We start from the raw sequence: 56,031 nt of genomic DNA, 5'->3' as shown, positions 1-56,031 counted from the left end.
AGCTATCTCTCCAGCCCCAGCCAGGTATTCTTAAGAATTTAACGTTCCCACCCTTTTCAGTTTCTGTATCTCTGTATCTCTGGATATCTTCAACTGACCATTTGTGGGTCCTTCCTGCTTACAAGGCATGTAGATTTCCTCCATACTTTTCAACATGACCAGAACTGAAGTTGTTGAGAATCTACCATCTGTACCTCGGAGTGGGCCTTTTTATTTTGAAGACAAAGTATTACTAAGTAACCCTGGTTGGCCTGAAACTATATAGACCAGACTGGCCTCTTCCCCCAGCCTTTTAATATTTGTCTATTATTGTAACCCTGGATGTCCTAGAACCATGCCTGGCTTGTGGGAGACTTTTTTTTTTAAACTCAATTATGTATAAGCATGTCTTTTATGGGACAGAGGCCAATTTGTGGGAATGGGTTTTCCTTCCATCATGTGGATCCTAGGCATTGAGCTCAGGTTACCAGTCTTAGCAAGCACCTTTACACGCTGTCATCTCACCAGCTCAGATAAAGTCCTCTTCTTGAGTTTTGGGAGTCTGAGCAGCAGAGGTACTTACTCTCAGGTGCCCTAGCATCTTCTTTGAGCCCATGCATTCTGTTTATCTGACCAAGTCCCCTGTGTGTGACAATCCTGCAGCCTCCCTGAACATAGCCATGCTTTTTATGTGTATCTGAGCTTCCTAAGGCCTTTAAGTCTCTTGGCGGTTGTAGCATTTCCCATAGGGTGAACTTGGGTCTCATCCCCCCCTAGTCCAGCCCTTCTACACTTGCCTGTAGCCAACCATTTGGAGTATGCAGTTCACATTGTTAATCCACAAGGTCTCTCTCCAGGAGGCCTGCCCTGACAAGAAACAACCTCCATGTGTATTTCACCAAACAAGCTTCCCACACCAACTCTCCACTCTTGAGTTTGTTCAACTGGGGAGGGTCTTCAACAGGCTTTTCTGAGTCTTCTTCCCAGTTCTCCAATATACAATTTCTTTTTTGGTTTTTTGAGACAGGGTTTCTCTGTGTAGCCCTGGCTATCCTGGATTTTGCTCTGTAGACAAGGCTGGTCTCAAACTCCCAGAGATCCTCCTGCCTCTGTTCCCCCTCCATACCGAGTGCTGGGATTAACAGCATGCATAACCACCACCTGGCTACAATTTCTTTTCCAGACTTAGAGCCTTAATTCCATAAAGCAGCACTCACCCACAAACTCCGAGGGCTTGGAGGTAATAAGGTCTCTCATATCCCAGCCTGGCCTCAAATCTGGTATGTAGTCAATATTGACCTTGAGCTACTGGTCCTCCTGTCTCTGCTTCTCAAGTATTTGGATTACAGCCACACACTACCAGACTTGCTTTTTGTGGCACCAATCCGGAGGTCAGAGCTTAATGTATTCTAGACACTCTATTCAAAAAGTCACATCTGCAACCCACATGAGAGTCTGTGCTCCCAATTACACAGTAAGATGGTGAGTTATACTTGCTTTCCTGTCCCCAAAGGAAACCGAGTCCCACTCCATCCCATGGCTCAAATGTGGCCATGTCCAACCCAAAAGTATGGGGAAGAGTTATTGACCATCAGGGCTCTGAGGCTCCTCATGAGGAAGAAACATCTGGGTAGAAATGGGAGGGTGATGAGGAGACAGATACACATCATACCTGGGCTGTCCAAGGGCTACCTCTCTGCTAGGTCAAGGCTGTGGCCTGGTCCTGGCTCACGGAGGGAAGAAGTCACCTGGTACTTTATCCGGCTTTGGAATGCTGACAAGTCACACATGATCACCCCTACACCGTCGCATCTCAATGATCCCACTTCATTTATTACCAAAATATCACAGAATTCCAGTCACTGGTAACATACAGTGTTTAACACAAACCTGACACCTGCGAAGGAACTGAGTATTTGGACAAACTGATTTCATTTGGAATCATCAGTTAACGCCCCATACCTCCAAAATACGCTTTTGAAGAGCCTTGGAAACTGAATTAAAATGTCTACACAGCTATGAACAATTGTTTAATAAAACTTTTTTCATGTTTCCATTACATGTAAATATATCAATTTGGCATCTCTATAAAAACTCTGAAAATGGTGCAAAAGTTTCATTCTCTTTGAGAAAGCCATTGACAAAAAATATTCACACGTCACTAAAATTTCGAAAAATGGTTCTTTCAAAGCTTCATTAATCTGAAATCTTCTGGATTATCAAAATCTAGGTTTGCTTCTTCTTCCTAAAACACTGAAGAACATTTATTCACAAGGATTTAAAGTAGTGGGGAAAAAGGCAAACTGGGAGAAGGGAAACAGGTAAGGGCTTTGTCCCTACCTTTTTCTGAAAATTACTTTTAAAGGCTAGTTACATAAACATCCTCAAAAGAACACAATGGGATTCACTTTATTGTTGACTTTGGACAGCAGTGTCAGACTTTATTGAAAACAAACCCATGTAAAAACAAAGTTAAAATGAAAAAAAAAGGTACCTGAAAAATAAATTATTTCATATAAAACAAATCAATAACTTAAAACATACTAATATACAAAAATGTCTAGTCATCTAGTGTACAACATGGGAATCAGCTGGTAGAAGCCCTCCCCTCCCCCAAAGCAAGCCACTGTGAGGGAAAACAGCATGTGGGAAGAGAGGTGACCTCCACCAACCAACCAGTCTTCTCTTCTGGGGGAGGGGGAACAGAAAAGCACAGTCCTCTCAAAGTCTCCATCAGCCTAATGTGGATAGTTGGCAGCTGGTGACTTACAAGTAATAAATAAATAAATAATAAAATATTTTCATGACTGAGAAAAAGAAATTGAACCACATCAGCAAAAGGTTAGGGAAAAATGTAATACAATCATTATTAAAGGTCAAAGGCAGGGGCGGGAGGTGGGAAGTCCTTATCTAGGATGGAAATCCATGCTCTCCCCTAAGAAATGTGTCAAATCATCAATGTCATTCAACAATAAGCATTCATGACTTTGGGGTGTTCTAGGGAAGTTGGAAAACAGAATTCCTGACCCCTTGAGTGTGATAAACCCCAGCCACCTCAGGTCCCAGTAGGTGAGGCAGTTTCTGGGAAGATGGGAAGTGGTAAGGTGTTGGGATGGAGAAGGCAGCGGTCCCTTTCAGCTTATTCATATTGTCTTTCATCCAATAGAGGAGAGCTGGCTGCACAAAGCATCAAGAGACAAAATTAAGCTGAATCATGCTAACTGGAAGAGATGTTATTTCAACTTTGATTCCCAAATATAACACCAGACTGGAGCAGGTCACATCCTTTCAATATGTTACGTTATAGACAAATGGCTTTTGTTTGGAGGCAAAGCTGGGCAGATAACTGTCACTGTCTTGGAGGTTCATCTATTTCTCTGACCCAGCAGGATTCCCCTCAAATCTCAGCTGGGAGACTTATCATAGCCCCTTATAGCCAGGAGGTCCAGTACCCAGCTGTGTAAGGGTCCTGAACTACTTACTGCCAAGCACAGACTCTTGAAAGGTTAAGGCAATTGCAAAGGAGACAGAACCCACTCATTACAGTGGCATCACCCCTTACCTCCCACCCCAGGGAAGTCTGGTTCTCAGTCAAGCAAGATGGTGAGCTAAGCAGAGCAGCTAAGTATGGGGAGGAGGGACATACAGTCAAAGTACTGCAACCAGAGGCACAGCCAAGATGGCTTGGTACATTACCGATTAAAGTTTCAGTCAGGGGAGAGAATCACACCAGGAAGAAAACAGGTAACCCAACTAGAAGTAGGATGAACGGCTCAACCGGCTCAACAGATAACCCACTACCAGGGTCAATCATACAGGTCAAGAGAACTCAGTCAAAGCCTCTTTGGTATTGGCTGAACCATATTTCTGATGAATGAACATTACCTACTCTGTATTTTTTTTTAAACATCAGATTACCAAACGAAAGGAATGCCCTTATCCTGCTCAATAAAACTAGGATGGATTTCTGTGAAAAAAAAATTAAGAATAATTTCTTGGGTAATAACTTTTTCTCCATTGCTGGGATGGAACTCAGAGTTTCCTTCATGCTCTGCAAGCACTTTAATCACATACACCTCTGGATTCTGGGATGTCCCCTTTCTAGAAAGCCTATACAAGCCATCATGAACTCTGAGATGAAGCCCAGCACCTAGTCCCTTCATAGACTGAAAACTGCTTTCAGGAATGCCTTTTCAAAGCTAACTCCTTCTAGACACTGACAAAGAAAGCCTGTCAAGAAATGTACCAACTTTTATATAGAATGCTGTTCAGACAGTGGAGACTACACACAATTTCACTCAACGTGAGGCCACCTGCAGAAGCTGGTATGATTTTCCCCTTTCCTCTCATGCTTCTGGTCGGAATGATCACTATGGAGTAAACAGATCTTTGTGGGGTGGAGATGGTAGTGACTGAGGTGCTGGCTCTGAGCACCAGGTGCTTTAAAGACACAGTTCTTTTCAGGCCTGGGACACCTGCTATGGCTGTCGGAGTGAGGACGAAGCAGGGAAGGGTCAGATGGGGAAACCCACCTTCACTTAGAAGAATGTTGGCCTGAGAAACTGGAAATGCCCATTTTACCAGAACACTCTGGTACTATGGGGAGGAGCACTCTGTAGCAACAGAGCAGGTGACCCCTCTCTTTTTTTGGTCAGATCTGGGCAAATGGGCCTTTGGTTCTTGGCTTCAGGTTCTACAGGCTGGGAATTCTGGGAAGGAGTGAGTAGCACTTGGCTCCTGTCAGGTGGGACAAAGCCCCGGTACATGAGGCAATGTCATCAATGGTGCGGAACACTAAGGGAAGACAAGACAGGGAAAGGAGGCATGGGGAGGGGATAGGCAGCCTCAAATTGTCCAAGGGTTTCTGACACGATGACATGCTTTAGAGATGGCTGTGCTTGTTGCTCAGTAAGCAATTAGCTAAATATGTAAATAAGTAAACAAATATATAAATGATGCCATCATATCATGATATGATATCAAAAACTAAGTACTAGCCTGCTGTTACATTCTCCAGGCTCACATCAAAGTGAAGAGCTGCCAGTTAACTGAGCTAGCCTGTTCTCATTCTCTCCACATGTTAATAAAAATCAGAGCACGGTTCCGAGGGGTGCAGGGGTCAGGCCTTATCTGCGCCAAAGGCCTTCCCTCTGACTTTTCCTACCAGCTTCCAAGTTAAGAACCATTGATCCACAGCTGTGTTTCTACACCATAGATCCAGAAATGCTTTTTAAATTTTGAGACAAGTGTTTAAGGTCTGACAGACTCCTCCCTGAATGCTGGGCTGTCTGTGCCTTTCCTAGCCAAAAAAGAAAGAAAAGGTAAAACAAAAAACAAAACAAAACTCGAGCAAAACAAAATCAAATTTAATGGTCTTAAATGCAAAAGTAAAAACAAACAAAAAACACAAAAAAGCAAAAGAAAATTAACAGAACAGAACCCCAAACGTCAAGGCAGTTATGAAGAGAACTTTGAGGGTTAATCTTAAAACTACAAATCAAAGGTTTTTGTTAATAGATAACTGGCAAGAAGTACTTTTCTGCTGAGTGTCCATACAGAAGCAAAATTTCAAAACAAAATCTAAGATTGGAAAAAGTCTAGTGCTCACAGGAGGGATGCGAGAAATACAATGCTCAAATGTTTCTGTGTCATTAAAAACAGCTATCATTGTGCATTCAAGATAGGTTAAATGGTCTTGGAAACTCGAGAGGTTGCATGAACAACAGTATTTGATGTGTGGGCACCATGCATGCAATGTGTGGACAGACACTCAGGATGTCAGAGGAGTGGGACATCTTCAGGCATGCCTGGAGCTCAGGTCTGACTCTGGAATATACTGGAGCTGCCCTGAAACTCTTTGGTCCGTTCTCATTGGTGCCTGGGCTTATAAAACACCTTTGTGTCCTCTGGAGGGCCTGGCCAAGCCCAACATGTGGAACCCATCATCCTTCCTGGGGAGGGTCCATAGAGTATGGGCCCTGCTGCTGCTGCTCCCAACACCATGGAGCCAGGATTGAGCGGGCAAGAGGCAGCAGTGGGACCTGCTGGGGAGGGCAAATTTTCTGTCAACTAAAGCAGAAATTGCTTAAAATGGTGAGGCAGTTGAGAAAACACACTCTCCATCTGTCTAACATCTTTAGGTTAAGAACTAAAACTAAGAAGAAGAAAAAAAAAGATTTTTGTTTCGTTTTAAATCTGGTCTGTGGAGACATCAAATGAAACAGGTGTTAGACAGTCTTAGAAGTTAAAGCATGCTTCAGTTCCACCACCATCCAGAGGGACTGGTTAGTCAATGCAGTCTATTTAGGTTTCGGTTTAATATATACTTTAAAGGAAATAACTTAAGGAACTTAAAATTGGTCTAACATTTGTGGGATTTCAAGCATTTGAACATGTTGGTTGCATCCCAGAGTATAAAAACCTTTTGCACTTCTCATTTAGACTAAGACAAACACTTGTGAAAATTGGCGCAAAATGAGTTGTACACTAACAAAAAAGTTTCAACTTCTTCACTCTTAATTATCTATTCCGTACAAAAAAAGAAAAAAAGAAAAGAAAAAAGAAAAGCATGAGCGAGTTATTTGTGGGACTTGTTGGTTTTGAAGGAAACCTGTAAAATTTTGTCCCCCAGGCGGTAGCCGTTCAGACTTGCTATGGCCATTGCAGCTTCTTCATAGTTTGTCATGGTCACAAAACCAAACCCTTTGCACTTGTTGGTGTTGAAATCACGAATCACTTTCACATTGGTGACTGCACCAAAGGGGCCAAACATCTGCCAGAGGATCCCCTCATCAGCGTCTTGCCCAAGGTTGTAGATGAAGATGCACCAGCCCGAGGAAGCATTGCCGGGGACATTGACACCAGAAATCCCACTCATGTGATCTACACCCATAGGGGAGAACCTAGCAAACAGAGAGCACACGTTCAGGTCAAGGTTAAGGCCAGTAGTGTATCTGCACAGGAGGGGTAAGAGGGAGGAAGGATAGGCAGGCTGGGATGATGGTGCATTGATGTAAGGATACTAGGCCTCTCACAGCTCTGTACAGCCAGCTCTTCCTCTAAGTTACAGATGCTCAAGGCTGGGGTACCATGAGAGTCAAAATGACTTAAAAAATGTATTAGCTGTATAAGGCAACAATGTTCACTATGATATTTTCTCCTTTATTATCTTCTTGTCCCATCTTCTCTCAGACCCTGCCTTCTTCCCAAATAGCTCCTTCTACTTTCATATATTTCATCTGAATTTGTGCACATAAGATAAAACATACACTGTCTGCACCTTTGGGTAACTCTTGAAAGGAATCTAGAAAAAAAAAATTCTAGTGGTGGGGCAGGACCCATTCTGTTAGGGTCTGATTCTGAGGTACCCAGCTACTGCCATCTGACAGCAGCAGCGCCACCACTTCTGCTATATGTGTGCAGCATATGTGGGGTACCTTTAGTTGTTTCTGAGACTTTCCCCCATTTTACTTTAGTTTTTGTGTGCTGGGGAAGGAACTGAAGGTGGGCACTGACCACAAGTGCAATCCTATATCCCACATTATAATTCTGGAAGTTTCTTCCACATGCTCCAGTGCAGGGGACAGAGGACACTCCCTGCCTCCCCCAAGTTTAGTCCCTTTTCATTGCTTTCTTGTCCTTTGTTTTTTCTGTTTTTTTTTTTTTCTCCCCTCCCCAAGACAGGGTTTCTCTGTGTAATTCCTGGTTGTCTTGGAACTTACTCTGTAGACCAGGTTGGTCTTGAACTCAGATCTGCTTCTGCTTCCTGGGTGCTGGGATTAAAGGTATATGTCACCACCTCCAGTTTTAGTTCCTTCTCATAGTGATACTTCTGCCTGAGAGGTCAAAGTCCTGTACAGGACACAATAATTTCTTTCCCCTAGTTCTGAACTGGCTCAAACCACCCCACAAGGACCAGGTCAAGCTCCCGAGGCCTATGAACTCAGTAGACAGGAATAAAGCTAGAGGAGTATCAGTAACTTGACAAACACAGTGAGTTTTTTCCCATAGTTCAACACCCACCACCACACCCATTCACGTACCCACCTCCTCCCTCATCTCCCCACCATGCCCTCTATTTTTCTATTTCTTTCTTCTTTTATTTTTTTCGTTTTTTTTTTTTTTTTTAAATCAAGACAGGGTTTCTCTGTAGTTTTGGAGCCTGTCCTGGAACTCTGCTCTGTAGACCAGGATGGCTTCAAACTCACAGAGATCCACTTGCCTGTGAGTGCTGGGATTAAAGGCGTGTGCCACCTCCATCCCGTCTATTTTTCCATTTCTTTTGGGCAACAGGTACCTTACTCTACAGCTCATGCTGGCTCAGGATTCATGGTCCTCTTGCCTCAGTCTGTTAGGACAACAGGCATGTACACTACGCCTGGCCATAGTGAACTGCTAAAAAATGTGGATAAAAAATGTGGATGAAAACATGTAGCTGTGGTAATAAAGATTAAGGAGAATAATAAAAAAGTAAGCTCTGTTGCCCTCTGTAGGTATTTTTTGGGGAAATAAAAACAAAAACCAAAAAACCCACAAACGGCCGGAGGGAAAGTTTAGGAATGTTTGAGGACATAGATAACATCTCTGGAGCAGCGTACAACCAAAGAACCATCACCTCCTCCAAAATGATACTAGACTCTGGGCTGTGGGACCCCATAGCTACTTCACTTTCAATATGGTAAAAGAAGGCTTCAGGGCTAGTTTTAATGTAGTGAGAAAGAACCAAAATATAGTATTTGTTTTGGTTTTAAAAACTGTGAGAACTGGTTTCAATAGCCAGCAGTAGGATGTTGCAGCGGTCAGATGGTCTTCTGTGGTCCAGAGGCAGTCTTAAAGCAGAAAGACTATGGTATTGTTGATGTGGGTGGTAGGATGGTACCCAGCTGCCTCTAACACACTAAGTTGAGTTGGCTTTCAATGAGAACTAGAAAATTGCACTGACTGTGGTTCCAAGTCACCTAGATTTTCATGTGGCAACTACAGTAGGCCTTTTATATCTATAGGTTCTCCATATGCATTCATTTTGTTGTTAATTTTTTTGTTTTTCAAGACAGAGTTTCTCTGTAGCTTTGGAGTCTGTCCTGGAACTAGCTCTTGTGGGCTGGCCTCAATCTTAGAGATCAGCCTGCTTCTGTCTCCAAGTGCTAGGATTAAAGGTGTAGACCACCACTGCCCAACTTGCTAATTTTGAGACAGGGTTTCACTATATGTAGATTTAGTTGGCCTGGAACTCACTATGTAGAACAATTTCTGGTTCGAATTCACAGAAAGCCACCTGTTCTATTTCCTGAGTATTGGAACTAAGTGCATGCTAGCATACATAGGGTCGCCCCTCCCCGCCAGGGTCTAATGTAGCCCAAGCTGGACTCTGACTCCCTACGTAACTAAGGATAATCCTGAACTTTAGATCCTCTTGCCTCCACCTTCCAAGCGCTAGAATGACAGGTTTGTACTAAAACACCTAGTTTATGTGGTGCTGGGAATGGAACCCAGGGCTTCATACATACTAGGTAAGCATTCTTCCAATCAAATGTCTTTAGCATTCTCACCTGCAATTCGACCAATTCTGAATCAAAAAAGGTAACTGGGGGAGGAGGAATCCTTTGCAAAACTCCCCACAATTTTCTACCTGTCTTAACCATGGACAGATTTTTGGGTCACTACTGCCTGAACAGTATAGTATACTATAGTATACTGTTTCCATGGTAATCACAGAGTGTCAGGTATAAATCATGTGGAGATCTGCAGATGAGCTGAAGAGAAGATGTGTTTGGGATCAATGCAAACACCACTCTATTTTATATGTTGGACTTGAGCATTGGATGATTCTGAAATGTGAGATAGGGATGTGAGGGGGTGTCCTAGAACCAGTCCTCTAATGAACACCAAAAAATAACTATATACTGAAAACACTTAGGGGACTATTTTACTGTCTTAAGATTCTCCTCCCTCAGCATTCCCAGTCCTGGGATTTCAAATATGCATCTCTGAAATATGCTCAGCCAGAGTGTCATTCCCAGGAACTGTTCTTGTTGGCTGAACTTCTTGAAGCTGAGAGCTTCTGGACACAAATAACCACAAATACCCATCTTCCTCATTCTCATTTCTTTAGGAGATCACCCTCATTGGTTCCGATGGACAAAGAATCCTGTCCTGACTGTCTGCTATCTGTCCACCTGGGTCTGTCTTCCTTTCCTTAGCTCTGTCACATCCAAACTCCGCTCTTCTAGCATCCTCTGGTCTCGTCCCTGATTACTTAGTTGGAACCGCTCCAGTGCCTTTAGACTCTTGAAATGGTCTGATTCTTTCCACATGCCTCCCCAGCCTGCTTTTAAACCAGGAGGTAGAGGCAGGTCAGCTTTGGAACCAGAGCCAGGCTGAGGACTCTACATGGCTATACTATGAAAATAATCTTCTCCAAGACAGCTTGTGTAGAAAGAGCAGGATCTACTGAGCCCCAATGCTTAAAATAAAGATGAGAAATCTATAGAGTGAAACAGAAAAAAAAAAAAACTTTATCCACCTAAGGCAAACTTTTGACATCCTGACAAAAATGAAGAAAATAGTACCTAAATTTGGTTTTTTCATTGCTCCTAAGGCAGTAGTAACACTCTGACCTGAGATCTCTGTCAGTGATTCTAAGCTGGTTTTGTTCTAGTTAAGTCTGGCAACTGACAGCATTTTCAGTAGAAGACAAAAGAATAGAGGAAAGCAGCCTTTCTTCGGGTCAGGGCCTTTAAGTAGCAGACACCTAACACTAAGCTATAAATATGACCAAGCAGCTTCAATATAGTATGGCAGAGTGTGCAAATCCCAAGTTCCAGTCCTAGCACATCACAAATAGGATGCAGCAGCAGCAGATTCATTTGCCAGAATTCAAGAGGTGGAGGCAGAAGGATCAGAAGTTTAAGGCTATTCTCTTCCCCACCCCCTCACACCCCCAAGTTTCTCTGTGTAGCTCTGGCAGTCATTGAACTCACTCAGTAGATCAGGCTAGTCTTCAACTCAGAAAGTGCCTGGAATTAATGACATGTTTCACCAGGCCTGGCTCTAAGCCATTCTTATCCATTAGCTACATGGTGAGTTCTAGGCCATCTTGGCCTATATTAAACCCTGTCTAAAAACTAAAGAAAAAATAGACAAAGAAGTCACATGATAAAGGCTTGCCTTAAAATCAGTGATCAAATGTATGAAACTTAAAAATAGGTCTCACTTAAGTACATGTTGACTGCCACCTTTTCTCACAGATATAGTTTTTTTTTTACATAGTTCTAAAATATATGCATTTATCTATTTTTGTATGTGTGTGTGTGTTTTGCCTGCATGTATGTCTACATACTATGTGTGTGCCTGGTGTCCCCACAGAGCAAAAGAAGGGATTGGATTCCCTGGTACTGGAGTTACAGACAGTTGTGATTCAACACCTGTGTGCTGGGAATTGAACCCACATCTTCTGGAAGAGTAGCACTGCTCCTAACTGTTGAGCCATCTCTCCAGGTCCAAGATTAAAAAAAAAAAAAAAGAAAAAGAAAAAAAAAAGGGCACACTAAAGATCAAAGGATTGCAATTCCTGCTGAACTATTCCAGTAATATGACTTCATATTACAGGAACCAAGTACTGGAGCACTACCAGAAGCCAGTGGAGTTGGTGCCACCTTTTCAACTCCGATGACAGACAATGCCTCAGTGGATGTACAGTTGGCCCCCTGCAGCCATGGGCTATCTGTGGACATGACTCACTATAGTCTGGATATACCTGGGAAAAAAAGAATCCATATTGTCTGGGTACAGACTTGCCATTATCCCACAGTTAACACATCACAGTAATTACTTTCACAGTACTTAGACTGAACTAGGTATTAAGAGTTATCCAGTCTATAGGAGGACATGTGTAGGTGATGTGCAAAGACCTTATAGGAGAGCTGAGCAACCTTGCACTTGGTGCCTACAGAGGATTTGGAACCCACTCTCTGACCACTGATATTAAGGGTCCATTGCAATATTTTCCTTTCCCTTGAAAATGGTTTTGCTTTGCAGTCCAAGTGGTCTTTAATTCTTGATTCTTCTGCCTATGTCTCTCCAGTGATGGAACTGCAGGTGTGAGTCACCATGCCTAGTGCAGACACACTTCTAACAGAGGTGAGGACAAAGCTAGACAAATATGACTGATAGGATCAGTCTAGTATTCTCTGAGAAGTCCTCTCAACACAGGGCTATGTTTAGCTTGAAGGAGTAGTGTAACAGGCTACGAATAGCCTACCAGGATGTCAATCTCTGAACCCACCTGAATCTTTGCGCCTGGTGGTGCACAGGGCCTCCAAACCGCCTAGCAGGCGAGTGGTACAGCTGCGAGAGGAGAGCCATGTTTTTGTTCTGGTTGGGATTGGCTGCAAACTTCACTGTGATGGGCTCGGAGGAACCTGGGGGTTTATGACCATTGAAACTGGTAATTGCCTCTTCTGCTTCCGACCGTTTGTCAAACCGGATAAATGCAACCCCTCTGGATAAACCTTTTTAACAAACCAACAAAAATGGAGTTAGGGGAAAAAACCTTAAGGGCAGAAAAACAAAACTGAGAAGCAAAAGTCAAGTCTGTAGGCTGTGGTTCATTCAAACCAGGCACCTACATAATGAAATAAACTGAAAACAATTCCAAATATGCAAACAAATGAATAAAGAAAACAATGAATGATCAAAGATTAAGATTTCAGACTCTCTTTCTAGCTGAAGCAATGATTCCCTTGGAGGAGCAAAGGGGTAAACTCTGCTCTGAAGTACATTCAGAAATGGGTGATGGCTGCAAACACTGAAGAGTTTGTTAAGAAAGTATTAAGGTGCCTGCCCATCTTAGTGACATCTTTGAACTGGATTTCTGAATGTGGTCTAGAAGAGAAGGCTACCCCAATCTGACTAAATATTCTCATTCACATGACCAACTAAGGCTAACCTGGATGGGGTGATCCTTTTCTAGTCAGACATTTTTCAGTTTGAGATAGGGCTGGCCTCAAACTCACATATTGCCTATGATCTTGAACTCCCATTGTTTCTACCTCAAGTGCTTCAATTCCAGATATGTGCCACTACACCTAGATTATGTGTGCTAGGGACTGAACTCGGATCCTTCTGCACGTCAGGCAAGCATTCTACTAATGGCACTTTATTCCTGGTTTAGGCAAAGTTCCTTAGCACACAGTTAAAGAGTAACAATGATGGCCTAGAGTCTTCGGTGACCTCTGAAGTGAGCATGCTGTCAAATGTTCTCAAGTCTCTTCCCATATCTTGGTACTTTCCCTAATTACTTCTTAGAAGAACCCGAAATGTCATATAATTCATGTGCACAGCACCCAGGGATCTTATGGATTCTTTCTTCTGGGTTCAAAGGCAGCATTGCAAACCCCAACAAAACTTAAACCCTACTTAAAATGTATAGCATGCACTGAATTAGTGACTTCAGACCTTGCATTATGCCATGCTCTGATTCTGATATTTGAGCTCATTGTTCAACACCTGAAGGAATACCTGAAGACCAACCCTTGTCAGCAGGTGTTGTCTGCATTACTCTTACACAGCAAAATTGACAACTTGGTTGATCCTGGAAAGCTGAACCCTGACCTAACTTCAGGCCAGTATGATTCGAAGTTGTGGTTGGTTGGTACAAGGTCACCTTTAGAATGACTGTCATTCTATTTTAGACCTGTGACCAAGCTGAGGAAAAGACTGTGTCCAAGAAGGGCTTTTTTAGTTTTATGCAATTGCTTTAAAATAAAAACTACTTGAAAGAAAAAGGGGATAATATCTTATGAAGGAGTTAAAAAAACTCATGTCTGATGAAGTCATACTGCTGAAGATGACTCTGATTTGGGCTTTACTTTATTTTTAAATAAAAACAGATTTTTTTCCCCCACACAATTAGTTTTATTATGGTTTCCCCTCCCTGCTCACCTCAATCCTACCTGTAACTTCATGCTTGCTTTCTCTCATTTTAGAAAATAAACAGGGAAATAAAAACAAATAAACAAACCAGAAAAGAACAAGTATTATGAGACAAAAAAGTTTCAAAAATACCACTGAATTAGTTTTCAGTTGGTTGTCTACTGTGAGGCATAGGGACTGCCCTTAAGTGTGGTTTGAATACCCAGTGAGACTCCATTAGAGAAAACTAAGTTTTCCTTAGTGAGATGACTGCTTGGTTAGGGATGGGAGATAATGTCCACTTCCCTCTCTCAGTTCCGGCATCAGCCAGCTTGGACCTGCGCAAGCTGCTACTATCTCTGAGTTCATATGTGCCTAAGTCCTGCTGTGTCTGGAAAGCATTGCTTCCTCGGTGTCTTCCATCTCCATTGGCTCTTACTGTGACGCTTTTTCAGAAAGTTTCCTGAATTGGGCTTTCTTTTTGCTAATGTTTTCAGGATCAACAACAGAAACCAAGAACTGGCACAACTTCCAGATGTGTGAACTAAACACATTCACAATTATGAATAAAAAAAAAAACAAAAAAATTAAAAACTAGTTCTAATGACTATGGATGTAAATATCTTTTTAAAAATATTTATTTATTTATCATGTATACAATATTCTGTCTGTGTGTATATGTCTGCAGGCCAGAAGAGGGCACCAGACCTCATTACAGATGGTTATGAACCACCAATGTGGTTGCTGGAAATTGAACTCAGGACCTTTGGAAGAGCAGGCAATGCTCTTAACCACTGAGCCATCTCTCCAGCCCCAGATGTAAATATTTTAAAAAAGATTTATTTATTTTATTTTATATATGTGAATGCTTAGCCTATGTATATGTATGTGTATCACTGTGTGCTTGGTGTTTGTGGAGGTCAAATGAAGGCATCCAATATCCTGGAAATGGCAGCTATGAACTGCCATGTGGATGCTGGGAATTGAAATTGGTTCTTTGGATTAGTAGCAAGTACCCTTAACAATTAAGTCATCTCTCCAGCCCTACATGAAGATTCTTCTTTTAGTTTCTATGTGTAACAGCCCTGGCTGTCCTGGAACTTGCTCTGTAGACCAGGCTGGCCACAAACTTACAGAGATCTGCTTCCCTCTAAGACTAAAGGTGTGAGTTACCACCGTCTGCTACATGAAGATTTTTAAAAGAAGATCCAGTTTTTCTTCTTTTTTTAAAGGCAGGGAGGGTCCTACCATGCAGCCCTGAATGGCTTCAAACCCTCTGAGACCCAACTGCCTCGGTTTCCACGGTGATGGGATTAAAAATTTGTGCCACCATTTTTTTTTGTGCTGCTGTTGTTGTTTTAAACATTTATTTAGGCATTGTATGCACACTGTATGCATACACATTCAAGCAGACAACACTCATACATAAATACAACACTCATAAACAAAACTGTATTTAAAAATAATTGTGGTGGTTTGAATGAGAATGCCGCCACAGGTTCATATATTTGAATACTTAGTCCCTAGTTGTTTAAACTATTTGGGAAGGATTAGGAGGTATGACCTTCTTCAAGGAGGGGTGTCACTGGTGGAAGGCTCTTTGCCTTGTGGCTATGGATCAATCTAAACTCTCAACTGTTCCTTCCTTCTGCCATCATGAGCTCTAACCCTTTGAAATTATAAGTCAAATTAAGTCAGAGGATAATGTGAGGAAGCTGGTTCTCTTCTTCCACCACATAGAACCCATGGATTGAATTTGTTTGTCAGACTTGCGGGCACGTACCCTCACCTACTTAGTCACCACGCCAGCCCCAAATGCTATTCTGTTAAGTACTTTATTTTTTCCCCCAGTACCGGGAATGAGACCTGGGACCTTAATCACGGTATGCAGACTCTATGGTTGGGCCATGGTCCCACCCTTGGTTTTCTGAACTTTAAGTGCTTTTCATCCACAGAACTTAACACAAGTCTTCCCTTTCCAAACCCTTCCCTTCCCTTCCCTGGGAATGTTGAGCCTCATACAGTCTCAGCAAGAGTAGCCTCTCTTTGCAGCAGAAGCCCTGGGAGAGCAAGTCATACATCTTTTCACATGGCTTCATCTGTGGAAGGAGGGGCTAGGGAAAGGAGGGGAGTCCCGCCATGTTCTTGCTTAAAGTATCCTTTACTAAAGTGGCTGAGAAACAAAGTGAAGGCCAAGAGTAAAGTGTGAAATCATCCTAAGTCCACGGCTAATTAGGGAGAGGGGATGATATTGTGGTATATCTCTTGGACAAGGGAAAGAGACAAAGTCCATACAAACAGATGAGGGAGCTGACTGTAGAGGTGACACTTTCTGCATGGTGGGGCCAACTATGCCAAAGAAGCAGAGGCAGAGCCTCAAAGAAAAGTGGTATGTTTTGGGGGATGGGGTTCTGTTTCAGTTTCCCACACCCAGCAATGCTGGATCATGACTGATATAGGAGCCATATGCGATCTAGGGAGGAGGCTCAGGCAGAGAAACCTGTGTTGGCTTGGTCACCCACTGGCCAGTGGCTCACTGTTTCTCTCAACAGGTATTTCAGGGACTACTGACAATGTTCAGTGCAAACTGGGGGTGGGAGTTCCTGCTAAGTAAATACTTGGTTTGCTGATCATCCAGAGAAAGGAGCAAAACTGTGTGAGGGAAACTAGGCCTTTCTGCCATAGACTGCTCAGAGTAGTTGTTTATTGCAGGCTACAGGTCATACGCACCTGGGAGGTCTGCAGTGAGCCTGAACTTGAGACAAAGTGAAAAATCAACCCTGTGCAGTTATAAAGAGTGCCACAAGTTGCGCAAACGACTGAGCTGTACTTATCAATGGACTGGGGATGTTTAGGTTGGGCTGGGATGCAGCATGAGCATATGCAGTAGTGCTCAGCATTTTTATGTCCAGTATCCACACACAGTTTGGGATCCAAGAGATGGTCTGGGAGGGACCCGCCAAGAGGTCAGGATGGCAGAGACAAGAATTTACTGCTTTCTCTGGAAAGGACCATCACAATCATGAAGACTAAGGAAGCCCACCTGAAACAGCCAGTGGTGTTGGATTCAGCTCACTACAAGGTGGGGTCTTGAGACTCTAAGAGGAGACACCACTGATACCATGTGTTTGTAGTAAGAACTGCAAGTAACAGGTGAACAGCAACCTTTCCAACTATTCCCAGGGCAATGAAAGCTATCTGGGGGTAGAGAGAAGATGCCAGAACTTTGATATTTCTCCTATTTCCTAATGTTGGGTGGCTTCTTCTTTTTATTTCTTTTTCATTTTTTTCTGAGAGAGGGTTTCACTATGTCACCCTGGCTGGCTTGACACTTGCTATATAAATTAGGCAGATCACGAACTCAGACCTACCTGCTTTTGCTTCTCCAGTGCTGGGATTAAAGGTATGTGCCATTAGCCCTGCCCCCCAGGACTCTTTGAATGCTGGCTCAATCCCCTAGCCAAATCAAATGAAAACTAAGGTCTTCTCATGTCCAATTTGCCGCGTTTTGGAGGCTAACTAATAATATCTTTCTATCTTCCCTAGAACACCTGGTTCTATGCTCAGAGAGAAATCTTTGCTGCCTATCCTAGCTCCTGTCTGTACCTGTGGTCTGATCCACAAGGACCCTGGAGTTGATGATTCGCCCAAACCGAGAAAACATGTCCTCCACATCCTTCTGAGTCATGGTCCTCGGGAGCCCGCTGATGTACAAGTTGGCATCTTTGATGACCTCTGAGCTTGGGCGAGCATAGGATACCTTAAAAACAAAACAAGTCAGAATTAGGGCTAGCATATGGCCAAAGTACCATAGGAAGGGACCAAAATTTGGTGTTATGTAAAGCCAATGCTGTGGCATATAATTGCACACAGTACAATCTCATGTGATGGCATTTTCATGGCAGCTCACTACAGGCCAGCAGGGAGCTCAGACACCTTGTAGCATTTTCTCAGTTGGTCCACAGCATCTCTAACAAGCAGAACATTATTTCTATTACACAAAGAAAAAGAGACCATAGGCCCACAGCAGTTGGGATTCAAGTTCATGTTGTCTGCTGAAAACAGGACCTATGTCCCCAACCTGCACGTAACTTGTGGTATGGCAGACAAAAGCTGAGACCTTCTTGGAAAGGCTGTATCAACCCTTGCCAACAAGGAAGGCACTACAAAAGCCCAGATAAGAATGTTGCGCTGAGGTAGACCCAGTGGTCAGCATTTGAATGCTTGATGCTAATGCTTGTGCTAGGAGAAAAAAAAGGAACCCTAAAGGCAAGCACCCAAAGGTTTTGGGCATTTTTCCTGGTAGAGGCACTAGAGGTAGAAGAGACCTCAAAGACCAGGGGCAGCCTTGATCTTCAGTGAGACAGTATGGTCAGCAGGAGGCTTTTCTGCCAATAAAGGGCAGAATGGGACCTAAAGCTGAGTCAGGAAGCTAGGTAGAGAAGTGTGTGTGTGTGTGTGTGTGTGTGTGTGTGTGTACCAAGGGCTCCAGAAATGGGGTGGATGATACATGAGGAAGAAGAACTCAGATCTGTGTATTGAGGACACAAAACTGCTTAAACATGGCAGGGAGCTACTAACATCACGGCTAACATCAGAACTATTGGGGAGCTGGGCAGCAGTCTTTGAGGAAATAAAGCCGTGTATGGTGTATGTTTCACTATCTGTTCTCAGACCTTGGATACCAAGGTCCAACCTGTAGAGCAAGAGCTCTGTGAATACGTGGCCACTCCATTTACCAGGAGTTAAAACACACATGTGACTGTTCTGCTGTCCTTCACAGAGGCCCAAAGTGTTTATGTCTAGCATCAATCCTGCAGAATGCCCATTCATTCCTACCAAAGAGTAAGTACCCACAACTAAGGGCTTCCAACTTTACAAAAGAACTTGGTGAAAACCACCAAATTTTGGGCAGACCACTGAAAAAAGAAGGTAGCTTCCCCATTACCAGGCTGCCAGCTCTTCTAGGCTTTCCCAGGATTAGGCTAGATCAGCAGGGAGTTGCCATCTAAGACCAGTCTACCTTGCTTAGGCTGCATACAGGATCATTTTCTCAGCTTCTGATGAAGAACACAGAGATACAGGCATTCTGATATTGTGACTGAGTTTAGGACGAGCACTATCTGTACTTTTCAGAGCCAAATGCTAAGGAAAACTTCAATGCTAATGTCAGACATAACCACAAGAACTATTTGTCCTTTTTAGGCATTGCAAAGTTCAAAGTCAAAACTGAGTCAAATGTAGCAGCATTAGGGCATCTGGTACTGCTATGAGCACATGTTCCCTTTGAGTATATGGACACCACGAGGACCCTCTAAGTTCTCAGCAACACCTTTTCTTTAGTGTTAATCCAGTGTTTTCCTGTCCTCATCTTGAAAAATCTGTGGGTGAAATATATATTCAGATTCATATGTTTAAACCCTAATCCTCAGGATCATAGACTGTGACCTGGTTTGCATACAAATTTAGTTAAGAAAAGTCACACATGGGAGGCTGAAACCCTAGTCTGATGTAATTGTCCTTATAAAAAGGAAAAATCTGGACCCAGGGACAATGTCATGTAGAGATGAAGGTAGTGAACAAAGGGATGCTTTTATAACCCAAGGAATGACATGGATTGCCAACACCTGTTAGAATTTAGAGAAGCTTATGAAAGATCCTTTTTCAGGGCCCCTAGAAAAAAAGCCAACTCCACTAACCTTGTTCTAAGACTTTAGAGCAGTGAACCGGTTTCTGTTATTTAGGATATCTGGTCTGGGGTACTACATAAGCAAACTTAAAACTTACCTGAGCAAGTGGTTGTCACAGAACTCTGGTATCTACTTAATGCACAGCTCCCTTTGTCCCTATACTGTATGTACTACATTTACCACAGACTCACACAAACTGATTTTATTCAATTAACTCCATGAGAGTAAAACTTAGATGATCACTGATTCTCCATCAGCACCTAGAACAGTCAGGGGCAATAGTGGCATTCAATAAACACCTACTGAATGACTCAACCACAGTCACTGGTGATAAGAACACACATAATGAATCACACTGCTCCAGAGGTAGGGGCTGGGGAATAACAAGTTCAAGGTCAGTATGGGTTATATAGTGAAATCCTGACTCAAAAAAACCTAAAAACAAAAACACAACACAATGGGTGACCAAAATGAATGCTCCATTTCCTCAGAGCTCTGTGCTGTCACTTAAGTTTCAGGCACTTATATTCCACCAAGTGCTGGGAAGATGCTAAACTGGTGTTAAATGCCAGGTGCCAGAGCATCCAATTTCAAGCCTTGGCCTTCACCCCTCCTTCTCTCTCTCTGTCACATCCTGGGAAAACCATTTCACTTACTTTGGGCGGGGGGGGGGGGGGGGTACTGGAAAAGAAAAAGTCAGCTTCTCATACTCTATAGGGCTGTGGTGAAGACCCTGAGACACCATGTGGAAGAATCTGGCCTTCAATCATCCTGTTAAGTGTGAGTTGTGTGACTCACACACCTCTAGCAGGCCTGTAGAGCTGCACCCAAGTCTGATCAGTTTGTTTCCTCACTATAGTTGCCAGGCTGTCAGGCAGTCACAGAGAAAAGACGGTTAGGCATAGAGGAGCAGAACCCGTCACTCTGACCTCTACAACCAGAGTACAACATCAGGACCAATTAGGACACAAGAGACAAGTTAGCTATGAAGAGTTATAATCTGAGGCTGGTCAGATATAAGGTTTTTAGCTTTAGGGACAGAGTTTGCCTGGTTTCTAGTTTTCTTCCAGTACAGCTGCTCTTGCTTGGTGCCCCATCTATAAATGACACACCTAGCATCTATAGGTCCTGAGTCTGGAATACTCTTATCCCCCATTCTGGCTTGGTTAAGGCTTTTTCTCCAGATCAACACTGGAAATCTTAGAGGATCTCATATGGTACAGCCTGAGAAAAAGGTAGGAGCCTACTGGTACAGGCTCCCTCAGTCCAACCTGGGCAGTCACATGGCTCTTCGGTTGATGTTAATATGCATCATAGCGTTTGGGACAGGCCACAGAAGACCAGGCAATGACACAATGGGTCTTGTTCTTCATCTTTATTTGTATAATAATTGGTCTGGTCTTTTTCCTGGGTTCACCTTGAGAAATTTCTATAACTATTTAAATAGTTTGTTATTCAGAAGCATACGGCTTATATCTGGATTTATGCTAAAAGAAGGATCAAGATGAAGGCCAAGGTATCAGAAAGACCATGTTAGTGGCTACAAGGTTGGGACATAACAGTATCACGTCACATTTGTGTGCTGGGGCAGGTGGAGGGGGAATAAATGATGCTTTTAATATTATATGACAATAACTAAGTCAGCCCCATACATAGAATAAGACCTCCATAGAAACTTAAGACATGGGGCTGGAGAGATGTCTCAGAGGTTAAGAGCACTGGCTGCTCTTCCAGAGGTCCTGAGTTCAATTCCCAGCAACTACATGGTGGCTCACAACCATCTGTAATGAGATCTGGTGCCCTCCTCTGGCGTGCAGGCATACATGGAGGCAGAATGTTGTATACATAATAAATAAATAAATCTCTTTTTTTAAAAAAAAAAGAAACTTAAGAGATGATGCACGATGGAATACTTTTCATGGCCAAGACATTGCTCTTTTCCTTGATTCTGGACAGGGACATGAGTGCTCTATGTACTGTGTCTCTCTGCTTATTAAGTCCTGACTTTAGGCACAGCATAACAGGAATTATAAATTCTGGGAACCATTTTAGCGGCTTAGAATTTGAAGGGGTCAAGGGGGCTCCAAAATTTCAGCCAACTGGGTTAGAACTGCAGGTGTAGTTGGAAACACAGAATTGCATCTGCCATGAAAGGACAGCCTTATTGGGAAGAGTGCTCTTAAATTTTGGGGGGTTGTGGTGACCACGGGTGGCTGTTGTTAAGACAGAATTGTGAGACATCAGTTGGTATCATGCTGTGCGTGAGATGAGCCCATAAACATAATGGCCTTTATCATGCTGCATGGACATACCATCCTTGAACTCACAAGGGCAGTAAGGCAGGTGATAGAAGTCACCCAGATCTTCATCCCTGACAGCTAGCCCTGACTGGAGGCTCAGGAAAGGTTTGCTTGGTGAAGAAGAATCCTCTGAAGACAAAGGGTTCCAGAGAACATTGAGGAGCTATTATATGAATCTGGTAGTGTAGTCTCAAGGATGACAAACGAGTAATTCAGGCTGAGGGCCATCATGTCTGACTAAAAGGGACCTAAGAGATGCCGTAGGCAAGGGGTGAGGACTGACTTGGTATATACTCCTTTCCTACAACTTTTCATAGTGAGACTGAAAAGGTTACCAGTCACTTTGGGATAGTTACTGAAGTGTACATGGACTTCCCAAGATGCTCTAGGAGCACCAGGCCTCAGAATGACCCGTTCAGCACAGGAATGGATGAGGTGGGACCACACCTCTTTACCTTAATAGTTTTGGACTGGAGTCTCAAGCCATTCAGCGTGCTGATTGCTCTTTCTGCATCCTTTGCAGTCACATAGTTCACAAAGCCGTAACCCAAGCTGTGTCCTATGGAGAGAACATGACATTGGTAAACTAGCTGCCAATGAGCAATGAAGGGGAGGTACAAGGGCAAGGTCAGAAAAAGAGAAGACAACATAGCACAGCAAAATTCCAAGTGAGGTACTCTGGGGAACTACTGTTGAGATGATGGCAAATCTTGTCATCTTTGCAATTAACGAAGGCAACCTGTAATTAAAAGGTACTTAAAAACTGAGCCAGTGAGAAGGCTCAGTCAGTAAACAGTCTGATGACTTGGGACCAATCCCTAAACTCACACGGTAGAAGAACTGAATCAAAATATTCTCTGACTTCCTAATGTGAGCTATAGTACATGAACATATACAAAACAGAAATATAATGTTTCTCAAAAGAGAAATAATAATGTGTTACTGACTGCATTCTGAGAAAGGCTGCCCAGCAGTCCCAAAGGTGCTGGCTCCATTATGGGGCCTGACAAGAGGAGGTGATGATGGCCAGTGGCCAGAGCCTGTCGATTCTCTGAAACCTGAACTGCCAGAGAGTAAAGGCATTCTGGGTTCTGGCCCATCTAGTACTGGTTCCCTTTCTTTCCTGAGTCTGGGGAAACTGAACCTAGTGAAAAGATGGGAGAAACTAAACTGAGAATCCTAGGCCTGCCAAGTGGTCCTGGCCATAGGTTCACAACCCTGGCCAAACTCCCTCAGCTTCTTCTGGCAGCAGAGTCCACTATAACAATGTAATCAGCACACATTTGGAAATGAGAGGCGAGAGGAATGAAAACTAAGGCAGCAGCAAAGGATTCCAATGTCCTCTTTGTGAAATATCTAGGACATTCAGGAACACCTACCTGTCCACCTAGGAAGGGATACAGCAAGTAAGGAGAGGCCCAGGAAGATGAAGTTACTGGAGTGATAGGAAGGAGCCTTAGCTAAGACCTCTTACTGAGGGAGATTTGAACTTGACTCACATCTTGCTAGTTCATGCAAGCACTTTTCATTCTGTTCTGGGTTCCTGAGAGAACAGCTGTATGACAAGCCCACTGGATGCAGAGACAAGATCTCCTTGTTGTGAGTCTGCTGCAATCAGAACCCAGGAAGTCACCCCCTTTGCTGATAACAAGACCTGAACCAAGTGGAGAACCTAAAGTGTGCTTACTATTTTTTGTTTTATTGGCACTTTCCAATACTCAATTTTAAAAATTATTTTACTGCATTCGTGTGCATGTGTATTCATGTGTACCCATGCCACAGCAAGTATTTGGAAAATAAACACATTCCAAGAATCAGTTTTTTCCTTTCACCATGTTGGTCCCAGGTACAAAACTCAGGCTGTCACGGTTAGTGGCAAGCACTTTTACGTGCTGAGCTTACCAATCCAACTTCCTCAGATACCACATTTTTTAATACTAATTTTAAATTTACAGAAAAACTAAACAAAGTAAGAGTTCCCAGCTCACCCTTAGCCTTCTCTATCAGAAATATCTTCCATTACCATGGCATATTTTGTACAGTAAGTGAACCAATACTTGTTCAATGCTAACTAAATATTCACACTTGATTCCCCTGTCCTTAGTTTTCAATAAGCCCCCTCATTCTCCCTTTCAAAGTTAAAAATTTCACATGAGGCTGGAGATGGCTCAGTGGTTAAGAGCACCAGCTGAACAGGCTGCTTTTCTAGAAGACTTGGGTTCAATTCTCAGCACCCACATGGCAGCTCACAACTGTCTGCAACTCCAGTTCCAGGGGATTTAACATCTTCACATAAATATAGATGTAGGCAAAACGAATCAGCCCCCCCAGACACACACTAATGCATATGAAATAAAAATAAATGTGTTGACACCTCCCACCCATTCCCACCTCTTCAATTCCTCCCCATCCCTTTCCCCTTTCCCTCCTATCTATATATGCTCAATTAAAAACAAACAAACAAAACCCACAAACCACTAAATCCACTTAATGCTGCACAAATGAAGTTGCCATTTATTGGAGCAAGGTAGCCCCTCATCAGGAGCTGTACCCACAAAGGAAATTTACTCTCCTTTCCCCAGCAATAATCAATTGCTAAGAACTTCTTAGCTAGGGCTAGGACTTCATGAGTCTCTCCTGTCATCCCCCATCTATGCTGGGATTCAGACTGCTTTGATCTTGTGTATATCTTATGCACAAGTCATAATTGTACAACAGCAGCACAAGCACTATATAAGCAATAAACCACTTTCTGTTTGATTTAAAGCTTTGTTCACATCCTTGAACACTCAAGCCTACTAACATTAACCAGGCATTAAACATGTAGCTATGCCCTAGATCTCAGAGATCTTAAAAACTGTTCCCTACTGCGTAAGATTACCCTTACATTATCTCATCAAACATCAAGAAATTGAGCTAGTGCCTACCTGGAACCTTCAACCCTATTGACTTAGCATTCATGGTACTGGAGGGTACTCTGCATTGTACAACAGGAGAACAGTAATCACCAATCTAGTTGTAAACCCAGTGATCTACAAGATGACCTGCTGCAAGATATGCTGTACAATAGTGGCACAAATATCAGAGTAAACAACAACTCTTTGACTGGATGTTTAAGACACACTCCATGAGATGGAACCCATACCCGATATTGCTTGAGTCACCAAGAACCCAACACTGGAAAGGACGTGGACCTGGGGAAAACCAACTATGCTATTGTTCTGTTAAAGGAACACTGCAATACAATGACTCCTAATGATATTCTGTTAAATCCAAATCAGTGCTTCACTCAGACTTCATCGGAGAAGTTTCCTCTTGGAGTAACAAACTAACAAAGAGATCAACAAATGGACAATGTACAGAATAAGAGATTTTGGAGCACCACTCAATCCTAGATGGGATGTCTCCACCAAACTCCTTCTCTTGAGGCTTAGGAAGCAATTGCAGAAGAGGAGGTGGAAAGATTAAGAGCCAAAGGGGATGGAAGACTACAATGAAGCAGGGTTCTCCAGACACAACAGGACTGATGAACATATGAACTCATGGATACTATAGCAGCACACACAGTGCCTGTGCAGATTTAAGCCAGATTTGGGGAGGAGTGTCTCAGCATTTAGAGTGGGAAGTGTACATGGGATCCTGCCCCTAAGAAACAAACTATCTATAACTGATACTTGCAAAGGAAAAAATTAGCTTTCTCTAATGGAGTCTCACTGGGTATATTAACAACACTTCTGTGCCAGCCTCATGCTCAGGATTAGTTGGCCAACACAAAATGAACTCTTGGTCTTTTAGCAGACTTTTTGTCTCTTCGCTTGTTTGGGCATTTGTCATATTGGTCTTTTGCCTGTATATTTGGATTTCCATTTTTTTTTGTGGGCCTTTCATGCTTGTTTATTCCCCCTTTGTTTTTAAAAGGGAAGAGGGGGTGGATGGCATGGAGTTAGGTGGCTGGGTAGGACCTAGGAGGAGTTGAGGTAGGGGAAAAAGTGTAATCAACATTAAAACAAAACAAAACAAAAACAATCCCCCTTAAACTCTGCTCCCTAAGTTCCTATCTTTCTACCCATAGATCAGTATGTCTCTCAACCCTCATCAGAGAAGCTTTTTTGCAGTAGATGATGATCAATGCAAAGACCCATAACTGGTTGACACACACAGAATAAGAGAATGAAATGGTCAATACCTTATTCTTTGAGACAATCACTCTCACTGCAGCTAGATTTAGCTGATTTAGATAAGCAGACCAGCTGGCCTAAGAGCTTCAATGATTCATCTATCTCCTCCTCCCATTCCATGCCCCAACAATGAGATTACACAGACTTAAAAAAAAAGGATGTATTATGCATTTATTGATTTATTTATAGTGCTCTGCCTGCATATATGTCTGCATGCCAGAAGAGGACACCAGATCTCATCATGTTGTGAGTCACCATGTGGTTTCTGGGAATTGAACTGAGGACCTCTAGAAGAGCAGCAAGTGCTCTTAACCTCTGAGCCATCTTTCCAGTTTGATTACAGAGTCTTTTTATGTGGAGAGTTTGACTGTTTTTCCCAACTCAGGTCCTTAAGCCTGCATAGTAGGCACTTTTAAAAAAGCTATCTCTAGCTCCTTGTTTCCCATTTCTAACAAAGAATTTCTAGAGACTTGGCATTATAGCTCTAGACAAAGTGAGCACCTGCAGCAGGGCTGTAGGGCTAGAACTATCATCCAGTAGTCACACTACAGAATACCACCAAGAGTGCTAAATCGGGGACATAAAAGGTCTCAACTGCAATATATCTGGGCTACACATTTCTACCTATCTCTTCAGAGTAGCTAGGCTATTGTACCTCCAAGCAACTGCCGTTTAATGCTTCTCTGCCAACCCCCTACCATGTTCAAGCAACACAGCCCATCCGATTTACCCTGACCCCAGAAAGGGAGCACTTATTTTTCTCTTGTAGGCACCACTGCTTTTGGGCTTGCTTGTCTTTCTTCCTTACTCATGAGGCTAGACGACCTGTCTCTTTTACCATCAGATCTTCTGATACAGTATTTGTGGCACAGGGGTAGTAAGATTGCGGAAGAACTTTAGTATGGGCAGCTGAGTAGACAGCTGGTAGGAGGCTTAAAGATGAGGCAAGGGCAGTAGCCCCCATATGACTGTGTATATTGCAGTGGGACACTTAGACTCTTAAGATCTTTCTTCAGTCTGGTACTCAAGACACTGCAAATCTTTTTCTTGTTGCTTCTGTTGACAAGGACCAAAGAGCCTTATAGGGTTCTGTCTTTTGTTTTTTTAGAGAAAGGAGACATCAGTCTGAGAGAGGCCTGAGGACTAGGGAACAGTACTGGGGACAAACAAAGATTCTAGATAGGCTGTTGAGAACTTGGGTAGGAAGACTGGCCTAGAGTCAAGGTCAGATGGCCAAGGCTCTGGAGATGGGATAAATAGTACAGGCAAGAGGAGAAGAGAATAGGAAGGGAATAGATATGGAGAATAAGCAAACCATGGCTCTGAAGTCTGAGAATGTCTCAGAGGCTGGTTGTACCCCCTCCCCCCCTTCTAACTGCAGAAACATAATTCTGCCATCTATTTTCTGGCTGACCCAGTATTAGTATCACTCTCCAAAAAGTTAGAATGCAGACAGTATAGTTTTCAGAGTAGCTGAGTTGGTGTGTCTGGTGGTTTGTGTTTCTCCAAGTTCCCAGACACTACTGATGGTCAGAGGACAGACATTGGGAGTGCTTCACTTGAGGAACCCCCACATGGAGCACCACGTATGTCATCTTATTAAATGCTCCCTGGTACATATGGACCAGTATCTTGCATTTCCAAACATATTTCTCTGTTCAGACAAGAGTTACAACTGAAAAGATGATGCCTCAGCTTTTTGCCTCACCTTGTCTTTTGTGCTTCTAGGAACAGGGAGCTGAAGGTATGCACAAGTAAGGTGAGGACTCCTGTGCAGTGTGACAAGGTGGGCACTGTGAACTCTTTCTTTAAAGAGGAACTCCAGACACAGGGTGTAGGTGACAGAGAGAAGAAACCTGGCAGTTAAGAAAGAAATAGTAAAGGAACAAAAGGAAAGGTAAGAGGCAAAGGACAAGGAGGGTGTTTTACAGAAAATAGAAAGATGGTCAGCAAGAAGGTGGAGATGATGGGCTCCACTTAAAATACAGGTCAGCTGGCAGAGGAGGAATCTTGCAGGGCCCAGGGCATTGATTGCAAGCAAGCATTGGTGGAAGGGAGGGCCAGTTGGCTACTGGAACCATAGGAGTTCTTAGAAGGAACATTCTTATTTGCTGATTTACTACTTCCAGGAAGATTCTATGGAAATAGCAAGTGAGCAGAGTGATGCAAGGTAGTCATCTCTATGGAGCTTATAAACATTAGATACAGAATACTAGACAACCACTGTGATGATGGGATAATACGATGTCCAGCAGGGATAGAACATGTTCAGATAGGAAGAACAGTTTGCTATATAGCTCACAGTACCAAAATTACTTATAGTGGATATACAACAAACAGGGTTTGAAAGAAAATGTATCTAATGGCAAATTATGTGTAATTTGAGTTTTATTTCCTACTTGTAATGTTTACTGTTTCTGTTGCTTTTAGTTATTTGTTTTTGAGACAGGGTCTTACTATGTAGCCTGATTCTGCCTCTAAAGTGCTGAGATTAAAGGTATGTGCCATCACATCTGGTCAGTTTTTTTTTTTTCTTTTTTAATGAAGAGCAAAGATGAATCATGCCACTGAAAAACTTGGCAATGTGTGGAAAGGCATTCTTGTAGAAGGAACATTGTTCAGCAGTCCTGAGAGCCAGAGTAGGCATGTTGTGGAAACAAGCAACTCAGTCCAGGCTGAAGGTGGGTGTTGGGCACAAGCAGATGATGAAGGCTATAGATTCAATCCTGAGTACATGCCAACAAGATGACAGAGAGACAGGGAATCATGAGGGTTGAGGGCTGACTGATCCCTCAAGGGTGATACAAAACGGCTACAGGTTGCACGGTAAACTATGGTATCAGATAGATGCTGTGATGACACCCTGTACGTAGTGTTTGTTGATAGAAATGTCAACAGTAAACACACTGTCTTCAACAAAAGGACTTATACCTGGCTGGCCAGAAACACCAGAAGGTTCTTAGTCAACAAAGTGAGCCTTCTCTTCATCCTAGTCACCCTGTCCCTTTTTCTGCTGCCATTAGTGCTTAGTTGACCCATACTAAAAAACTGTAAAATGAATGTATCAGATTTGAAAGTGTTTACCTCAGTGCAGTATAGGTTGCTATAAAAACCCACAAGCCAGAATCTTATGATGACTAGCTAGAGCCAGGGAAGGTATTCTTAAACCAACAGAGACCAGAACCTGAAGAGTTTAGGAGGAAGGGAGTAATTGGGCCATATGGAAACTAAAGAAGTCCCTTTGCTATACTGAGGAAGTCTGGAAGAAGGAAAGGCTTGGGTAACCAGTGAAGAGGTCACAGCAATAAAGCAGATAATGGTGTCCTAGTCTAGGATGACTCTTGAGGTAAAAGGAAAACAGGGAAAGTCTACAGAAACACCGAGGAGAATGAATTATGGGACCTGGTACTTCTGAGTGGAACTACTTTGTAGACAGTGGTTCCATCAGCTAAGACAAAGACACAGAACAGTATGGAATACATTGGTTGTGATGCAGAAGTGCCTGGAGCTCAGGAGAGCTGTTTGGTAAGAAGTAGCAAACTAAACTCACCCTGATTATCAGCTCTGGAAAAGAAAGAGGGCCATGGAATAATCTGAACTGCAAGGCTGGGGAAAGGAGAAGTTGTGATAGACAGAGTGTGGCCTTGAAGGCAGACAACCAGCCAGGGGAAGAGGATGTTTCTAGAAGTACAGAGAGGGAATTTGATATTGACAGCCTATACAAGGGAAGACAACAGAGCACTCCCATTCTCATGCCAGAATATCATCTTTTTTGCCTCCTACAATCACTCAGAACAATGTCTAGAGACATATATTAATGTTCACAACTCAGAAGGTGCTACCAGTTTCAAGTGGGTAGAGGAATGATGCTCAAAATCCCTCAATGTGTAATCAAATTTCAGGCTGCAGCATCTAGCTCCAAATTTCAGAGTGCTAGAGGACATCAGCGAACTCAGGAAGGACTCTGGAGCCCTGGCTGGCTGATCTTCAAGAAATCCAAGTAAAAGTGTGTGCCTGGATAGCTCATGGGTCATAAGGAGTCAGAGAGGGAAAGGGCCCAGGGAAGAGAGAGGACAGATGTTAGTTCTACTGTGAAATAGTAGGTGGCCATCTGCTCCAACTGAGGACCAGTTGAGGGCTGGAGGAGAAAGAGCACACATAAAGGATATGAAGGATGGGACTATCCACCATGCTAATCAGCAGGTCTGGGACTGGTCCTAGCAGCATGCCTAGCTAGAGAGATATAAAGGACTCTTTTGCTGGGGTAGGCAGGCTGACCTCCAGCTGGGGGAAAAGAAGACAAGGGACTAGGCAGAGTGAGGTCACTAAAAAACAGATGAACAGTGAAATTTAAGGCCACAGTCCTAGAATCAGTAAGTAAAAATATTTTGACAATCAGGAGTAAAATAAGGGTAGAGTGAGTGTCTCAAATATACCATTCATTGAATAGGAATGAAAGTCTGTTAGCTAAGAAGTTGCTGAGCTAAACAGATACAGTCTCCACAACACCCAACACTGCCTACAGTTCAGAGAGAAGCCTTATATCTGGGAACCCAACTCACTTTTTAATCCCACTTCCACTGCCTCTAATGCTCCCAATTCCCCAAGACTAGTTCTTTCGGGACTAACCCTGCATAATCTAGGTGTTCCTAAATATAGCCCATATTCCTCTGAAGTCCAGAGAAAGAAATCAGGGTATGAGAACCAAGAGCTAGACTCCAAAGTCCAGAACTGAAGATACTGCTGAGAACCCTTTCCAGCAAAACACAAGCCAGAGAAAGGGATCCAAAAGCCCTTTGGGCATGATTCTTAGGCAGAACAAAGCCCTGAACAATCTAAAATTATTCAATCTGTGTTTAGGTTTTTTTTTGTTGTTGTTTGCATGTTTTTTCGAGATAGGGTTTCTCTGTTTAACAGTCCTAGCTGTCCTGGAACTTGATCTGTAGACCAAGTTGGCCTCAAACTCACAGAGATCCACCTGTCTCTGCCTTCTAAGTGCTGAGATTAAAAGGAATGCACCACCACTGCCTGACTTCAATTTATGTATTATCTAAAGTTCTTTTTAGATGGCATTAAACCAGACTTGGGATTGAAAGGGGAAAAGGGCTTTTAGTTTAAGAACCTCATCTGATGAGTGATTTCTCTGGACAATGATCCGACAGGCTGTACAGGGTTATACAGGGATCAGTATATTTGGGTGACTGGAAACATGTTGAAGGTGGATGAAGCAAGACAATGAATATACCACATGTAATATACATTTCTTTTGTTCACACATACTTGTAGTTTTCCATAATACAGAAAGAGTATGTTTTAAAAAAAAATCTTTTAAATTAGTTTCCAAGATGAATCCAGAATCCTGGAAACTAAATAGCTGGATACCTCAAAGTACTACTTGTTTCCCAGTCAGGCAAAGTAGAAAGGGAGGGGGGCAGGAAGGGCAGGAAGGAAGAAGAGGACAGTGACTCCTAAGAACAACACTGCACCCAAAAGGGAAAGAAATGAGGCAGGACTTTGCAGCACTGAGTTCCTGAAGCCACATTCTCAGAACTATGAGGTCAAACCTGAGGAGGCTGTAACAGGAACCTGGCTTTTTACAAACACCTATGAGGTAGGTATAATCAGGACTTTCAAGTACCACTGGCTTACACTTAGAAGTACCAAAGGTCTGGAGTCACACTAAGAGAGTATACAAGGCTTTCAGGCATCTTGCTCCTGACTTAGAGATCCAGCTGGTGAAGGGTTCACTTATGCATAAAGGTTTGCATTCACAGAAATGAACTTGTCAGTGCTTGGCCCAGCAGGGTCTCTTCTACATGAGGGAAGTTATCAATCTGTGCAGAATTATTTGGCGCCATACAGTTTTCAGAGCATTCCATTTCTTGTACCCCATCTTTCTCCTTTCATGTCTTATTTTGTACATGTGGATTTTGTTGTTAAGTGAGGATCTCTCTACCTAGCACTGGCTGTCCTGGAATTGACTACATAAAACAGGTTGTTCTGGAACTCACAGAGATCCACCTGTCTCTGTCTCCTAAGTACTGGGATTAAAGGTATTTACCACCACAACTGGTACGAATGTTTCATCTCACAAAAAACCCAAGCTCTTTCGGGGGAACCTACTTTCAGATTTTACCAAGATGTACTTGATTTTTAATTATGGGATCTGTGTGTATGGTGTGGTGGTGGTGTTATGTGCATATGAATGTGTGTCTGTGTGGAGGTCAGCAGAGATTATAAGCTCCCTTAGAGCTGGAGTTACCAATGCAATGAAGGGGATGTAGGAACCAAACTCAGCCTTCTGCAAGAGTGGAAAGTGTTCTTAACTGCTCAACCATCTCTCCGCAGTTACTCTGTACTAAGGAAGTTACCAGAAGGGAAACCAGTGCTTAACTGGACAGCAACCATGACCCCTTCCAGAAATCTCTCAGGCTCTTTACCTGCTACTTTATCCCGAATAAGTTTTGCAGATTCAACCTCGCCAATGCTGCTGAATAGACTCCGTAATTCCTCCTGGGTCATGTTCTGAGGGAGGTAGTTGACAATTAAATTCGTTCTCCCAATATCATCCCTGCAGTCTTCGGCCATGTGGTCTTCATAACCATTAGACATTGTATTATTTAAAAATCTGCAAAGAAAAATAAGATCAGGTAAATTCTAACTGTTTATGTGCATATGTGAAGGTAAAGATAAATGATAACATTTGCACTTAAGGAATTTTCCTTTCTGCACTAGAAGATCAATTACTAAGGAGATGGTTTAGTTTGTAAAGAGCCTACTGGCACAAACATGGAGACATGAGTTCATATCCCTGGCACCCATATAAAAGTTGGATGAATTGGCACATACTTGTAATCACAGTTTAGGGAGCTGGGAACATGACAGAGAGACTCGTGGAACTCTTTGGCCAGCCTAGCTGAATCAATGAGCTTCAGGTTCAGTGAGAGACCCTGTCTCAAAAAATAAGGTGGAAAGTGTTTGGTGGACACTACCATACACCTCTCCTCACCACAGCCAATGTGTTCCACAATGATCTTGTCCTGTCTTACTGATAGTACTGCCATTTACAGAGTAGCTCTTCTTAGTAGCACTCACATGTTCAAGCACTTGAATACTTGATTCCCAGATATGGTACTGTTTGGGGAGGTGTAATCTTTAGGAGGTGAAGTTTTGCTGAAGGAAGCCCCTGGAGGTAGGCTTTGCATTTGCATTTACTCTTGCCCCATATCCACTTTGTCCTCTGTGCTTTCTGTCGATGGAGATGTGATTTCACGCCTTACTACCCCTGGCTGCCTGCTGCCACATCTCCTTCATCATTAGAGTCTCTCTCTGGAACTGTAAGCTCAAATAAACTTCCTTCTGTAAGCTATCTCTGGTCATGGCATTTTAATACAATGTGATAGAATTCATTCACTATTGACCTCTAGCCTCCACATAAACTTGTAACCCCATACACACGTAAGTAAGTACCCATATGAATACACACCATATCCACCCACCTATACCCATACAAAGAGATCAACTGTGGTTACAAACAGTTGCTTTATCATTAATGACCTAAAAAGAAATGAGCTATTGTCTTAGTTAAGGTTTCTATTGCTGTGAAGAGACACTATGACCATGGCAACTCTTATAAGGGAAAATGTTTAATTTCTACTGGCTTACATACAGGTCAGAGGTTTAGTATGTTATCATTATGGTGGGAAGTATGACAGCATGCAGGCAGATATGACACTACAGAAGGAGCTGAGAGTTCTACATCCTGATCCACAGTCAGCAGAAGACTGTGCCACACTGGGCATGGCTTGAGCATATGAGACCTCAAAGCCTGCCTCCACAGTGACACACATCCTCTAACAAGGCCATACTTACTCCAACAAGAACATACCTCCTAATAGTGCCGCTACCTATGGGCCAAGCATTCAAACATGTGAGTCTATGGGGGCCAAACCTATTCAAACCACCACAACTATTAAGCCACAAAAAGACAAGGAGAAACTTTCATTTTCTAACACTGGCCTATGCCCCCAGCCTTAATTTTTCTATCTTACTTTTACCTGGTATTGGAAAGCACACCCACGATCTTGCGATTAACAGGCAGTACTCTACCACTGAGCTAACCTCCCAAAGTTCCTAGTCCTTATTTTATTTAAAAACAATTATTTGTGGGGTAGGGGTAGGCTCTGGGATCAAACCTAGGACCTTGAGCATGCTAGGTAAGCACTCTGTCACTAAGTTACATCCCTCTCAGCCCAGTAAGCAAGAACTTTAAACACATATTATTAAGTTAAAGAAAACAGTCTGAAATACCATACTGTATGATTTCAATTGTATGACAGAAAAGGCAAAAACTGTGGGAATAGTACCAGGTACGGTAGTCCATGCCTATAATCCCGACACTTTAGAAGGCAGAATTTCAAGGCTATCCTTGGCCACACATTAAGTTGAAGACCATCACAAGATATGAGATCCCAACAATAAAAACACCCTCCACCGAAACAAAATTAGGGCCTGCAGAGATAGCTCATAACTTTCGGTTCTTAAACAGGATCCAAGTTTGGTTCCCAGCACCCATATGGCAGCTCACAGTAATTTGTAACTCCAGATCCAGGAGACCTGACTTTTTTTAACCTCTGTGGGCAGCAGGCATGTGTATGTGCACACATACGTGCACACTACACACACTCACATACATTAACTGCAACAAAAGTATCCGACTGTAAGATGTGGATAACAGAGAAAAGGTTGTTGGGGAAGGATATAAAAAGAATATGGCTTATTTTTTGAAAATTTATTCTTATTTATTTTTATTTTACATGTATTGGTGTTTTGCCTACATGGATGTCTATGTGAGGGTGTCAGATCTTGGAGTTACAGACAGTTGTGAGTTGCCATGAGGATGCTGGGAATTGAACCCAGATCCTCTGGAAGAGCAGGCAGTGCTCTTAACTGCTGGACCATCTCTCCACCCCCCAAAATTTACTTTATGTGTGTGTTTCGTCTGCTTATATATAAGTGCACTTCATGTGCTTTCTGTCTATGGAAGCCAGGGGACTTAATGCTTACATTAAGTCCCCTGAAACTGGAGTTATTAATGGCTGCAAACTATCACATGGGTGTGGGGAACCAAAACCTGGGTCCTCTAGAAGAGAATGGCTGAGCCAACTCTAGCCTAAAATTACATTTATTTTGCGTGTGCACATATGCATATATGTTCAAGAGCATGGATGTCAGAGGATAACCTGTGAAAGTCAGTTCTCCCTTCCTTTAAACTGAGGTCATCAATTAGACTTAACAGCAATCACCTTTATCAACTGAGCCATCTTACCAGCTCCTCACTAGCATCTTTATAATCTTTTTATAAAACTAAAATTACCCTACAAAATAATTCTATTAACACACAATAACAATTCCAAGTTCAACCATGTTCACCAACAGTGCCTTTTCTTTTCTTTTTAAAATGCAGTCTCACTTTTAAGCCAAGCTGGCCTGGAATGAACTATGTAGCTCAGAGTGGCCTCAAACATGAAGATTCTCCTGTTTCAGCTTCCCAAGCACTTGGATTACAGTTTTGAGCTGTCACATTTGGATAAGAGGATGTGTGGGGGGAGGGGAGTGACAGAAGTCTCATGTAGACTAAGATGGTTCACAGTTCACTACGTAGCTGAGACTAGACTTAAACTTTTGGTCCTCCTACCTCTTTCCTAAGTACTAGGATTACAGGTATGTTGCCACCTGGCCTGGCTCAGTAAGCACCTTTGAAGAGTCCTGGGGATGCAGCTCAGTAACAGAACACGCACAAAACCTTAGGTTCTATCCCTAGTGAGTGAGCATGACTATCCACAAACATGGCTTTAAAGAACCATATAAAGGAACCCAAATGCCAACCTAGTAAAACAGCTCAAGCTCCTAAGAGAAAAAGGTCTGTGTGTCTCAAGAGTGTTCCACTCCTAACTGCCTTTTCTTATCCCCATTGTTAAAGGATAACAAGGAACCTGTGTTCCCTGTTATATGTGCCCTTTTCTCCCCCAACGACACAGCAATGAAGCGAGAGTGAGTGAGAGCGAGCGCAAGAGAGAGATCACAGTTGCACTCTGGAAAATCCACTTTCAGAGGCAAACTGCCCCTGCTCCAAAGGACAGCTTGGGAGCAACATCTGCATAGATGCAGCTAATAGCATCAACAAGATCACTCCTTTGAAAACACAGCCCACACCTGGTTTGCTCACAGACATTGTGGTGCAGTGGTCTAATCTAGGAGGCCCTTCGACCTTGCTTCTAAATTCCTAGCCAACACTTCACGTATGCTCACCTGTCTGAAGGTCTCAGTGGGCAGTCCACCCCTTCCTCCAGATGTGTAGCTCTACATTAGTTGAAAATTCAGCACCCAGAAGATATAAGCCTTTGCCTATCTTTAAAAACACCTTTGCAGAGGTTGGGTGTGGGTACACACCTGTAATTCCAGTACTTAAGCAGTAGAGGCAACAGGATCAGGAATTTAAGGCAGTGCAGTAAGTTCAAGGCCAGTCTGGGCTATATTTAACTCTATTTCAAAAGAAAATAAAAACAAAGAAAAGCTTTTTAGATCTAAGTAGCAGAACATGTGCCTAGTACACAGAAGGAACTAGATTCCACGTCTAGCACCTTAAGAAAAAAAAGGGCTTTGTTAGAGACTACATAAAACTGAACACAACTCTTGCACAGACATTTTACTCTTACTCTTTGAATCACTTAAAGGGGAATTATTGAGGCCTGGTTCCTAGAAGTGTTCAGGTTCGCACTCTCCTAACTCTCAAACATGTAAACAGTAAAAACTCCTCAGTGTTTGTTACTCAATTAAAGATGTGCAAGTTTCTTCCTCTCTATAAGGTATGTTAACATCAAAAAAGAGAAGCCTAGCAAACCAAGTATCATAAAATTAAAAAGCTTTATGGCAAAAATCACAAGAAACAAAGACAAGCAGTAAGAGACTGGAAGAATGCATCTGCTATGTATCATTTTGATCAGTGACTGTCATGCTAGGAAATTCACCCATCAGGGGACAGGATGTGATGATGTGTGCAGGCATTCTTGGTTAGCACCAGTATGTACTTGCCCACACACTATCAGTATCTAGTGAGCAGATTCCAGGATGCTGTTAATTAAGACACAGGATAATGCCAACAATCAAGATGTACCTAGCCTAAAATGTCAACACTGCTAAGGCTAAGTAAGTTGATTTAATGCATCTACAAATTAATAATTAAAATCCAAAACATTATCAACAGAAAGGCATATAAACTACAACTTCATGGTGACAGCCAAAGATGAGAAACTCATGAAAAAAAGCTCAACCTCATGAATAAAAGAAAAAATGCAAATAAGGCTGGGGAAGTGAACTCAGCTGGGAGAGCACTTGCCTAGCATGTACTAAGTCCTGGCCTAACCCTGACACCATGTTGGGCACAATGGCACATTGATATCATTCTGGCATCTGGGAGGTAGAAGCATAACCATGTTCACCTTCACAGTTCGGAATCATCTGGGACAATTATTCCCAATCTTCCTAATACTGTGACCCTTTAATACAGTTCCTCATGTAGTGACACCCAACCAAAAAATTATTTTAGTTGCTGTTATAAATATCTGATATGTGACGCCTGTGAAAGGGCCGTTTGTTCCCCCAAAGGGGTTGCGACCCACAGGGTGAGAACCACTGGTCTAGGCTAATATGAGACACTCCTCCACTCCCACTCCCCCAAAAGCTGGCGGGATGAAATGACAGACTATTTTTACTGGTCATATAGGATGGATAAAATCCTTCAAGTAGGGAGAAGAGACTGGTACATAAGACAGCACCACCTTTTTGGAGAGGTTTAGAGCTCCTACCAATCTCAAGACTCAGGACATGAAATCAACCTTCAAAAACAGAACATAGGAATCTGTCCTGCAGCAATGACCACACAGATGCAGGTTAGTAATCTGAAGACACACACTATATCCCCTTTCTTATAAAAAGTACAAAACAGGGACAACATTTACATGTGTATTAATAGAAGATAGCTTGGTATCAATTTTTAGTAGAAAACATTAAAGTTTAATCACAAAAAACTGTGGTCAATTTGCTAAACTGTCTGTGGTCATGAGAGTTTTAAATAGATCATTTAGCTCAAAACAAACAAATGAACAAAAGCATCTGCCGAAGATGAGAGCACAGAGGTTAATGCTAATAAATTAGTATGGGTTGGGCCAGTGTTGGTACATGCCTTTAATCCCAGGAAGGCAGAGACAGGCGGATCTCTGAATTTGAGATCAGCCTCATCTATAGAACCAGTTCCAGGACAGGCAGGACTGGCTACACAGAGAAACCCTGCCTTGAAAAAACTAAACAAAAATTAATATGCATGTTCAAGTTTGCTGAAGATGACATTCAAAACAAACATTTCTTTTTCCTTTCCCTTTTATTTCCTTTTTTCTCTTTCCCTTCCCTCCCCTACTCCTTCTTCCTTTTCACGGTGCTGGCGATTGAATCTACTGTCTTGCATACACTAGGCTAGTGGTCTACCTCTGAGTTACATCCCAAGCCTTTCTTCTCTTCACTCCTTCTCTAAGATTGTGCATCTACTCTTCTCTATTCATTCTGCTTTTATAGCTAATGAACTGATAGTGATCAATTTCTTACAAGATGAGCAAAGCTCATCACCTTTTATAAAGTTTTACTAGAACATAATCATTTCCTTTGTGCTATCTACTGTCTAAGGTTGATTTTTCTTTCAAAAAAAAAAAAACCTACAATGACAAGAGTTGAGTAGTAGCAAACTAGTAACAAACACATGGCCCATAGAGCCTAAAAGATTCACCATCTGTCTTTTTGCAGAAATAAATTTGCTACCATTATTTCTTTCTTCCCTCCTCCCCTCCTTTATCCATTTTGAAGTTTCCAAAGATTCTTCACAGGTTTTCCCTATGTAGCTCAGGTCAGTAACAAATTAGGAACATAGCTCAGTGACTGCCTCACATGTGTGGTGAAAGCCCTAAGTTTGATTCCTAAAATTGCTGTTAGTCAAATCATGTAGTCCAGGTTGAATTCAAACCTGAGATTCTTCTTTCTGTCTCAGCTTCTCCCAAGTGCTGGGATTATGACATGTGCCACCACGCCAGTTTTTTTTTTTCAATTTTTATTTATGAGCACTGGTGTTTTGCCATGGGTGTTGGGTCCCCTGGAACTGAAGTCACAGATATCTGTGAGCTGCCATGCGGGTGCTGGGAATTGAACCCTGTGGAAGGGCAGTCAGTGCTCTTAACAGCTGAGCCATCTCTCCAGCCCTGTCAGTCTTTTTTAATGAATATAAACATTTTTTTTAACATTGGGCTAGACAAAGATTTTAGATATATCACCAAAAGCTGTTTTCATTAAAAAATGAATAGATGTCATTAAATGTAATACTGATGCTTTGCAAGACAATGCTGGAAAAACTAATACCCCAACACCGAGGAAAGTATTTGCAAAGAAGTGAAAACACTTAAAAATATTCTTTCGCTATTCTTTAAAAAATGTATATGGGTATTTTGCCTACATATATATATGTCTGTTCATCATGTGTGTGCCTGGTGCCTGTGGATGTCAGAAGAGGGCATCAAATCCCTTGGAATTAGAGTTACAGATGACTCTCATGTAGGTGTTGGGAATTGAACCCAGGTACTTTGGAAGAGCAGCAAGTGCTCTTAACCATCCAGCCATTTCTCCAGCTCCTAGAACACATTTTTTAAAAAGCTCTCAAGACTAGAATAAGTTATTATGTTACTCACTTGCCCACTGCTTTTTCAATGTACTAAGTAAACGGTTCTTTTTACTCTGGTCCACCATCTTAGTCTCCCCATCTCCCCTATTCTTAATTAACTACTGGGAAATGGACTGGTGGTACATAAATTGTGTTTAATAGAGATAAGTATATGTTCACAGTTTGATGTGAACAATTACAAACATGGACAGACACATCTTCACTTAAAGGGAAAAAAGGGGGAAGGGGCAAGAGGTTGAAGCAATGTCTTAATGAGAACCTAAATTCAAATCCCAAGAATATGCATAAAAAGATGTACATGGCTAGCATTATCTGTATAATCCCAGCACTGTAAAGAAGACAGGAAGATTGATGGGGCTTGCTGTCTTCCAAACTAGCTTCAGGTCTGGTGAGACCCTTTCTCAAAGAATAAGGCAAAAAGTGACAGAGCACACCTACCTTAAAACATGAGCAATGTGCACTTGCACACACATACACACATAAATAAATAAATCTGAGTATGGTGGTATACTTCTGACATCCAAGTATTTGAGAGGTAGAGGCACACAGATCAGGAGTTCTAAGGCAACCTCAACAAAATGGTATTGTCTCAAACACAAACAGGAACTGGGGAGATGGCTCAGAGTGTAAAAATATTTGGATATTTGGACATGTAAGCTTGACAACTTGAGTTTGATACCCAGAACCCAAGAATGAATCTAGATGTCATGGCCAGCTGTGTAGCAAAAACAAAAGAAATCTTTGGAGTGGAAAGACCCCTAGACATGGAGGCCAAAGATCAGTCCATTCTCATTTTCACGGGTTGTCCTTTGACATTCACACATGTACAGTGGCATGCCAGAACACTCAAATACAAAAATACACAACTAAATAACTCAATTTTTAAAATAAGTCAATTCCCAAACTTTAAAACAAAACAAAAAGACTTTGGAGGTGCACCAAAGCAAATATGTACATGACAAATGAACATATGGAAAGAGGCTCAACATCATTAGCTAGGCAGAGGCCATGTCCATCTACTAAACAGCCAAAACAAAACATAACAAGACAATGTCAGATGCTGAGGAGGATGTGAAAGAAGTCAGGCTTTCTGTACACAGCAATGGTAGTAATGCTAAAATGTAATGGCTACTTGATAAGCAAACTGACAGCCTCTGAGCTGAACACACATATATTCCTACTACTGTTTTGTTCTTTTCTTTTATTTCATCCTTTCTTTCTAAGTTAGAGAGACACCCTGTTAGTCTAACCCTGAAATTCACCATGTAGCCCAAACTAGCCTCAAACTTAACGGCAACCCCTGCCTTAGCCTCTTAAATGCTGAGATTATAGGTACATCAGTGCAGGAGAAATGAAAATCCATGTTCATATAAAAAATATACACAACTGAGTGGTGGTGATACACACCTTTAATCCCAGCACTCAGGAGGCACAGGCAAGTGGATGTCTGTGAGTTCGAGTCCAACCAGGTCTAAAAGGTGAGTTCCAGGACAGGCTCCAAAGCAACACAGAAAAGAAACCCTGTCTCGAAAAACAAAAAGCCCAAAACTTAACCAAACCAAAAAAATCCTATATACAAATGCACACAGCACCCTTTATTCACAATCACTGTAAGTCTGAACAACTGAAACAAGTCATTCACAGGGAAAGGTATGATCTATAACAAAAACACTACTAGGACATTCTGGAAAGGATCAAACTATAGACAGCCTCCAAAGGACGATCTTAAAACTTTTCCCCATGGTGTTTGCAACAGGACCAGTTAGAGGTAACAAGCTGACCCTCTAACTCATGACTTTAAATAAATAAATACATTTTTAGAAGATCTACTTAGTTTCATGTGTATGAATGTTTTGCTTGTGTGTGTGTGTGTGTGTGTGTGTGTGTGTGTGTGTGTGTGTGTGTGTGCCTGGTGCCCTCAGAGGGCACTGGATCCTGGAACTGAAGTTAGGATGATTATGAGTCACCACATGGGTTCTGGGAATCAATCTGAGTTCTCTGTAAGAGCAATGAAAGCTCTAAAGCACTGAGCCATCAGCTATCTCTCCAGCTCCATGCTTCTGACTCTAATTACTAAGATTATAGGTATGTGTCACCAAATGTAGAAACGTACAACTTTTGAAGGTTCAGGAGCAATGCCATTTCACAGAAACTATACGTGAAAATTTAGACCTTTTTCTAATAATGTGGTATGATAATCTTATGATGTTAAACATCATCAGTTCCCAGGCACCCCTCAAACATGAGATAGCAAACCACTGAGACTGTACAGTAGATTATGGCCTGCAATGCAAAATGGCTCAATGGAAAAAGATGCTTGCTAGGCAAGCCTGGAGACCTGAGTTTGATCTCTCAAATCCACATAATAGGAGAGGACCAACTCCACAAAGTTGTCCTCTGATGGCCATACTGTGGGATGTGGTAGCACATGCTTTTAATCCCAGCACTCAAGATGCACAGATAGGTAGACCTCTGTGAGCTTGAGGTCTGTGAGCCAGCCTAGTCCACAGAGTTCTAGGCCAACTAGGGTTACACAGTGAGACACTTTAAATCAAAACAAAACAACAAGCCTTAAATAGTGAGATTAGGACGTAGCTCAGTTAGTAGAATTCTTGCCTAGTATGCATGAGACCCTGGGTTCCATCCCCAGCACCACATGCAAGCGGTGGTGGACAACTATAATCGAGCAGGGGTTCAGAAATTCAAAATCATCTTCAGATATACAGCAAGTTTCTAGCATTTGGGGAAATTCACAGGGGTTAACACAACCCAAGGGCAATGGATGAGTCTCATCCTGGGAAAATGACCTTTCGATCATGGCATTTCCCCTGTCTGTTAAGGATAGGCTATTGCTATTAAGGGCCCCCAAACTCAGGGTTTCAGGCAACCCTGGTGTCTTACATAGTAGCAAAGGGTTACTGGCTTTCAGACTCCACCTAGAATATTACATGTGTGGAATATTTCGATGTTAAAGAACAGCAGTTAGAAGCTGTCCTGACATCTTATGAACCCATTCGGTTCCTTCCTTTCGAAAGTATCTAAGATTGATTTTTAATTAAGTTTATGTATCGACATGTGGCTATGTGAGAGGAGGCCAGAAGTATTGGATCCCCTGGAAATGGAGTTACTGGTTGTTGTAAGTCTGATGTGGAATATTGTGTGCAAACTCAGGACCTCAGCAAGAGCAGAACACACATTTAACAGTTGAACCATCTCTTCAGCTCTAAAATAATTTAACTCTTTTTTCTCCAGGCCAACCATGTGCCAGGCACAGGGACACAAAACAGAAGCAATCCCAATCTCAACAGTTCAGGATATTAGCTCTTGAACTAGTTGGTCCTCTTCTCTCCCCAATCAATCTTCTGGAAACCCTTTGACAAGGCCCAGAAACCTAAACCCAGCATAATTTTCTAGTTTTATCTCCACGCTGACCCTCCTGACTGACTCTCTTGGTCTGGCTTAACTGGTACACTCAGGCCTGGGAACTTCTTGATGCCTTCCTTTTCTCTTACTGTGGCCATTTGCTGATTCTGGATAGCCCTGTTTTGTTTTGTTTTTTTTACTGCAATCTGGTTGAATAAAAACAAACTCTCAGTAACCGATAATCATTTCATTCAGTATACTGTATGTAAAGACTAATCCTATTTTTTTTATGTCTCATACATTAAGTACTCTTCTCAAATCAGACTGACTTTCATTTTGAGATAGAGTTTCAGTGTAGCCTAAGTTAGCCTCAACCTCCATAGATAGTCAATATGTGACCATAATACCTGAGCACTGGGATTATAGGCACGAGACACTATTCCTGGTTTATGTGGTACTGGGTATTAAAATTAGGTTTCATGAATATAAGGCAAGCATCCTACCAACTGACCTACCCTCAGCTCTGGAAAGGTCATTTCTTCCCAGTAATAGAGAATAGGTCCTGGTAATTTACACCAACTTTCTTGAAGATAGAAAGGTAGGGGTTTTAAACCACTGAGCACTGGAATAAGTACCCCCTTTGTGGACATGGATATTCTGTCACCATCCTATTTCCTGTATTCTGCTTCAGCCATGTGCTTGCTCTCTTGTCTCCAGTTATACATTAAACTGTTTTCTCTTCCTTCTCAGGTTCTCTGTAGCCACTTATTTTTGTGGCACTCAAGTGTTGGGCAGGGTCAGCTACCACTGCTCTTTCTCATGTCCAAATTCTAAGCCATGGGACTTTTGACCCTCTAATTGTGCTTCAATGCTCCCTATCTCTACAGCTGATATTCTGGGTCATATTAGCAATACTTCTAAATTGAAGGAAAGCCCCTAACTGGTTTCCTGGCTACCAGTCAGCTCCTCCTGTGCAAATGTGACTCCCTCTGTCAATTAACAGGGATCTGGAGAGGGTCCTCATAATAGCTGAGCTCTCTTCCCAAAGGATCTGCTACTCACTTCATTCTACTTTTCCAGAGTTCCATACCTGCATGGTTTCCCAAACAAATGCATAACCTGACCTCTTCTGCTTACCAAGTTCTTTAAGAGCCTTTCCCACTTGGTCTTTTACCTAGCTACTTCTTTCCAGTCCTCCTGCACCAACAACTCCGGGGAACATTCTGAGGTCCCCTGAGTTTAGTAACAGTTCCCTTTTCTGTGTTTCTACATCAGTTATGTTACTATTGCTCACCAGCCAGGCTGAAATCATCTACACACGAGTCATATACACCATGGTCTCTCCAGAGGCTAGCCTCTGGGCTAGAACACAGCTTGGGGGAGAGGAATGCAAAGGCTCACTTTCCTCTTGTTGACCAATTTCCTTAGCCAGTACCACTGTTGAGCTACTGCCATCTAGGGACAAAAGGCTGGCATTGCATCTCTCACCATTCGGCATTTAACTAGATTGAACACACTGAATGCGATGGGAACACAAACCAGGGAACAGTTGATTCTGGAGGTGGAGAAGCCTTGGCAGTTGGCGGCAGCTTCAAGCGATGTTTGTGCTCTGAATCAGGTCACACAATATAAGAAAGAGATCTTCTTCCAAGAAAAGAACAGATAGGGTTAGAGGTGGTGTGTGTGGGGTGTCATCCCATGCTAAGGGCTTCTGATTTAAATATTTAGAGCTATTCAAAAAGCCCAGCACAATTGTTGTCTCCCTGCCCAAAGACTTCTAACGAAGAGAAACATTATCAGATCTGCATCTTCAAAAGTCAACTCCTGCTGGCGTGCAAAGGCAGAAAGAAAAGAAACAGTGAGTGTGGGAAGCAACTGAGTATGCACAGGAAAAAGTATGTTCTTCCACCTCGCCCTTTCTACTATTGCCCAGTGACCTATTCCTGAACACATCCAAATTTGTTTCCCTCAAACCAGTGTAACAGAAACATTTTCTATTTCTTTCAGTTTCTTGACAGACTTCAAAGTCACAGCATTAAAATTATTTTTAGATTTGCGTTTTGTCTGTACATATATGAGAACCACATGCGTGTTTGGTGCCTGCAAGGTCAGAAGGTGTCATGGGATCCCTTAGAATGGGGGTTATTGATGGTTGTGTGCCATCATTCAGGTGCTAAGCACTGAGCACACGGGTCCTCTGCAAGAGCAACAAGTGCTCTTGTCTGCCGAGCCATCTCTCTAGCCCCACAGCATTTCAAAAACCAGATCTCAGCAGTTTTGTACACACATGTTCAGCGGCAATCCACTGGGTTAGCTCCGACCTGCGCTCAAATCCTGCACTGGCCACTTCAATGCATGAGACTATCCTAAGCTTCACTTTCTTCTCTAAAATGGATATTGTAACACCTAGCTTAGGGGTTGGAGACATGCCTGCCAAGTATTAACACATGGAACATTGCTGATAAATTCGGGTGATTATTTGTAACATCATGTATTCCACGGGTGGCATGCACAACACCGAGCTTTTCCTCACATATTTACATCTGCACAATACTTTCACCCTGCTATTCTGCAGGTTAATTCAACACCGCTTATTCAAAATCTTAAGAGCTTCCCACAGAACATCAGAGTCAGGCTGGAAGAACCTTCCAGAAAGATTATTTAAGGATTTCTCACCTCTGTGTGTGTGTGTTTGGTGGTGGGGAGAGTGTGAAAGACCCCTAGCAACACTTGAATTTATTTTTGGTCCTTACAACTGGGAAAAGTGGGAGGCAGAGATGCTAATACTTAGTGGGCAGAGAAGCCAGGCATGCCATCCAACTTCCTACAATGCACAGGGCAGCCAGGCCCCCACAACCAACCATTATCTGACCTAACTGTCTGTAGCAAGGAGGTTAGAAAAGCTTTATCATCCGATCTTGCCCCCTTCTAGAGCACTGGTCATCGGTATCCCAAATGAATACTTTCGACAGTAGAAGTTCTGTTCAATGAAACAAAGTTCTTCCAGCTGCCCTGCACATAGTAGGTGTCAAAACCCATTTTGACAGGCTTTAGCAGCAGAAGACAACAGAAAAGGAAAACTCTCCTTTACTCCCCATTGTTCAACTGCGTGCTACTATATTTTCACTATTTATACATTATTTTACAAATGCAAACGTCCCGAGAACAGCTTTGTTAGGGATGGCGGTCAAATTTTTTCCTTTTATTTTCTAGGACTTCCATACATACAGAAGAAAGGTCTGCACACTTCTAAACGGACCTCACGATCCGTCGCGCTGTATCCTGAAAATCGGTCACAAAAGAAATTTGTGGGATTTCCCGAGGGAGCGAGTCCGTGGGCCGTGACCTCTGGGCGCCCAAGGCCCTCGCTCCTCTCTTCCGCCCCCGGATCACCGGGCTTCCGAGACTGACTATGCAGGGCCCCCCGAAGCCTCGGAGCCCGGCCCCCCAAAGCGCGTGCCCACGCCGTGTCCTTCTCCCGCCTCTCTCGCGGGAGCCCAGAGAGGAATCTGGACCGGGGGAGGTTTGTCGCCGACCAGGATCAAACCGAGTCGGTTTCCCTTCCACGGCCTACACGCGCGTCTCCGTACCCAGGCCTTGCGCGGCCTGGGGCCTTCGGCCGGTGCAGGCCCGGCGGGAGCCCGCGGGGCTAGGCGAGCTCAGGCCCTAGCGCGGCCTACTGTTTCGGAAGTCGCCGGAGCCACCCGGCCTCACCTGAACAAGGGCGGGAAGGCCCGGGGCTCTGCTCCGGGGCGGGCGGCGCGGCGATAACGGCTCCGCACGGCCTCGGTAGCGGTGGTGGTGGCGGCAGAGCGGCTACGGCGGCGGCGACGGCGGCGGCTCCTCCTCAGCGCGCACGACCCGCTCCCTGGCCCCGCGGCCAGACACGCCCCCTTACCAGCGCGCTCGTCTATTGGTCGGCTTCTTCGAAGAGGCATCGCTCATTGGTTGATATGGCTGTCGCGGTATGCTGGTGCGTGCGGCGGAGGCAGGACTTCCTGTCGGCGCCGCCTGCGAAGGGCTAAAGCGGCCGGTGGAGACGCGGAGTGGCTAGCGCTGGCCTTGGAGGGCTCTAGCTGGTGCTTGGCCAGCTGCAGACGCCGATTGAGCGCGGAGGCCGAGGAGTGGCTCTCTTTGTACCACGCACACCATGTGGTCCGCACCTGACGGACTGTGCAAAGTAAGAAGTGTGGTCATCGGGAACCCAGGCTAGGAGTTAGGATCACTAGTTCGAATCCCGGTTCCGACCGACGTTTCCGCTCTGCCTGCGGTTGAGTACCAGCTGACGTCACTACGCCTTGCCTCCGTTTTCTTATCTAGTGAAGTGAATTAAGGGATGTGGTCAGCATGGCATTTTCAGAGACTCTAACGTTGAAATTTTTGTTTTAAGATTTTTTAAAAAAAATGTGTTTGGGATGGTTTTCTGCCTGTGCATCACATGCGTGCAGTGCTTACGGAGGTCGTAAAAGAATGTCGTAGGCTCTGGAACTACAGTTACAGGCTATTGTTAGTTGCCATGGGTGTGCTGGGAACGGAACCCAGGTCCTTTGCAAGAGCAGCCAGTGCTCTTTACTGAGTTACTTTTCCAGCCCCTCTTCCATTGATATTTTAAGTGCATGCTATGTGTCAGCCAGCCAGGCAGTGACAGGCGAACAACTGCCTGTCCCTTTGGGGACTGCTGTTCAGGGCTAGTGCGATCAGAAAAAGAATATGCAAATTGCATGATTTAGAAAATTCTGTTTCTCTGTTTTTAGCGTGTTTGTTTTCTTTTAGTCAGGGTCTTCCTAAATAGAACTGGCTTGGAAGTGTAGATCAGACTGACTTTGCCTCACAGAGATCTGCCTGTCTTTGCTTCCTGAGTGCTGGGTTTAAAGGTGATACCATGTTTTTGAGACAGAGTCTCATGTGATCCAGGTTGGCCTTAAACTCTCCATGTAGCTAAGGATGTTGGTGAAATTGATCCTTCTCCCATTTCTCAAATTTTAACTTTACAGGCCTGCAACACCACAACTGGTTATGTGATCTTTTAAAGATAGTTTTATGGAATTTGAAAATACATTATATTTAAACATATTCTGTATGTATGTATTTATATGAACATGTATGTAGCAATCAAATGAAAGCTTGCAGGAGTCAGTTCTCTACTTCAGTCATGGGGGGTCTGAAGGTTGAACTCAAGTTGTCACATTCAGCAGCCAGTGTCTATCAGCTGAGCCTTCTCTACAGCCCTGTGACATTCTTAACCAGCTCTGCATAGTCAAAAGTTACTTTAATATTATGTATAAGTAGCAGGTTTATTAAATTATAGGCCATGCATGTAGCTTAATGGTAAAATACTTTCGCAGCTCATCCAAGGTGGCTCACAAAAGAAAGGCTAAAAAGGATGCTGGGCGGTGGTGGCTCACGCCTTTAATCCCAGCACTTGGGAGGCAGAGGCAGGCAGATCTCTGGGAGTTCCTGGCCGGCCTGGTCTACAAGAGCTAGTTCTGGGACAGGCACCAAAGCTACAGAAAAACCCTGTCTCAAAAGAAAAAGAAAAGAAAAGCTAAAAAGGAAAAAAGAAAAAGAACATGGATGTAGCTCGGTGGTTGAGTGTTTGCCTAGCAGACACAATGTCCTGTGTTTGATCTCCACTATCAAATACGGTTCAGTCCTGGCTACTTTATCCCGTAATCGAAGAACTCAGGAGATAAAGTAGAAGGATCTAAAGTTCATGGGCAGGATGGAAAGGTGGCACAACTGTTAAGAACAGTTACCATTCTTGCAGAGAAGAAGGATTCAATTCCCAGCAACCACGTCTATTGACTCACAACTGCCTGTAGCTCCATTTCAAGGGATAACACTCTCCTCTGCCCTCCAGGAACACTGCACTCATGTACACAAATGTACACTCAGACTCATGCATGCATAGTTCAAAAATATAAATAAAACTTTTCCTTAAAAAACTGTTCACTCTTAGCTAGGCGGTGGTGCTGCACACCTTTAATCCCGTCACTCTGGAGGCAGAAACAGGTGAATTTCTATTGAGTTCAAGCCCAGCCTGGTCTACAGAGCTAGTTCCAGGACAACTAGGTCTGTTACACAAAGAAACCCTGTCTAGGGGCCGGGTGGTGGTGGCGCACACCTTTAGTCCCAGCACTTGGGAGGCAGAGCCGGGCGGATCTCTGTGAGTTCGAGGCCATCCTGGTCTACTAGAGCTAGTTCCAGGACAGCTTCCAAAGCTACAGAGAAACCCAACCCTGTTTGGGAAAAAAAAAGTTCATTCTTGACTACATAGCAAATTTCAAGACCAGCCTCAGCTACATGGGACCATATTTCAAAAAAAAGTAAGTTATTAGTTGTATTAAAAAGGTAAAAATTAGGAGTCTGCAAGATGGCTCAATAGGATGAGGCACCACCTAAATTCAGTCTCCAGAACCCACATGGAGAGAACTGACTCCTGCAAGTTGTTCTTTGACTTTCAATCCACATGTGAGCACACACAGTACCTTTTATAAAATGTAAAAAACAGATACTTTAATAATTTTACTTAACCAACTATATACAAAATATTTCAATATATAATCAAAGTTAAAAGTTATGAGATCTGCTGGGCAGTGATTGTGCACACCTAGAATCCCAGCACTTGGGAAGAAGGGGCAGGTGGATCTCTGTGAGCCTGAGGCCAGCCTGGTCTGCAAAGTGAGTTCCAGGACAGCCAGGGATACACAGAGAAACTTTGTCTTAGAAGAAAAAAATATGAGATCTTTTTCTGGGTGGTGGTTACACACACCTTTAATCCCAGCACTGTGGAGGCAGAGGCAGGCAGATCTTTGTGAGATCAAGGCCAGCCTGGTCTACAGAACTAGTTCTAGGCCAGCCAAGGCTATACAGAAAAACCCCCATCTCAGGAAAAAAAAAAAGATGTTATGAAATCTTTTACATTCTGATTTTTTTCTTCCTTTTGTTTTTGAAATTTAGTGCATATTCACATATCAAATTAGACTAATTGCATTTCAAGAACTCAGAAGTCCCACGTTACTATTGGACCATGAGGTGTTGTAGGAGGAAACAGAAGAGAAATCAAATGGGTTCCATATGAAGTAGTTTTTAAAGGGGTAAGAAAAGTAAACTGGGAAAAGGGTACAGGGAAGGTAGGAATTGAAATTCAAAGAGGGTAGCTAGGGAGATGGAATATGAAGAAGAATCATAAGAGTTGAAAAAATTGTGTAAGCAGAGTTTTCCTGTCTCTACTGCCTGCTTCCATATAACTGGCAGTCCCTTCCTGAAATAAATTGTAAATGCTCAGCCAATAGCTCAGGCCTATTACTAACTAGCTCTTACTTTTTAAGTTAACCCATATTCCTTATTTATGTTCTGCCACATGGCAGTACCTTTATTAATTACCACGGCACATTCATCTCTTGCTATCTGCATCTGGCTGGTGACTCTGCTGTTTTCTTTCCCAGCATTCTCAGTTTGGCTCACCCACTTAACCTTATTCTGTTCAACTATTGGCCAATCAGCTTGTTTATTAAACTACTCACAGCTACAAATCTTCACAGTGTACAAAGGGATTATTCCACAGCATCCCCCCATTTTTTCTAATTAAAAGGAAAGGTTTTAACTTTAACATAATAAAATTATATACAACAGACACAATTATTAAGTTAGAATCATAGTCATAATATCCAGTCTATTTGCACTTGTCAAAGTCAGAGAGAAATACTCCATTACCTATCCTATCTTTGTGGGCCCAAATTTTATACCTAATTTGCTTTCTATCATAACTAAGGAAAACAATAAGTTTAACAATTTGATCTTTATTACTCCATCAAAGACTCCAGAAGGATGAAATGTTACCTAATTACAGGGAGATGAGGCTGCCTGGACAGTCACCCAGAGTTCCTATGTAAGATTGGGACATCCAGCTCTCAGTTACAGAGCTAGCATATCTGACAGAGTTTCCTGTGAAGCAGGGAATTTTTCCTTGTCTTGGCAAAGTTCGGTAGTTGCCTTTCTTGTGGTCTAGTAACTCAGTGATTGAAGCAAGGGCAGTTTCTTTGCCCACATGGGTAGCTTTTTCCATAAAGAAAGCAAACCCCATTTGGAGTGTCTTTGATGCCCATTATCTTCTGTAAAGTAAATTGGTGCTGCTAGGAGTAGGCATGTCTCACTGTCATGAAAAGCCTTAGGTTATTAAACATTAAATACCATGTTCTGTAAGTCTTTGAAGTATTTGAAGATCATCTACTATCTAAATATATGTTTATGACCCTGAAAACACCTAATATGACTGTAAGTTTGACTGTTATAAATGTCTATTAATCTGTACTTTTAAATTATATCTTACATTTTTTTTCCTGAGACAGAATTTCTCCATGTAACAGCCCTAGCTGTCCTGGAACTAGCTCTTGTAGACCAGGCTGGCCATGAATTCACAGAGATCTGCCTGCCTCTCCCTCCTGAGTGCTGGGATTAAAAGTGTGTGCCCCCACTGCCTGGCTTAAATCTTACATTTTTAAATGAGCCACATAAATATCCTAAACAAGAGCAAAAAAAAAAAAAACCGCATACAACATAACAAAATTAACTTTAGATTTATATCAATATATGAAAATCTATACTAATGTAAAATATTTAGCACTAGAGTTGCTTTTTTGGGGGTTAAAAGTAGATTCAATAATCTACCCTTCTATCATTTCTGTATCTCCTTTTTCTTTTCAGAAAGAGATCCTTGAATCTTATCTCCTTTGTTCTGCTTTTTTCATGACCATTACCATAACAGCTTGTAACCAACCTCCCTTAAATGATAGTAAATATCCACAACCTGTCTTTTGGAAATGTAGGCATAGTTCTCGAGACTGCTATCTACTGTTTGTGGCCACTCTTGTGTTTTGGGAACCCTAAGAAAATTTAGTGTTATGGTCAAGTCATAACTGGAGTATTCTAAGAGACTGTATCATTTCAGCCAGCAGTCTTGAAGCTGTGCTGGGTGCAGAATTCTGAGCAGACTATAACAGAGGCATTTTGAAATGCTGCATTACCTAGGCCGTCCATTTTCATTGGTGTTTGGTCCCCGTGTTCGAAAAATACATAAACTTTTATAAGTAACATACATATTTAATTCTCTATAAATATAGACGGCGCATTGTAGAAAAGTCAGCCAAACATGATTTTTTTGTTATGTGTTTGAGCAAGTAAAATATATATCACATGTCTTGTAGTTCTTTTAGATTTATTTCTTTACGTCTGCAGTCAGGATTTCAGGGGGAGTTTTCTCGATCAAATCCGATTTTCTTTAACCCAGAATGAACCCACAGCCTCTCATTTCCTTAAAGTAACACATCTTTTGACTTAAATCGATTTTCATAATCAAATGTCTCTTAGCAGCCACACAATTCAAAGACAACACAATAATATTAAGAATCCAGACTCTCTGTATTTCTCATCTTTACATGTCTTTTTTTTTCTTTTATATTACTTTACTCTCTATTTAAGGACTTTATTATTTTAAAGCTATATTTTTCTTTTTTTAATCATTATCTATTTCCTTTTTCTTTTCTCTCCAAAGCCTTTGTATATTTTTAAACACACTGTAACCCGTTTAGAGGGTTTTCCCTCTGAGTGTATCTTTATTATGTATTTTTAATCTTTTTCTGACTATATAAACTTTTAACCTGCTAAACAGTGTGGCTTCTGCTTTGGCAGCTGGCTTCATGTTGCTTTGTTCCCTGAGAGCCTAACTTCATGGTGGAGGTACCAGCAGGAGCCACATTTACCACTCCATCTTTGGGGAGTTTTTGGGTCCATGCTGCCACTGAGTAGTGTGCTGCCTGCTGCTCATAAACCCCATTTAGATGTTAGTCTCTTAAAGAGATACTGTTTTTTGCCACTAGCACTGAGCCAGGAAGTCATCTCTTAAAGGAGCTGTACCTTTGCTTGCCACTAGCTAACAGCCTACCCAAGAAAAGATGGTTACCAAGAAGTCATGCTTGACTCTATTTTTGTGTGTTTGCAATCCCTTTTTAAACCTTCTCAGACTTTATGTGACCCTGAACATTGGGCACTGTTTATAGATGGAATTCTCCTGTCCCAACTGCCTACTTCCCAAATAAATGACTTGGAAACTTAATATAAATTGTAAATGCTTGGCCAGTAGCTCAGCCTTATTACTAACTAGCTCTTACATTTTAAGTCAACACATATTCCTTATTTATGCTCTGCATGTGGTAATGCCTTTATTAGTATGGCACGTTCATCTCCTGTTCCCTCTGCATCTGGCTGGTAACTCCTGACTCTACCCTTCTCTTTCCCAGCATTCTCAGTTTGACTCTTCCACTTAATCTTACTCTGTTCAACTTTTGACCAGTCAGCTTGTTTATTAAACCAATTACAGCTACAAGTCTTTACATTGTACAAAGGGATTACTCCATAACAAAATCACATTCTTTATTATTTAGTATTGTCCTGTAGACCATGTAGAAATTATGGGTGTGGGACTGGAAGATAACTTAATAGGTAAGAGGTTTTCTGTGCAAGCATGAGGATGTGAGTCTAGAACCTGGTGCACACATCAAAAGCCACCTGTTGTTGGAGACAGAGATGGAAAGATTGATGGGTCTTGCTGTCTGCCAATATAACTTAAGGTTCGGGGAGACTCAGCCTCAAATGAATAAGTTAGCCAGTGATAGAGAACAGGATATCCATTGCCCTCCTCTGGCCTCTACATTTGTGCACACATGTGGGTATACACTATACTTGCACACAAAAATTAATGTGTCCCCTATCAACACTTCCCTATTGAAACTTGATGTTGAACACTTGGCAGTAACTAGTTAACTGAAGATCTGAATTTTTAATTATATTTATGTGTGTATGCAGATGTGTATAGGTAGAATTTTCCTGTGTTGTAGCTGCTCCCAGATAATCACCCAGAAACTTAATTTAAATGCTTGACTGATAGATAGCTCAGGCTTATTACTAGCTAACTCTTCTAACTTAGCCCATTTCTATTAATGTAGATATTGCCACATGGCTTGTGGCTTTACCTGCCCTCCAGCATGTCTTGTTCCTTCTGTTTGTCCTGGTGACTCTACTCTTTGCCCTTCTTCCTCCCAGCATTCTCAGTTTGACTGTCCTGTGAATACTTTCCCATCTGCTGGATACCTGCTAGTCAGTTCTTTATTAACCAGTGAGACTAATATATTTTCACAGTATACAAAGGGATTATTTGACAGCAGGTGTGTGTGTGTGTGTGTGTGTGTGTGTGTGTGTGTGTGTGTGTGGTCACATGCATGTAGAGGACAGAGAGTCCTCTGGTGTTATTTATTTATTTATTTATTTATTATGGATAGGGTTTCTCTGTGGAGCCTTTGCTGTCCTGGAACTTGCTCTACTGTAAACCAGGATGGTCTGAAACTCACAGAGCTCTGTCTCCCTCTGCCTCCCAAGTGCTAGGATTACAGGTGTATGCTACTACTGCCCCGCTCACACTGTCTACCTTGTTTTTCTGGAGCAAAGTGTCTTCATTGACCTGGCCAATTAGGCTAGGGTGGCAGAGCAGGGAGCCACAGGGATCTGCTTGTGTCTTGGTTAAGATTTCTGTTGCTGTGAAAAGACAACATGACAACTCTTTTTTTTTTTAGATTTTATTATTTATTTATTATATATACAGTGTTCTGCATGTATGTCAGCCTGCAGGCCAGAAGAGGGCACCAGATCCCATTACAGATGGATGGTTGTGAGCCACCATATGGTTGTTGGAACTTGAATTCAGGACCTCTGGAAAAGCAGCCAGTGCTTTTAACCATTGAGCCATCTCTCCAGCACCATAAAATTATTTTTTTTTTCTAAACAGGATTTCTCTGTGTAGCTTTGGAGCCTGTCCTGGAATTCACTCCAAACTGGCATAGATCCACCTGCCTCTGCCTCCTGGGTGCCAGAATTAAAGGTGTACGGCACCACCACCTTCCCCCCCCCCCCGGCAACTATGGCAACTCTTATAACGGAAAAGATTTAACTGGGACTGACTTCCAGCCAGCAGTTTAGTCCGTTATCATGGGTGGGACTTAGTACTGGAGAGGCAGCTAAAAGCTTTACGTCTGGATCCACAGGCAACAAGAAGAGAAGGCCATACTAGATGTGGCTTGAGCATCTGAGACCTCAAAACCATCCCCACTGACACATTTCCTTCTCCAAAAAGGCCACATCTGGTGGTGCCACTCCCAAAGAACCTGTGGGGACCACTTTCGTTCAGACCACTGCAGCCAGTCCGCCTCTTCAGGCGTGTGCTACTGTGCCTAGTCCTTTTTAATTTTTTTTTTTTTTGACATGGGTTCTGGGGTCAAACTTGAGTTTTCTTATTTGTATGACAAACATTTTGCCAACTGAGCTATCTCCCTAATCCAAATTGTATTTATTTATTTTTTTTATCAAATAGCCACATAGGACTAGGACTCCTACAGTGGATAGCAGGGGTTAGTATAATGACAGTGACTGCTCTGAATTTACAGTGTCCTCCATGCTATATGCGTTGTATACCTTCCCCAGTGAAATCCTGGAAATAGCTCTGTAAATTGTAATGGGTTTACAATTGTAATCCTAACACTGGGGTTAGGGGTGTGGAGGCAGGAATATCGGTCACTCAAGGTCATTCTTAGGTACACACCAAGTCGAAGGCCAATTTGGGCTATGTGAGGTTCTGTCTCAAATACAAAACCAAAAACCCTGAAAGAAATGGAGATAAAACTATTATTGCCAGTTTAAAGAATAAATTGTTTAGAGGAAGCCCAGTAATACTTAACCTGTACTCTCAGCTATGCAGAAAACTGAGACAGGAGAATCACAGT

At 42.6% G+C, this 56,031-nt stretch overlaps 1 protein-coding gene and 1 pseudogene across 1 annotated transcript; one reads left to right on the top strand and one right to left on the bottom strand.

Annotated features, from left to right (window-relative positions):
- Window positions 1–5,324: 5,324 nt before the first annotated feature.
- On the bottom strand, window positions 5,325–47,049 carry Elavl1 (ELAV like RNA binding protein 1). Its single transcript, XM_087903035.1, has 6 exons — window positions 46,916–47,049; window positions 32,499–32,686; window positions 22,336–22,439; window positions 17,497–17,650; window positions 12,263–12,488; window positions 5,325–6,881 (listed from the first exon to the last, which is right to left on the bottom strand). The coding sequence occupies exons 2-6, from the start codon at window positions 32,668–32,670 to the stop codon at window positions 6,557–6,559; spliced, it is 981 nt and encodes a 326-aa protein (XP_087759161.1). The 5' UTR covers window positions 32,671–32,686; window positions 46,916–47,049; the 3' UTR covers window positions 5,325–6,556.
- On the top strand, window positions 44,727–47,255 carry LOC146895527 (uncharacterized; annotated as a pseudogene).
- The last annotated feature ends 8,776 nt before the right edge of the window (window positions 47,256–56,031 follow it).

The sequence above is a fragment of the Myodes glareolus genome, chromosome 2, assembly GCF_982192425.1.
Source record: "Myodes glareolus chromosome 2, mMyoGla1.1, whole genome shotgun sequence".
Taxonomy (NCBI): domain Eukaryota; kingdom Metazoa; phylum Chordata; class Mammalia; order Rodentia; family Cricetidae; genus Myodes; species Myodes glareolus.
This window is presented reverse-complemented; position numbering and strand designations above follow the sequence as displayed.

Coding starts and splice junctions, on each gene's coding strand:
- Elavl1 (XM_087903035.1), bottom strand. CDS start 32,670: ATGTCTAATGGTTATGAAGACCACATGGCCGAAGACTGCAGGGATGAT. Junction 22,440..32,498: donor TATTCGGGATAAAGTAGCAG/GTAAAGAGCCTG, acceptor TTCTCTCCATAG/GACACAGCTTGGGTTACGGC. Junction 12,489..17,496: donor CCTTGTGGATCAGACCACAG/GTACAGACAGGA, acceptor TTTGTTAAAAAG/GTTTATCCAGAGGGGTTGCA.